General features: G+C 38.9%; 2 protein-coding genes across 2 annotated transcripts; both read left to right on the top strand.

Annotated features, from left to right (window-relative positions):
- Nucleotides 1-19,402: 19,402 nt before the first annotated feature.
- On the top strand, nucleotides 19,403-19,996 carry LOC145769213 (uncharacterized). Its single transcript, XM_082580800.1, has one exon. The coding sequence runs from the start codon at nucleotides 19,403-19,405 to the stop codon at nucleotides 19,994-19,996; it is 594 nt and encodes a 197-aa protein (XP_082436926.1).
- Nucleotides 19,997-31,758: 11,762 nt separating this feature from the next.
- On the top strand, nucleotides 31,759-45,132 carry LOC145768271 (caspase-7-like). Its single transcript, XM_082579751.1, has 13 exons — nucleotides 31,759-31,850; nucleotides 33,095-33,227; nucleotides 34,307-34,379; nucleotides 35,644-35,760; nucleotides 36,056-36,305; nucleotides 36,710-36,881; nucleotides 37,564-37,742; nucleotides 39,612-39,783; nucleotides 40,040-40,137; nucleotides 41,439-41,597; nucleotides 42,623-42,678; nucleotides 43,245-43,509; nucleotides 43,598-45,132. Exons 1-13 carry the CDS (start codon nucleotides 31,833-31,835, stop codon nucleotides 43,622-43,624), a joined length of 1,719 nt encoding a protein of 572 aa, XP_082435877.1. The 5' UTR covers nucleotides 31,759-31,832; the 3' UTR covers nucleotides 43,625-45,132.
- The last annotated feature ends 25,597 nt before the right edge of the window (nucleotides 45,133-70,729 follow it).

Below are 70,729 nucleotides of genomic sequence, written 5' to 3'. Positions count from 1 at the left end.
CGTTGCTTTAAATCTAGAATATAAGATGGACAGACTTCAAATTCTAATTGAATATAATGGGTAGTTTAAACATCATCGAAGTACAGAATTGTGTAAATCAGGAGTTGGTACAGGTTGAAGCTAAATGGGTGGTCTTCCAGATAAATTTAAAATTCAAGGCCTCGAGAGAAAATGTATCGGTATTGCACAAATAGGCTTGATCAGGGCTTTTCAGCCTTATTATTCTAGTTTACCCTTGAAGAGTTAAACTTATCACCACCTGGTATTTCCAGAACAGAAGTATGTATTTATTATGTACCTTTCTTTTCTACATTTAAATGTAGCCTCTTGATAGATACAATTTAGCTCCATGTATCATATTTACTGTACCTCTAGTTGATAATCCTTTGTCTAAAGGTAAAACTTGACACACACTGGCATACCCCATTCTATAATTCCATAACCTAAATGTTGCTTTATGATTTCACAAGACTCTCTGGCGATCACGTGCGTGTACTGTACACGCGACGTCGTTGCTTTTGTCGGCCAATCAAGTTACGCCGTTGGCCAACATAATGCAGAGTTTGTAGACTAAGTATGGACGCTTTTGGAAAACTATACATCACAAGTGACTTCTTTCGGATGTGCATCCATGCAAGATGTCACGATTGTGCCAAATCCATGAACTTCCAAATCCACCCAAATCCAAATCCATAAACTGAAGAAGTGAAAAGGATACGTGGCCTGACCGGTGTCAAATTACTAACAGTTTGACCAGATAAATCCATATTTGTTGTTGTTCATGAAGGTATAGTAGAGCTGTTTGCAGTAAAACTGGGCTATTGCTGATCCAGGCTGGCCATTCATGTAATTAATCGGACTATTGTTTATTGCTGACAAATGCAAGTGTCTATAGTTTTCAGTAGGCCAAGCTACAGCTTCCACCATACCCGTAGGAGACGGAGGGGGGGCAAGGGGGGCAGTAACGTCACAAATTTGGGCAAATATGTCCAGTTATTTGGGCAAATCAATCGTTTCATGTTTCAACATCTTACAAGTTTAAGAACTTTGTATAATTATTATAACTTATGAGATACATTAATATTTTCCAAGAATGTAAAATGTATTATCATCGATTTTGGAAACTATTGCATGTGGTATTGCAATTTAAGTAGAATGATAAGTTTCGATTTAACATTTGCAAAAATTAAGTGTAAAAAAGCATAGTTGGCGAAGAGAGGTTAGCTTATATTAACATGCAGGCTGCATTCGTTCATGGTAAGATATAAAAACCTGCTGGGTACTGGTAAATTGATGAGGTTTTTTTTGCTTTTTTGCTCAATATCCTACTAATGTAGTTATTTCTATAATTCATTTAGGCAAAAATGTCTCGTTAGTTGAACAAATCAATTCTTCAACAATCTATTTTATCTATTTTATAATTCTATCAATTTTTCAACACTCTACCAGTTTAGTAACTTTGTATATTTTTTTATAATGTATATCGTATGAAATACAATATAAAATGTGGTATCGACAAGTTTAGAAAATTTAGTACTACTTTCCACAGAGAACACACTCTTCCTTTATTTTATAAAGAATTACATTCATGTAATGAATTCATTAAATTAGTTAATTTGTCCAGAAAATTATTGTTTATGTGGGGCAGCACATATTGTTGCGAGCAGTTATTTTTATCCATGAAAAACATCAAAACTGCAGAAAGAAACAGACTGACCGACAAACACTTAGCAAACATCCTAAGAATCAAGACAACGTCCTTTAATGCAAATGTTGATAACCTCTTAGCTGGAAAACAATGTCAAAAATCTCATTGACTTTGTATTGTAGAAATAATTTTTTGTTTTTATCTAGCCTATGTGTGTGTTATTTGTTCTTATTTTCAAAAATGAAATTAATGGTTTTTGATTGTTTCTTTATGTAGCCTACCTATTTTTCTTGAAATTTAATAGGTCCTGCGGCCCATTGATTTATTTCAAGTGACAATGCGGCCCACTATATTCCCACAAGATAGGTAAAAGGTTGGACATCCCTGGTATACACACTCGCCTACATTTCTTCATCGATAGAATTTTGAAACCCTGCTAGGTACTGGTAACCAGAGATGTACGTATACGCCGCAAATTCTACGCCGCAGACTTGCGGCGTAGACTTTTTGTTTACGCTAACGCTTGCGGCCACATTTTTTTGGATAGTTTGCGTTTGAGGCTACGCCGTAAACTTTTCGCGTTTTTTTAGCGCATAGCGTCAACGCATACTTTTTAATGTCTTTTTTTCGCTACAACACGCCAATACCTTCCAGCGCTGCAGTTGAAAGAATGTTTTCAATGGGCAAAGACATATTGGAACCCAAACACAGCAAAATGTCAGATGAACACTTTCAGATGCTTGTGTTTCTTCGTGGAAATTCAAAATAAAACTTGTTTGTTTCGAGTGGTTTATGCCGTGTGAAAGTTTGGCACCTAGCAAACAAAATTACTTTACGCTAGTGTATGCGCTGACGCTGACGCCGCCAACTTTTTTTACAAGTTGCGTTGACGCATACGGCGTATGGTTTTTCGAACGTTTGCGTTAACGCTGACGGCGTCAATATTTTTGTATACGCGTACATCACTGCTGGTAACTTAATGAGGTTATTTGTTTTGATCTTTATATCCTACTAAGTTGTTTGTAAAAATATTTGGGAAAAAATATCCACTTAAGTTATTGGACAAATCAATCTTACCAGGAAGAATACTATGCTCACAAAACTTAACTTAAATACTACAAAGATAGCTTATCATTTTTAGATATGGCCAAAAAAGTTAAACGTTTGTCAAAAAATTTAAAAATCAACAGTTGAGAAGTCGCATATACCGTAGCCTCCTGTGTTTTCGTATACGGCCAAGTTGATGCTTGTGGAGTTATTAGAATACACTACCTCAGAAATTGTGAGTAATGTGGCGTTTCTGAAAACATTTTTGCAAAGACAAAATTTGGGCAAATTTTGTTTGCCCCCCCAAAAGTTTTTACTTTCCTACGGCTATGGCTTCCACCATTTATTGGGTCCACTTCAAACTAATTTGGATTAATTGCCATGTGGTCTTATTTTTAGATGTTGGTTAAATATCGAGGAGTTTTTACACTACGACACACTTAGAATTGGAAAAACGAGCAACATGAAAGACTAGTTGCGGAATCAATTTGCGATTTCATGTCAGATAAATGTCTGGTAACTTAGCAAATTTTCAAAATGTTTCAAGAATTTTTTAAGCCATCTTTGTATTCTATTGTGCAAACTAAATGATGCGTTAAAATTAAGTTCAAGTTATTGAAGCTAAGCAAAAATATTTTCAGCGTTCGCACTGATAAATTTGGCATCACCGAGTTGCTGTGGGTAATTCTATCTCGAGTTGTTTTTGCAAAACTATTTTCCTTTCAAAGATCGTTTCATGTTAAAGAAAGGAAACGGTTTTTAACAATCACTTTGAATTGCTACACTACCTTAAAATCTTTACGAATTCTTTAAAGCTGACTTCAAACATTCTCGTTAGATCGGAAACTTCAATAAAACTTCTTTTAAACTTTGAAATGGCGACGGCAAATAGTTGTTGAGGCAAAATAGGCTATATCAGGCCTACTCAACTGGTGGACCGCGGTCCGAATCCGGACCTTCTGGGTGTTGATGATGGACCTTGAGCTTTTGGAAGAATAACCTCATTGTCACGTTTCAGGGCTTCTTTAAACAGATTTCTACTGGGAGGAAGCAATTTTTACTGTGATTATCCTAGTTGCTGGGGGGGGGGCTTCGACTCCCAGACTCCCCAATAGTCACTCCCAGATAGTTTAACTTTCGTAGTTGGGTGTGAAATAACATATTCATCGGATCGCTAAAAATATTCAACTTGTCAAACTGGACCTTTGTTAAGATTAGTTGAGTAACCGTGGGCTATATCAAGTGATCTTTGACAAAACTATTGAAAGATTTTTGCCGTTTCTTAAATTATTTTTAACATTATAAATAGAAGTTTAAAAAACTTTTCAGCTACATTTCAGCTACTGCCCATTGCCCAAATCAGCAAATGAAATTTTTATCTAGCATCTGACTTGCTTAGTCATCGCTTGCTAAACTGACTTTGCTGACTTGGTTTACGCTTAGATTCATCATTTCCCAATTTCAGCCACTTGCTGAAATGTTGCTAGCTCAGTTGTTACTCAATAGCTAGCTGAAATGTTGCTAGCTCAATACGTCATACATACAATACGTGTGCTAATGATATTGCTGCTTTTGTCTGTCAATCAAGTTTTAATGGAATTGGCCGTTGTTGGCCAACATAAAACGTAGACTCAGTATGGATGCATTGGGAAAACTATACATCACAAGTGACTTATTTTCGATGGTGCATCAATGCAAGATGTTACCATTGTGCCAAATCCATTCCAGTTCGTACATCACGTCGTCCCCGAGTGCGCTTTTACGTGTTCTTGGTCGTATCTTTTGTGATAAACTATCGTAAATGCTACAGCATGGAAGTGTTGGAAGTCAAAATAAAAACAAGCTGAACTGAAACCAATATAGTCTGCTGTTCATAAACTAACCAATATAACAAACAACCGTATTACACCAAATACTTCATGTTTTTGTAGTAAGTTAACATCATTGTCTTTTTTGCAGTAGCTTATAGCTGAGATATATTTGAAACATGTGAAGCTATCAAGTTGCATTTGATTATCAGAAGCATCTTATTTCCCAAACGAATTTTAGACTTCAACTGGTTTGGACAATATAATCGGTGTTCCACTGAAGTAGAAACACGAAACTTCATTTCAAATTTGAATTAAAACTTAAAATCATTAAAATTTTGATTCAAGGGTATTTGCTCACGTACTGTACTTGGAAACCTTATTATAGACCAGGGGTGGGCAATTTTTTTGTACTGAGGGCCACATTTGAAAATATGTTGCAGCCGGGGGGCCGCACACTCTCATTACAAAGTAGGAATATTTACCCGGTGTGTAAATAAACGCATACTCATATTAAACACAATTTTTGTATTTCACACTCAGTTACGTTTAAAGCTATGCAATCAGCATCACAAATGTTAATGAGACTTGTGCAACTGTTCACAGTTTTTCACAATCTTCTGCAAATTGGGAGCAAGTTTGCTGGTAGATATCCTCATAACATCATGCAAGTTGGTGTCTGTCAGCAAAGACCTGTTCTTCAACGTGTTTATTTTTAAACAAGAAAATGCTTGTTTGCATATGTATGTGGATTGTGGATCCAAACAGTGTCAAACCCTTAGCAGCAAAGTTTTTTAAGTTTGGAAACAAATCGTCAGACAATGACTTGAAAAAGTCAGGCAGTGAATCTGACTTAAACTTCTCTTTCAAGTCATTATTTGCTTGCAAGTCCAGCAGTTCCAGCTGTAAATCCTCAAGAGCCGAACAAACTTCTGTAGTGAATGGAGAGCTGCAGTAAACTGCGGTTCCAGGTTCTTTAAGTCTTGGAACCTTCTGCCGAATTCGATAGCCAAGGTAGCCTATCCAACTGAACATACTTTGCTACAAGTTCACCAGAAATGTTTGCTTCTTTCAGCAAAGGGAAGTGACAAAACCTGTTGCTACCAGCTTGTCTGAGGAACAATGACAGAGTTTCTGCAAGTGCCGGCGGGCCGCATAAAATGGTCTCACGGGCCGCATGCGGCCCGCGGGCCGTAGTTTGCCCACCCCTGTTATAGACGCATAACGAATTCAATATATTCAATACCTATGTTCCTTAAAGTTATTGTGAACAACCAAGACACGTAGTTGGTTGCAATCTGAATGATGTCATTTGACGTCATCATTCCGTTGCCAAGCATCCACAGTACAACGAATTTGCTTTTCCTCAAACTTATGCTATTGCTGAAATATTACATGATGGATTTTGTTGTTTGCGTAATTGCCTTTTAGGAATACTGAAGCTTGAAAAAAAAAGATTTTATTTTGTTTTTCCGAAAAAGACCGACTAACCTGTAAATATTATCAGCCAACTAATTTTAGAAGAAACCATTCACTCAGATAACACAGTAAGTGGTGTTGTAGAATGTAAAGCATTTGAGTGATGTATTCAATTTTGTATAAATTTCGCGTTCGACTATGTTCGCTCAAAGATAATATTTCTCAACCGACAAATAATAGGTTTTGTTTTAAGAAAGATACATTCAATCTGTATAGCAAATATTCAATCCATGGTGATTCAATCAGTTCAATCTAAATAATCTGTGTAATAAGAAGCAACTCGTTGGAAAATTTAATGTTGACTGGGATTGTGCAAGGCAAACAAACAAAGGGACGATAAACAATGCAATATTTTGACATTATCAAGCAAATTACGGGAATAAAAAGTATGTCAGAAGTACCAGCAGACACAAAAACCAGAGCAAAATGGAGGCAGTTCATATGGGAGGGCACAGATGATCAAACATGATTAATCTGTTGAAGAAGAATCAAACCATTGCAAAAATTCAGCAACACGTTACTGAACTTTGTGCGACAGATTGAATGTCTCTTTTTTCAAAATTTATACAAAATTAAACACATCACTCAAATGCTTTACATTCCACAACACCAGTTACCGCAGACGTTGAATCAACGTAAAAATGACGGATTTTGTTGTCTGGGTATTCACAACGACAGTGACGTAACGTTCGCGTCAACGATGAGCGATGCTCTTGTCTCATGGTTGGAAGGTCCAAAGAGATTTTTTAAAAAATGGCTTGATTTCGTCTGGTAGTAAATAACTGAAACGTAAAATGGGTTCTAAGCATGGTTCAAAGCCATTTTAGTGAACCAGAAATACCTTTCATCGTTCGCACGCAATTCATTTGCTGCTGCAACTGCTTGATTCCGCAATTGTTCAAAATTTCCCTTCAAACAACGTTACATCTACGTTTCATGCTAAACAAATCAAAGTGCACTCACAATTACACTTGGCTTGGTGTGTTTTGCGAAAGCAAATGGAATGTTTTGGTTCATATCCTTCGGCTTTGTATGGATTTGCTTGCAATGAATAGAGCCGTTAGGGTAGTCATATGTTTTGGTGGTTCACAAACTATGTTTTTGATTAAAATCCAGAATGAAAGGGCTAAATACATTAAAGAGCATTGCTATCTTGTTGTGCTAGGTTTGGCAACATTTCTTCAAATAACAACTCCCACAAGATAGAAAGCTCCACAGTGCAAGTACTTTTTGAGATAAAGTTAACATGAGTTTTAAAGACGAGTTTTCTCTTACAATTTCAAACTGTATCAACACTTTTTAAAATAAAACATCAATAACAATTTCTTGCTGGTTCAATTTGTTTCGTTATTTCAAGTTTTAAAGTGCCTCTGACAGGTTGGATCCAAGTATGGTAACTTTTTAAAGCATTTCCTAGCGCAGAATTACACTTAGCGATCTTTTTAATCTTAACCTCGTAGCTCGACTAGTTAGGGCGTAATTTAATCAAACGACTGCTCCGCAGCGCCACCACAGGCGAAACTCCATATTTCACTGCTCTGGGACGACTTTGGTGGTATTACGTCATCCTAAGTGGACGTCGTTAGCAACGGATGAAACAAACGCTTCCTAGATGTAATTGGTGGATCACAGTTTGGTCGGAGTTGGTACAAGAGGTTGCATTTTTCGAAGATTTATTGTTTTTTGCAGTTTAATAAAACTGTACTGGATACGTTCCTACAAAACCTAAAATATACTTGAAATGAAAAATGAAGAAATCGTACGAATCATCATTCATATTTAATTCATCATCACTATTCAAAAATAAATAAAAGTTCTCTCTCTCTCTCTCATAATGTGCCTTCAGTTGGCCATTGAAATCCTGTGTAACGGCCATCTGGATCTGGAAAATTGTTTCGGATTCGCCAAACAATGCATGACGGCATCACAATCCGATTTTTGCTTCCGAGAGCATCACCTTGTAGTATACACTCCAACACATGCCTGTAGGCATTTTTACTTGAGTGGTATTAACAAAATCATCTTCAGCGAAGTGAACATATTATACGACTAGTTTTGTATGGCCCATCCCACTTTCGAACACTTGAAGAAAACTAGTCCTTGACCATTTTCTTCTCAGTACCTTGTTTTGTGGGAAAGTGGGAAAAGAAAGCACACGGTCTTTGTCACTGACAATGTCACATAAACAGCAATTTGTAGGCATTGCCTCAACCATAAATTAAAGGTACTGTTTGTGAGATACTGTTGTTACACTGCAAATGGCTATAGCCAGATTAGGACAAATAAAAAAGTATGAAAATTATAGCCCTATGAAACTGCAATTTCAATTGAATTGAGATGCTGTTTGATAAAAGTAAACTCAACCTATTTGATCGAAACCTGATAGTAATAATAAGTTTACTTTTTCATTTCGGTAATTCTTAATTTGCACATGCTTTAGTAGACCAACAGAGCCCCACACATTCACGTTTTGCAGTAGCCGTACCATACTTTACCAAGTCATCACAAAGAAAGAATGTATCCTTCCCGCTTACTGTGACGTCACAGCGGTGTTGCCGTTTTTATTTTCGCAATTGAATGAGTGCCAGATTCGCCGATGTCAACGAAAGTTTGCAAGCGTGTAACTTAGTAGCCTGTTGATATTTTTTACGATTTGCTGGTCAGGGAAGTTTGTTAGTGTCATCTTTTTGGTATCTTAGGTAAATTTAGTGAATTTATTTACCTGTCAGAGGCACTTTAAATCCTTTAATTCGTTTCCCAGTTGACATTTTGTCGTCTGCATTGCCAAGTGGTGAAAGCTTTGGAACTGCACTCGAAAGGGCACCGGCTCGACACCGCTCAAGAGCATACGGCTGTGCCTTTGGACGATACTTAAAGGCATGCCTGAGCGTAGCCTTCACTGCGATCACAAACGCGACACAATACGAAGCAACAAAGAGATATAGCCTAGTTGTCGAGTCAGCTGCTATCCTTATTTCAGCATGACATTAAGTGACTTTGCCGAGACACAGCCGCAAACTCTGGAGCGGTGTCGGACCGACGTCCTTTGCAAACGTCGCGCAAACGTTTTCACCACTCAACCATGCAGTCGCTACGTTACTGTGAATTGTTTGTACTTAATTAAAGTTTTACAATGTTAAAAAGTTTACTAAAATTTTAGACAACAGTTAGTAGGCTAATAATTTAATAAAATTGTATTAGTCTAACCAAAAAGTATGGTATTGGGGATTCCACTTGCGCTGTAGTCCAATTTAAAATGAATGCGTGTGTGTTGCAAACTTGTGATGTGATTATTCCTATCTCGACAGAAAGTAATAATTGCCAAAAATACATAGGCCTATGCTGTCTCATTCTATGTCAATATATTAGTTTCATAAGAATAAAAGAAGCCGAACCAAACGCAAACATTAAGTGGCTAGAAACCTGGAGTGACCAAAAGCAAAAACATCAAGAAATAAACGGAAATGCTGCACGAAAAAAAATGTAAGTAGGATACTGTAGATTCTGAATGAAATCATAACACGTTTAGGCTATCTACTTTAGTTGGCGGTGGGATGGCGCAGCGGATAAGGCGCTCGCTATCCAATTATGCAATCCTGGTTCGACTCCCGGCAGCTGGTTGTTGAAAAACAGCGCTCAGGCTACCCTCATTAGTGCCGAAGGCTTAGTAAAATGAGAACCATAGCTTCTCGTTCCCCGATGCTTGGATCAAGTATGGGACTTACCTTACTTTAGTTGTTAACTCAGATGTTTTTGAAATAAAATTTATCAATGCGAGGTTCAGTGGTCCCGTGCAGTAGGCTATAGCGCTGTGCCGGAGGTAGTTAGGCCCATGGGCTAAGGACCTGTAGTACATTCAAATTTTTTTTGAAAATAAATAACTTAAATGTAATACCGGTACTCATACTTTTAGTACAAAATGTACGACTAAAATGAGGGATGGTTCGATCAAAAACTGTGCTTCACTACTATGATTTCAGTTCTTGAAGTGGTTTGTTTTCAACGTCACGCTTCATTGGTTAGCTGGAATTTAATTTAGGGGGTTGTAAGCAATGAATTTTGTAAGAATGCCTAATCGCATTCTGGCTAGTACTGCATACACACGTGGATTTGCCATCATGTTACATTGTGTGGTTGTGTACAGCGGTTGCAATGCTTACAGTAGCGTTTTTCCAATCAAGACTAAAGATCTTTTTAAGTAACTACAACCATGATTTCTGGCTCATTTTTTTCTCATTCTCGCTCACTCAATAACTCTTAATTTTTGGATTCAAGTCGGCAATGTGGGACGACAGAGCGTTGTGTTAATTTCTGGTGGTGGAACCGTCAATGGTTCTGGTGTTTTTCGTTTGATCCTCTTGGATTCTGTCGTTCAACGTCAAGCTTGTTATGTTGGAATGAATCAATGAACGAATCAATAGCGAAGATTATCATGTCTTGATCACTTCTCGCCATAACCATGCCCAGAAGTGTTGTCCTCCCATCGACGACTGTAGGCTATATGGGCGGCATACTAACAAGCGACGGGCCGCTACAAAAGCAACTAAAACGTAACTTTGGTTTTAATCTTTCAGTGGAAGCAAAAATATTTTCTTTAAGCATTTAATTTTGTCCCCACCAAATTGTTGCATTCATTATCAGGGGCTCCGAGAGGGGGGAAGTCGGGCAACTTTTCCTCCAGTATAACATTGTAAAGGAAAATGGAGTACTTTTTCGTTTTTTACTTTTGAGGAGGGCCCATTTTTGCTAATAAAATAAAAATGTAGGCTACCAACTTAAAAACGAATAAACGTTTGATTGAAATGGGCTGGAAAATGAAATGAAATAGTTTCAAGCATTTTTCCATCATTGTAATTTAGATGCTACTTCGTTTGTTTCTCATCAAGAACAAATCGGTGTCGTACTAAGGCAGGATATATGCAATTGCTTCAATACGTAAAATCTGATGCTATTAAGCCTACTGAAAAGCACCGCTTTTGGAAAACTTCGCTCACGAATATTTGACAACTATAACATACGAAAAAGTACAAAGCTCGCCGTCTACAATGCAGTAGTTATCACAACACTACTATATGCTTCCGAAACCTGGACCACCTACCGAAACCACATTATAACTCTTGAAAGATTTCAATAACGCTGCCTGCGCAAAATCCTGAATATCAGCTGGGAAGAGAAAAAAACAAATTTGAGCGTGCAAGAAAAGGCTGAAACAACAAGCATTGAGTCCCGCATTATTCAAAATCAACTCAGATGATGTGGACATGTAATGCGAATGCCAGATCAGCGTCTCTCTAAGCAATGGACAAAGAAGCGGTATAAAGACTCACTGAAGAGTAATCTTAAAATGTAAATGTAATTAAAATGTAAAATGTAAAATTAATTATGTAAATGTAATAAACTTGAAGATGTTAAACTTGATCACGTTGCTCGGCTTCGTATGCCTATGGTTCAACAAGACAAACTCTCTACCGAAGCTCTATAATCTTAAAATGTGTAACATCAATTACACAAACTGGGAGGAAACCGCAGAGGATAGGCTGTTTGGAGATCTTCCACTCATGAAGGTGTTGCCACGTTTGAGAATAGAAGATCTCAAAGGTTAAAAGAAAAAAGAATGCAAAGAAAAGAACGACAATCATACCCACAACCAACTCTCCCAAAGGATCTTAAATGTACCAAATGTAACCAAACTTTTAAAGCCAGGATTGGACTCAATAGCCATTTAAGAACTCACCGTTAGCTTTTTTATTACGAAGGCTATCATCCTCGAAGACGAGGGATAGCCATCATCATGCAGTCTCAGAATCTGAGCCACATGCACAAGATGGTGAGTTGGCGAGACCCCATTGGAACATGTTGCTGTTGAAACGGCTCACCCTAGTCCGCAGGCAATTGAGCTTAAGTACTTTATTTATTATTATGTATTTTTCTCAATTAGCCAATTATAGCCTAATTAAGTTATTGTTGATGAGTAAAGGGGTGGCTGCTTGACTTGAAGACCTTGAATGGTCACTTCGCAGCCTCCCGCTGTTGTGATGCTTTCATCATTTTCTTTCTTTTGCTATGTACATTGTGTTTTGATTCGTTGTGCATCTTTTTTCGCAGCAGCCAATAAACATCTATCTATCTTCACCCATTCCTTCCTAGGAAGTTCTGCTTTGGGTGGAGTGTTGGTATTGGGAAGGACAGTGAACTTCTCTCCATTCACTGATCCAAACTTCGGAAATGTGGAAGTTGGATTTGCAAATAGCTGCAGCATATAGAGGGCGTCAAAATTTCAAGCGCTGGGGCTTTGGGGAGTGCGAGTTTAGGACAATCTTGTTGAGGAAGTGGTCATCCCTTGATCCCTTGACATAGCTTGTAAAACCAGACTGCGTACGTGATTTCCCTAAGAAGTCTACCTGGGGCGATGCCTGAGTACCGGCAGAAAGTCAATGGAAGTTGGAAGCAGCAACCAGTGATTATTCTCATGGTGGTGTTGAGGGCAGTGTCAATTTTGCTAGTGTGTACGCAGCGGCACCAAGAGGGGGAAGCATATTCGGAGGTGCTGCAAACAAGTGCAAGAGCACTTATACGGAGTGTGGTTGTAGCCTACTAGCACCCTAGGATGTTCCAGCTAAGCATCTCAGCAAGTTGTTGCGTGCTGATAGCTTAGCATGGAAGGCTTCAGCATGGTGCTTGTAGGTTAATTGTCGGTCGAGATTCACTACTAAGTAGGTGGGACACGGTTGTGTGGGAGTGGGTTTCTGTTGAGAGAGACTGACAATTGGCGCGTAGATTCCATGTTGCAAAGGTGAAAAAGTGTGACACTGGTCTTTGCCAGGCTCAACTTTATCAGTATCCACAACCTCAGGTAGTCTGCGATTTGGGCCATGTTATCTGTAAGTGCTTCCACTGCCACATGCCAGTACTTGTCAGAATGGAGTAGTGCCAGATCATCAGCATAGGCGTACTGGCGTGACGTAGTCTCTGGCATGTCGCTGATTTAGATGTTAAATAGTAGGAGTGATAAGCATGATCCTTGCGGAACACCGTTTCTTAAGCGGCGGGGCCGGCTGCACGGCCCATCACTTGTCTTCAGCAAAAAGTCCGATTTTTCAGAATGTTTGCGATAAATTGCACTACCTTTTTGTCTGGGATCATGCGGAGGAGCTTTAAGGTTAGCCCTTGGTGCCACACAGTGTCATAGGCAGAAGTGAGGTCCACCAAGATTACTTCTGCTTTGTTGCCCTTCTTGAAACCTTCCTCAATATCCTCGGTCAGCTTGACTGCTTGATGAGTCGTACAGCGTCCGTGCCGAAATCCAGCTTGTTCTTTTGGTAGCTGGGGGTTAACAACTGGCTAGAGTCTAGTTAGCAAGAGCCGTTCCAGGATTTTATATGGGACGCTGAGTAGTAATATTCGTTGCGTAGACTAGAAGGCAATCTTTGACATAGCTAAGTCAGCTGGCAAAATTTCTTCTACTTTAATCAATTTAAAAACGACTTGCATGGAAGTGTCAAGAGTCAAGACGAATCTACATGCTCTCGATTGCCGTTACGATGCTTACTTCTAGCTACCGACGCTCTCTCGGCCTTTCAAGTGTTCAGAACTGCTTCAAAAAACTTACCTAAAGATTCGCTTCACTCACCTTAAGTACGATCGTGTCGAACACAATATGCAAGAGATCGAGGATACAATCGGTAGCTTACCTTTGTGGAATTGATCTAAGATCTACCAGCACTATAGAATCGAAGGCGATAACCATTCATTTTACATCAGGTTGACGATATCATCACATTATTACCGGTCATCTTCACTGCGTTATGCGTAAAGCCTTTAAAGTCTTCGATTTGACCGGACCTGGAATCGAACCCGGAACTACCATAACGAGAGTCGAAGGTGAAACCACTCGGCCACTGAGCTGGTAAGCTCCAGTCAAACAAAAGGAGAAATGCACTAAAAAAAGGTTGGGAATCACTACATGTAAGCAATTAACTAATCAGCGTTTACTTGATTGCCCGGAAGTGAAAGAGGAAGCGCGGAAACAGATAAGAAACCGCCACGTATCATTCAATCATGTGACTTCCTGTTTAGTTGGCTTGGTACAAGTGAGAGCAGTTTGTAAGACTTTTGGAAACCGTCACTACAGCGAAGCACTGCAAGACATTTTGGTAAGTACAATCTAGAATTGTTTGACATCACCCAACTTTGTGATAGTCGGTTAGTAAGAAAGATTGTTGGAAATATAAATATTTTGAAATTATTTGGAAACGTAACTTCGATTTGTTTCTACAAAATGTTCTTTACATTGGTTTGTTTCAAATTCAATTCTTTAGTGGAGAGTTTTGTTTTAAAATCCCAGCAACTTTGTTTCCCCGTGGCCTCAAACTGTGTGGAAGAGAGTAAAGTTTCAGTAGCTATGGCCTGAGTTAAGTATTGCAAACATTTGGGTTGCCTGCGATTGTAGCTGCTGACAAAAATTTGGATGTATTGAGAGTTAATAAACAATTGTCTTCAAAAAAAATCTTCAAAAATGATAATGTCCGAATACCTCTACTAAGTGCTAATTAGTAGCCTATCTGTCCCACTGCTTATATTATATCCGAGTTTAGTTTTTAATCTGATCACTTTATAAACTGGTATTAAATGCTTTCTTACGTAAAGTATCGTAATGAGAATAAGTAATTTTGAATCATAATAAAAAGTTCACTTGAAAGCAGGTTTGCGTTGGTGGAGATTTTATTTAATAATTTCCAGATGTATATTGATCTATCTGATATCTGCAATTCATATTCTTCCATACACCAAGAATTCGAAATCATTAAAAAGATGCTTGGGCATAATGGCTACCCCAGAAAATTCGTAAATAAATGCATTGCAACTCTTTTGAATATATTGATCTAATTCTAAGAAATGGGATTCAAATAGTTTCGACAAGTTTCTCAATAACAATATGCCACATTGATCTGGCGTAGATGTGATGACACATGCGCAAGTTTACAAACGGTTTGCGAAGATCCATAAAATTTAAATAGCGGGTTTGCACAAACCAACTGAATGATTTTAAGCAAATCGAAAGGTTAAACCAAAAAATATAGTGATTTGAAATTGAGTAAAGCACACAATGTACTTTTAACCTTGGCATTCTTCAACTTAGTTTTGTAAACTCCTTTCATTTAAACTTCATTTGTAAGCGTTGGGCAGCCCTTTTAATGACAGACCACACCTGCGATAGTCTTTCCCGTGCTTTTGTTGAAAATTAAACAGCATGAGATCTTAAACTTTAATGAAGCAGTTTTTAATTCTCATTGCAATACCTTTTTTTTATATATAATTTTCCAGTAAGTAAAGCTTATAAGTTAATAAAATTACCAATCTGAATCTTCACATGAGCCTTATGGATGGTTACCAGTTTATTGAAATTAACAAAGAGTGAATTGGAAACTTTAGTAGACTAATGGTAATTGTTGAAACGCAATCAAACCGTTATTAATTCGAGAAGTTAATATTTCTGAAGCTTCTTCGCTAAGAAATACTTAAACATTCCATTCATTTTAAATCAGAAATGTAACAAACGAGATTGTTACAGCACTTTACTTTCTTGTCGCACATCAACAGAAAACTAAGTTTAACTGCACGACCACTGGTTTTCAATCAGTAGCCACTTGACTCTCGCGAGAAAGTTGATAATTTCTACCAGAAAATGTGCTGAAATGACAATAGTAGGTTACATGTTTTTTAAATAGATTCAATTTCATGAGTTGTCTTCATCAATTTTAAATCATTTGTTTTTCATTGCAGATTTTGGATTTCTATTTTCGTTAAAGCATGGGTTGTCTTTCCCTCACGGTTATTGGGAAATTGATTTATTGTGAAAAGTGTCCAGGCATTGAAGATTAACCGTATTAGACATGAAAGTATTGGTAAACTGAAACGTAAGCTGCACTCTCACCAGCACTGTCTTTGCCTTGCATGAGTTGTTTGGTTGCGAGTACAGCTGGCTGAAACTGATTTAGGGAATTCTTAATCCTTTAAGATCACATTTAAGTATTTTGAACATGTAAAGTATAAATATAATTTTAGCGCATGAGACCAAATCAGATAGAAAGCGACTAATGCTTTTTACGCCTACATTACGTCACCATGCGAAACCTTATACAAACTAACTACCGCTATCTGGCTATACCACACGCCATTGACCCGGATCTACAAATTCCCGGATGTGTTTTGGGGTTTTGTCTGGATTTGAGACATGAGTATTCACGTGGCAAGTGTAATCGATCGCGATGCCATTGTTGTAAGAGGTCCGAGACTCCTTCAGGCGCTCGAGATTGTTGTAAGGCGTGTGATGCTTTCGCGAGACTTCGGAGACTTTCGTAAGATGTCTGAGACAGTTGAAGACGTCCGAGACTTTTTAGGATGTCCGAGACTTTCGTACGACGTCCGAAACTTTCGAAAGACATTCGAGACTTTCGTAAGACTTCGGAGACTTTCGCAAGACGTCCGAGATTGTTGTAAGACGTCCGAGGCTTTCGTGGACATTCGTCCGCGTCTGTCGTAGACAGATGTCGGAGACAGTCATAGACAGACGTCTGAGATTGTTGAAGATGTCTGAGACTGTTGAAAAATGTCCGAGATTGTTGTCGGGCGTCCGAGATTTTCTAAGACAGACGTCCGAGATTGTTGTAGACAGACGACGGAAATCGTCGAAAGACGTCTGAGATTGTTAAAGAGGTCTGCGATTGTTGAAGACGTCCGAGACTTTTGTAGACCGGTGCTTGACGCTGTTGTAGACAGATCTCTGAGACATGGCGTCGTATTTCACCTCATTTTGATCTGCATAATTCCGAAGTACATCAAATGAAGTTACTATTTACTAAAAGTTTAACACACTGTTTCACCCCTATTGGGATCATCAGAAGGTTCTTATCTAAATAGAATACTTTTTTCAAATATTCTAATTAAATAAGAATCTTCTGATGATCCCAGTAAGCGTGCTGAAACAGCTTGCTAAGCTTTTAGTGAATTTATAGTAACTATATTTGATGTAATTGCGGAATATATGTATTTTCTGAAGAAAAGGTACAAAAAACTACAAGTATCTCCGTGGCCTACGATATAACACGGCCGGATATCGTGCCGCGAAGAGAAAAAATTAGAGGGGTAACGCTTTGCGTCTGGCAACACTGTCAGTTCAATTTTCACTATTTAATTTCATTCTCTGAAGTTACTAAACTGTAGTCTAAATGTAAAGTGTTGCTGTTGCAGCACAGCTCCTATGAAACCAAAGCTTTTAAAATGGTATCTGTTGCAAGAGTAGGCACTAGGTAGCACCAGAAATCATACACCATTTTAACATCTTTGGTCTTGTTAAAAACTTTGCTGTAGCAAGCAGTATCAATTTTGCTGACAAAACAGCAAATGTAATTCGGAGTGGCTATTTTTACCCACATATTGCCATGGTCATAATCAGGTTTTGCCAGAGTTAGGATTAAAGTTAGGATGGGTTAAGCTAAGGATCTTTTCCCAGGACTAAAAAAATTTTCAAAATACAAGTTTTGTTTTCAACAGCTTTGAACTTTTCTCAAATTAGGGCAGAATTCCTTATCTTGCAATGCCATTGAGCCATATCTAATCTAGTTTGAATTGCTGATTGGAGCAGCTTGTTAATGCTTGAAGATAAACAATAACAACAATATAGCGGTAACTTTTTGCACAGAAATATTACTTAGCAATAGTGACTTAACAGGTTAAGGTTTTAGTGCAGTGATGACACCACAGGGTAGACGTATATTGTGCTGCAGTTACTAAGTTATGCTCTATGTTATAATCTGCAATAATGGGTAGGCATTACATTACTAGTCATTAGATTATTCAGTTTTGTGATGTGATCTAGGCCGTAGTCAGGATCGAGAGCAGCAATTAAATACGTAGTTTGCATATTTTCCAAAAATTCTTTTATTAACATTTAGTAATTTATTGTCGAATTTTTGAAAAATATCCTTGTACAAAGCCCAGAAGCAACCAAACTAGAGGAAATTTTGGCTGATATTCCAAAAACCACTTGGTTATAACCAGTATATATTTGTCAAATGTCACAAGGTTGAACAGACATAATCTATCATGCACATTAAAATTTTTCTGTGGAAGCCAAGTGCCTCATTTTCGTCAATATAGCTACAGCCTTGGTTTAGATAGTTTATGTGCTGATACTGTAATTGTACATATTAATTATAAAATATGTTTGTAGCTTAAGCAATATTTGTAATACCGTTAATCGGGGTGACTTTGACAGTCAGTGTGACTTTGACATTGGTTATCAAAGTCACACTGAACGTCAAAATTGAACAATGGTGTCCAAAATTCTGTATAGTTGTGTTTTTATGATAGTAAATTTGTATTTTGTGTTGTCTTTGTAGATACTGTTTAAGTTTGATAGTATACTGTAACAATTATGCCACGAGTCTACAAACGGAAAGCTGGGTCGAGGGGGTATCAAACTGCATATACTCACTCAAGTAGACCTAGAAAAATGCCGTGCGGCAGGTGCAGAATGGACGATTGACCATTCATGCTGCATCGAAGCAGTTCAAAATACCATATGGAACGGTTTGGAACAAGACACGTCCAACAGTGAAACATGCAGGAAAACCAGGTGGACAATCAGTGTTATTGGCTGCTGAAGAGACAGCACTCGTAAAAGTCATCAACCACCTAACTGATTGAAAATTTCCATTATCGTCTTCTGACATTCGTTAGGCCTACCTTGTACAAGATTATGTTAATCGACAAGGTAAAACCATAAAAATCTTCCGGGAAAACCTGCCTGGTTGGGACTGGCTAAAAAAATTTAAGGAACGTCAACATCTTACACAACGACTTGGTGACAATGTGAAGCCAAGCCATGCGGAAATTAGTTCAACTATCGTGAAAGAATATTTCAAAAACATTTATGAGGAACTGAATGGGGTAGAGCCCCAGAACGTGTACAATTATGATGAAACCAATGTAACAGACAATCCAGGGGCAAACAGTGCATTGTGAGAAGAGGACTTCGAAGAGTGGAAAGACATCACACTCCAAGCAAGCCGTGAGCATGATGTTTTGCGGAAATGCAGTGGGAGAGTATCTCCCTCCGATGGTTGTGTATAAATCAAGGAATCTCTATGCTGGTTGGACGGAAGGTGGCCCACCTGGTGCATTATACAATCAGTTAGTGGTTGGTTCGATTCCACTACGTTTGAGGAGTGGTTCAAGTTGTTTCTGGACCATGTAAAGGAGAAGCCTGGGAAGAAAGTGCTTATTGGGGATAATTTGGCATCACATTTCAGTACACAGGTGATAGCTGATTGTGAAGAAAATGATATCAAGTTTAGTACCCAATGTAACCCATCTACTTCAACCACTGGATGTTGCCGTTTTTGGGCCAGTAAAGAAGATGTGGAGAAGCATACTGGAGGACTGGAGAAAGGAGAGCAGAGTGAGGGGCAGCATACCAAAGACCGTGTTTCCATCGCTTTTGAAACGACTGTGTAACCAGATAGAAGAGAAAAAGGAAAACCTTGCAGCTGGATTCAAGGCTTGCGGTCTAGTACCTCAGGATGAGCAGCAGGTGCTTAAGCGTCTCCCTGATGCAAACAACAATCCAACTGAGACAGTCCAAGGGGCCCTGGGAGAAGTTGTGGCAAACATGTTGAAGGAGCACCTGTCTCCACCAGCAACAACACGTCAAAAACGTGACCCCAAAGTAGCAGCAGGGAAGGCATATACGTCTGAAGACATAGCTGCACAGAAAGAAATGTCGAAGATGCCATCTGGAACAGGATCTGGAAGTACCAGTAGTCAGAGAGACAAGAAACGCAAGATCATGGAAGTACCATCGAGTTCTGAAGAAGAAGATGAAAGCGAAAGTGGCAATGACGGTCGCTGGGATACTTTGCCACGTCGAATTTTCAAGTTTTGGCTGATTAGATTAGCAATTGAACCAAGCATATCAGCGTATGATTACAATGTTATGTTGAATGCTTTTTAACGCATCATTATGTCCATAAATTGTTCAGTAATGTAAAATATTTTGTCTGTTAACCATTGTAAAGCTGTTAGTATATGCAACTTTGTGCAGAAAAGTTACCCCTCTAATTTTTTCTCTTCGCGGCACGATATCCGGCCGTGTTATATCGTAGGCCACGGTATCTCTTATCTGGTCTTAACGTAAATAAGCTTATTTCTAAATTTATGATAGTTAAAAGCATCAAATTGTGATCGATTAACATTTGCTGAATACTTCATGGCTGCGCCAGATTGTGCGAGTCCTTGGCTTCCTTGTGACTTGCAGTCAGGGGGTGACGCGCCGACGTGCCGATCCTTCCGAGAATGTCGTCCGTGGTTGCCATGGTCTTGTTAATGCGGGAATCAAGGTGTGTGGTTAGCTTGTGCCATAAAAGTAACCTTCAAAATATAGATACTTATCGAAGTGATAGCACAAATTTCTTAGATGTTATACGTAAAAATAAGTTTCAATTAACATGACGTGGTGGAAAATGACGCAAGTGACAATACGTTGCGTAAAATGACGCAAGTAACATTACGCTGCGTAAAATGACGCAAGTAACATGACGTTGCGTTGGTTACAAACACAACTCAATAAATGACAATCGAGCCATGCAAAATTAATAGAATATGCTCTGCACTCAGATGGTAATGATTGCGCATGCTTCGGTAGTCATTGATCGGGTTGTACGTTATTCGTAAATATTCGTTAACGATCGAAACATGCATAATCAACATTAAAGTTTTGATGCGGATATAACTTGATAACTTTTGCTGCAAGGTTCCAGGTTTCATCCAGTCCACTTGGCAACGTCATGTAATTATGTCACCTTTTGTTGTTTTCACATTTGGATGTTCATGTATTTCCTTTGCATGTGTGTTGCATAGTTTCCTCTGCTGGTTCCTCTGGTGATTCATCTTGTCTAAATAAGTCTACTATTCGTGTCCACTGTTATTATTATCTAAATTTATTTCAATCACATCTGTTTACACAGATGAAATGTAAATTTATAGTATTTTGCAGAACCTATAATTTGATAACTGTTGAATCCACTCAATCGGATCGGACCCATCCCAACTGTTCAACTTAACTAACTAAAGGTAAAGATGATCTCCAATCTGCATATTTGCATCCAATCATTCAAAGACGAAAAAATAATGTTCCCATTGCATTGAGCCTTCGGCACTAACGAGAGTATGATGGACAGTTAATGCCTTTCTCTTAGGCGGCTTTTCTTCAGCTTCAAATCTACCCAATTCATTGGTTCTTGCGTAGAGGTGTGTGGTGTTAGTACTTTAGCAACTACCTAAACACTAAACAGTAATTCAAGATCGCATGGTTCAAAAACGAGATCCGTTGTCACTGCGCTATCCTACGGTGACACTCAAACTACAAGAGGCTTCAACTAAAATGGGTTTCACCAAAAAGGCTCCAACTGAAAGGGGCTTCACAAAAAGGCTCCAACTAAAAGGGACTCCAACTAAAAGAAGCTTCCACTAAAATGATTTCCAACTAAACGGAACTCCGACTAAAAGGAATTCCGACTAAAAGGCTTCAACTAAACGGCTTCAACCAAAAAGAACTCCATCAAAAAAGAGCTCCAACCAAAAGGCGGCTGGACTAAAAAGGGGCTCCACTAAAAAAGGGGCTTTACTAAAAAGGGGCTCCACTAAAAAGGGGATCCACTAAAAAGGGCTCCACTAAAAAGGCCTCCACTAAAGAGGGCTCCAATAAAAAGGCCTCCACTAAAAAGGGCTCTACTAAAAAGGGATCCACTAAAGAGGCTCCACTAAAAAAGAGCTCCAATTAAAAGGGGCGTTCATAATTTTTTTTCCTCTTAACTTTTTCAATCATTATTCTTGTATACTTTGTATTTGATTTTCAGGTGACTTCGTTGAAATCACTCAAAATAAAAAAAAATCTTCATGTTTTTAAAGAACAGTCGCTTTAGTTGCTGTGTAGGCTTTGTCTTTTATTTGTATTTTATTTAACATTAGCGAGAGCCTTTTTTGCTACGCTATCCCAGTACTACTCTCTAACTAAAAAGGGACTTTGATAGTCCACTTAAATAACTAGATTGAAATCGGAAGTAATGTTTCTTTTGCCTTTTAACCTTTTCAATCATTATTTTTGTATACTTCAAAGGCTATTTGATTTTCAAGTGACTTCATTAAAACATTCTGAATATTTTGAAATAACAGTCGCCTTGTGTTGGTTGGGTTAATACTATTATACTGATCAGTATTTTGTTATTAATTTCTCGATGCTGTTGAGATAACATGTCGGCTGCGTAGCCGAGTAGTGAGAACGTCTGCACGACGTTCGATAGGACGTGAGTTTGACACCGCTCCAGAGCATATGGCTGTTTCTCGGCAAAGGTACTTAATGGCATGCTAAAATAAGGGGAGCAGCTGACTCGAAGGCTATATGTCACTTCACTGCTTGTTGTTTTTTGTTGTATCGCATCTGTTATCGCAATGGGCGCAAAATAAATAGAAGAGAAACGTGATAATCTAATGACGTAGGACGCCACTTGCCATTTTTGTCGCTTTATTTATAGCACCAACTTACCATTTCGTGATTACTATTTTGTGATTACCATTTCGTGATTACTCTTTCGTGATTTTTGTATTGTTTTCATGTGATTTTTGTGTTATGTATATCTGCTTTCTTTCAGCTTTACAGAAGATAATCTTGGTCAGGGAATGAAAATTAATTTTAGCTGAATAGGATTGAACTGACTAAACATGAAGTTGATCGATTTGTGTTTGTAATAACATTGAAAGTGCTTTATCTGAACTTAGGCTACCGTACTGATATTTTTAGTAAAATTGGGTGGCTGAACCAAAAATACAAGGCTGGTCCAATTAATTAATCAAAACATAGATATTATACATCTTTTACACAAAAATATCTTAAAACAAAGAGTACTTTAAAAGAAATGTTGAAAGTCCTAATAAGAATGAAAAAATATAGATAGTTCTACTATACGACTGACTAAACAATAGATTGCCATGTATCAAAAAAGCACTAAAAAGTTTTGATTGGCTAATTCTATGAAAGGATTAGTCAAACATATGATACTTCAACGATAACCTACTTGTGGTTATTTTATTAGTAATATCTTAACAGAAAGCAGGAACGATGGAGATTCAAAGTGGAAAAGAAGGATTTTCAGTCTCCAAGAAAGAAAATACATCGGACTAAGAGTCTAACTTAGAAGAATTTACTAATAACTAAAATCTGTAGGCCTACTGATTTAAAACGACCGACACCAAACGCTACAAATAAAGTTGACTGATCTAAACAGAATGACTGTCAACTAATTGACTTAAACGTATATGTGACCAACTAAGAAATGACCTAAAAATAAGTAACCAAAAACTAATGCCAAAAAACTGACCATCAAAAAACAACATAAAAACGACTGACCAAAAACGATCAAGTAAGCACATATTGATAATCTCAAATTTTAAAAGGAATAACTGAAGATAGGGAAACTCCTGTAAACCAAAAACGTTTACCTTGTTACTTGCTTGAGCTTGTTTCCATTGCATCGTCATTCATCTTTCTTCCATCGTCAGCTGAATGGTTTAACAATCTAACGGGTGAAAGCAAGAGCATGCGTTAGACTGCCAGGGTTGGATGTACTAACTCGCAAATGAAAAGAGAGACGCAACAAAGTAATCAACGTTTCGCGGCCGCATGCAAACGTTGTTGCAACGTCGGACAACATACGTTTTTTACATAAAAAAAAGTAAAAAAAGAACAAAAGGTAACCCCCGAAGGAACGTACCACAATATATTATCATTATTACAGAAAGTATTTATATGTTATAGCCTATTTGAATCATCTGGTGCGTCGCATATGGCCTGCAAACCGTGTAAGGCGCAGCTTTCAACGAGAAGCCTGTATCTGAACAAAACAATCAGTTCTGAAACGATTTGTGCAAAATGTCTTAACCTTGGCACGATCAACCGAAGAAAAAATGAAAGGTTTCCTATTTTTCTTGATTGTATATTGTAGGCTATGGTGCTTAGACAGGAAAAAGACCCCCGGAAGACCAAAAATGCGATAAAAAGACCAGCTGAAAGTCTCCTTCAAGAATAGCAACTGCGTAATGGTGATGGTGAAATAATTTACTATGGCTATCTCAGAACAGACAAAAAAAAGATTTTCTCTTCCCTCTCAACTAAAGAAATTGATTGAATATGCTAGCCTACATGGTTGATTGGTCTTGAACCTTTATCCTTGGGCTGACAAAACCTTTTGATAGGTTATTCTTTCCCTGTCAATTTCACACACTTGTAGAAGCTTTGAACCACTGACACAGGGTTTGTTACAGAGATTGACAAAGTGAGGTTTCCCATTGTTTTTGAAGCTGGTTGAAGTGTTGTTGCGGAGAACTATTCCAGCCGCTTGGTGCCGCTGAATGACAGCAGTCTAAATGAAATGCATTGCTCAAGCGCACACCCGCTTGATCGTGAGTTGGGCTTTCAACTACTGAGCTAACCAAAATGTCGTGTACCGCCTTGCTCAATGTAACCAATATGATTGTCACAATTTATTGTTTCTATCTTTTACGTAGAGACTTTGGCGTTAAACGATCAGATAAATGGTCGAATAGTTTTATTTGTGAAATGATAGATGAAATCTTTGAAGAATTAAACAAATGGTTTACCACTTCCAGCACGTAAACAAATCAAATTCTTAATAACTAATTCATCAACTTGTTTTAAAGTAGGCCTATCAGGTTTGGTGGCCGTGCTTAACTATATTTATTGATGCGTATACCGCAATATGATGGCGCAGGTGGGATGGCGCAGCGGGTAAGGCGCTCGCTTTCCAATCACTCAATCCTGGTTCGACTCCCGGCTTATGCTGGTTGTTGACAAACACCGCTCACCTCTACCCAGGGTGTAATAAATTGGGTGGGCGTAATTGCTGAAGTAAAGGCGGCCGAGAGAAAGGAACTGGCCACCCTACTCTCGTTAGTGCCGATGGCTTAGTATAATGAGAACCTTATCTTCTCATCCCCCAATGCTTGGATTCAAGTATGGGACTCACCTTTACCTTTCATAGCGCAATATTAGATCCTTTCATGCGCGTCTTAAACCATTGAGGTTTTGCCACCTTTTCCTTTGTTGGATTTGTTGCTGTATTTCTTTTTCACAATATCATTTTGTTTGCATTCCGACAACGAAAAATAAGTTGAATTGAATTCAAGGAAGAACTTTGGCCTCTACAAATAAGCAATTTCGTTAGGCTAAAACGGTCAAAATAAGTCAAAATTTGATAAAAATAAAGTAAAAATAAATTAGGTCAAAATAAAAATGGCCGTAATACTAACATATTAGATGTTATGTTACAAAGCAGAGTACTTATTCATTTTGTAATTAGCCTACATCAATTTACATAAGTAAATAAACACCACCGTCATTCTGGCAGAATAATTTTTTCTCTTCCGCCTAAAAAAGTTATCCGTGAATAAGTGCGAGGCGTCAATTGCGACTTGACATACGTTCGAAAAATCTTAAATAAAACTATAGGCCTAATCTGCAACACGTATAACTTAAATTTTACATGCATTGGATTCAGTATTAAACTACCTTTCCAGGATTGCACCAATAGGTGGGCATTTAGGAGAAACTCCCAGCAGAACGGTTCAAAGATGGAAGATATATTTACGATATCAAAAAAATGATACGATTTTTACTTCAAAAATACCACTCCAATAAATCTCGAATAAAAGTATTATCAGTGTGATGTACAAGGTTTTCCAACCATGCCATTCAGGCAACCTCATGTGGTCGCTAGGTTTTTAGTTACGATAATTATGTTGATTATCAACATAATGTAACTCCCAAATGCCCATCTATTGGTGCACATCTCTAGAAAGGTAATTTGATACTAAATCCGATGCATGTAAAATTTAAGTGGCAGTGTGGCACATGTTGCGGATTATTGTTTTATTCGAGATTTATTGGAGTAGTAGGCCTATTTTTTATGCAAAAATCGTACCGTATTATTTTTTTGATTATTGTAAACAGTGGCGTATATTTAGAGTGTTCAAGGTGTTCACTGAACACCCCAAGAAATCCAGAAAAAAAGAAAATTTCCATCGGTTGTCGATGTTCTTTACTTTCATGATATTCTAACATCTTGCTGCATGCTGATTGCTTTCTTTTCAATTGCAAAATTCGTCCCCTTCTAATTTTTATACTCCAACGTTTGAGGTCATTGCCTTTAATTTTTTTCGGTCATTACCTTTAAGCTGGGTGTGCACTGTGGTAGGCACTTTAACAAGTAGATTTCTAATAATCTACGCGCGTATCCAATCCAACCACGAACCAATGAGATGCTACGTTATCTGTACGTTATCTACGTTATCTGCTATTGTGACCATTCCAGCATTCAGCCAGAGAATTAATAATTACTTTGAACTTTGTTTGGTAATTACAGAAGAAAAAAGAGCTATAGCAGAGGTGGGAATCAAACCCACGTCATTGTAATGACTACTACCGCCCTAACCCAATGCGCGAAGCCAACCGATGGCAAAGCGATGATTTAATTTAGCTAGAATTTGCGTTTTTCCTTTATTCTTCCCAAACGCAATCTTGATGACGTCATGAAAAGCGTAGCTTCTGATTGGTTCGTGCTGGATTGGATATCTGCATGTTAAAGTGCCTACCTCACATTCTGGCAGAATAATTTTTTCTCTTTCCGCCTAAAAAAGTTATCCGTGAATAAGTGCGAGGCATAAAATGCGACCTGACAGACGTTCGAATAATCTTAAGTAAAACTATAATCTGCAACACGTGCCACTTAAATTTTACATGCATCGGATTCAGTATTAAATTATCTTTTCAGGGATGTGCACCAATAGTTGGGCATTTGGAGGGAACTCCCAGCAGAACGATTCAAAGATGGAGGATATTTTTACGATATTCAAGAGAATAATACGATTTTGCATAATTGACACTTCTCCAAACATCTTCGAATAGTGGGAATAGAACTATAATTCACAACACGTGCCACTTAAATTTTACATGCATCGGATTTAGTATTAAATTACCTTTCCAGGAATGTGCACCAATAGGTGAGCATTTGGGAGGAACTCCCAGCAGAACGGTTCAAAGATGGAGGATATTTTTACGATATTCAAGAAAATAAAACGATTTTTGCATAATTGACACCTCTCCAAACATCTTCGAATAGAGCTTTAATCCGCAATACGTGCTACTTAAATTCTACATGCATCGGATGCAGTATTAAATTACCTTTTCAGGGATGTGCACCAATAGGTGAGCATTTGGGAGGAACTTCCAGCAGAGCGGTTCATAAATGCTGGAGGATATAACCTATTTACAATCAGTAGCGTACCGTGACCACTTTGACAGGGTGTTCAGTGACGGCAAAGCAACAGCAGGGGGTCTGAGGGGCGTCCCCCAGAAAATTTTTAAAATTAGCATTGAACTTGGTGCGTTCTGAGAGCATTTTCAGCTCAAATTCTGAACATGAACAGAACTGACAAAAATAATGTTGTTGGAATGGAGAAGAATACAAAATAGATATTTATTTGACAGCGCTTATTGAATGTTTGAACGCCTATTGAATACATAGTTAAGGTGTTTCAGCAATAAGGTACAATACCAGTAACATAGCCTACAAACACTCTAATTACAAAACGATTAGATGTGTTGTTTTAGAATGCTGCATCAATGATATTGGCTGTTGCCATAAGCTTTGTTGCAGATTCAGACAAACTAGTCCTAATTTACTGGCACTTGGTGCATAAAAAGCATTTTATCTTATCTTGTTTCCAACTCTGATCACCTCAAACTCTAATCAACAAGCTAAAACTTGCTATTGCCTGGGATTCCCCCAATGACGCGCCAAGGTGTTCAGATCAGCGAGTGAACAGCCTGGCTGAACTAAAACCATTGCTGTTTTCGCTGCCTTGTGACGTCATTTTTCTTAATTGTTTATTTTAAATAGCACTCGCCAAGCTGTCAGTGCACGGAAGCCACTTTAACATGCAGATATCCAATCTATGGACTTCTGTCCAATCCAACCACGAACCAATGAGACGTTATCTGTCCAATTGTGACCATTCCAGCATTCAGCTAGAGAATTACATGTGATTATTACTTTGAACTTTGTTTGGTAATTACAGAAGAAAAAAAGAGCTATAGCAGAGGTGGGAATCAAACCCACGTCAATGTAATGACTACCACCGACCTAACCCAATAGGCCAAGTCAACCGATGGCAAAGCGTTGATTTAATTTAGCTAGAATTTGCGTTTTTCTATTATTCTTCCTAAACGCAACCTTCATGACGTCATGAACAGCGTAGCTTTTGATTGGTTCGTGGTTTATTAGAAATCTGCTTGTTAAAGTGCCTACCATATAGTGCACGGTAGGCACTTCAACATGCAGATATCCAATCCAGCACGAACCAATCAGAAGCTACGCTTTTCATGACGTAATCAAGATTGCGTTTGGGAAGAATAAAGGAAAAACGCAAATTCTAGCTAAATAAATCATCGCTTTGCCATCGGTTGGCTTCGCGCATTGGGTTAGGGCGGTGGTAGTCATTACAATGACGTGGGTTTGATTCCCACCTCTGCTATAGCTCTTTTTTCTTCTGTAATTACCAAACAAAGTTCAAAGTAATTATTAATTCTCTGGCTGAATGCTGGACTGGTCACAATAGCAGATAACGTAGATAACGTACAGATAACGTAGCATCTCATTGGTTTGTGGTTGGATTGGATACGCGCGTGGATTATTAGAAATCTGCTTGTTAAAGTGCCTACCAGAATGTGACGGTGGTCAGAATGTCGGTGATTAACTATAATTGCCTCTGCACTGTTTTTATGAAATAAGCGGGTCATTCGGGTGCAACTTAGTTCGTACCTTGAACCATTCGTACAGTCAGTTCGTACCCTGAAAAGATCGAGAAAAAAAATTAAAAAAAGCCGAAGTCGCTGATCGCAGTTTAATGGCACAAATCCGAAGTCGCTGATCGGAGTTTCCCTAAACAATTTAAAACAAACTCGAGGGTTAGGGTTAGCAGAAACTGCGGTTAGCGGAGACGGCGAAACTGCGGAAAAATGTTTGCGGAAACTGCGATCAGCGAGGGTTAGGGATAGAGCATAGATTACTCTATGGTGAGGGTAAAGGTTAGCGGAAACTGCGGAAAAATGTTTGCGGAAATTGCGGAAAATGTTTGCGGAAACTGCGATCAGCGAGGGTTAGAGTTAGAGCATAGATTACTCTATGGTTAGAATTAGGGTAAGGGTTAACGGAAACTGCGCAAAAATTTTTGCGAAAACTGCGATCAGCAAGGGTTTAGGTTAGAGCATAGATTAGTCTATGGTTAGGGTTAGCGGAAACTGCGGAAAATGTTTGCGGAAACTGCGATCAGCGAACCTCGGTTTTGAGCTATTTTTTCTCTCGATCTTTTCAGGGGGAAAATTTTAAAATGATTGCGGAAACTGCGATCAGCGACTTCGGCTTTTTTTAATTTTTTTTCTCGATCTTTTCACGGTACGAACTGACGGTCCGAACTGTTCATGGTACGCATAGCCGTACGAAACCAAACCATTTTGGGGAGACAGAACATAAATTTTCCCAAATGTGCATGCTTTTATAGAAATTGCCCAAATATAATGTATGCGGTGCATGATAACAGTGAAAAGCTAACATAACAAGATTGCTAGCAGTGGCGTAGCCAGTAATTTTGAAAGGGGGGTTTTGACGGCGTGTTTTGGATATGGCGACATCCAGCAGCGGGGGGTCTGGGGGGCCTCCCCCAGAAAATTTTGAAAAGTTACTTTGAATTTGGTGCATTCTGAGAGTAATTTTAACAAAAATGTGGTTATGAATATTCCTGTATAATGGTACTGTGCGGTGGCATAGCAAAAGGATAAGATCATGTTTTCTTCGGCATTTTTCGGAAATAAAGCTACAATTTTCTATGTTTTCTTGTTGTTAATTCCTGGCTGAGATATTTGAATGTTTGGTAATGGTAAAACTCGCTCTTTGCAATACCCACCCACCCCCTGGCTACGCCAGTACGCCACTGATCACCAGCTAGCTAGAATTTCTTACCAAAGTAATCAAGATAGAACAACTGAATTCATCTTTGAAGATACCTTGCTTGTGCATTGCTTGATGCTTCTGCACTTTGGCATGGTAAGTAGGAGTAACAAATATTGTTTTACACACCACAAATAATAAACAACCCCAGTTAAATATTCAGTTGTGATGTCATAAAAGACTCAAAAAATAAACATTGCAGGAAACCGGCTCAGGGGGACCATGCAGATTCAGAAAAAAGTACATAACAATAGAGAAATTATAATTAAATGTATTAAAACACAGACATACTACTTCTGTTCAAATATACTTTGTTCAATCAATTAAAGTAGTTTTGATGATACGAATTTTAGTACAAAAATAAAAAGGTCTGGCAGCACTACTTCTAAAAATATAGTTATGCTAGGTAATTTGATGACAAAAATAACTAAGCTTGATATATTTTAAGTTTGCATACAGACGGTGACGTAGGATTCAAAGAACCCAATTAGCCTAGCAGTACGTATTTACATTGATTCATGGTCTGAATATTGAATAATATTCAATCATCGGATTTGCAGAAGGCGTCGTTGGATTTTCAAAAAATCGCCGAATAGGGAACTTGCCGAAAAAGGCTCTCGCCGAATAAGGAACTCGCCGAATGGTAGCAGAACCTTTTATAAAAGTAACCAAACAAAGCTAAGCAACACCTTAACATTACTTTTAACAGGTATAACATGTTTTTGTTAAATGTTGTGGTGTTGCTTAGCTATGTTCGTTTATGGTTGAAAAAGTACTGTGACCTCCCCACCCGAATTGTTTTATAAAAGTATTTACCAGATTTATACAAATTCATATTTTGTAGTTGCCCAAATCAAGATGGTGCATTTATGAATATTATGAAAAAAATTAAAGACTTTGTAAATATTGATGCCGAGACAACTGCATCATGCCAATTTGGACAGTTTTATAAATAGACTATGATCAGATACTGCAATTTCATATTTTTTTGTTGCCCACATCTAAACGATATAGTTATGTAAATTGGAAAATTAATGAATTTGTTCATTTTGGGGAAACTGCCTCACGCTAATTTGGGCAGTTGCATAAACAGACTAATCAGTTTCATCAAATAATTTCATGTTTTCAGCTGCCCAAATCAACACGATGCATTTGTGAAAATTAATAAAATTAGCTATATAGCAAATTTTGCGTTTTGATTTGGGCAGTTTCACAAAAGTATTAGAGACATATTTTGGTGGTTGCCCAAATTGGCATGATGCAGTTGGTTAAATGCATTTCGTACTGCAGTTTGATCACCATGCAATACAATATATCAATATGGGTGTGCCAAATGAAAATTTTGCGGCACATTTCTTGTGCAAATAAGAGGCTGTACCGTACTTAGTTTGATAGGTAAAAGTTATTAATTTATAGTTTTTTTTTAATTTATGCAATTTTGTAGCGCTTTATATAGCAATTTTTGCCCTTATAATTTCAAGATTTTGCCCGAATTCGTGACGTTTTGAAACAACAGGGGGGCGGCTGCCCCCCCTGGCTCGTACGGCTATGATTGGTACGAACTAGGTTGCATCTGAAATAGGCTATGCAATTGCGCTGTGAAACTTGTTTATCAATATAAGAAATAATTTTAGGCTATGAATTATTTTGTGTAGATTTATGAATTAATTACAATTTCAAACTTGCTTTTTTTAAAGTGGATTTTGTTTAACAATGGACAAAGATCAGGAGGTACCGGTAAATGTTTTTAGTATTTTGAGTTTTTTAATTCTTTGTCATTTGTAAATGTGTTTGCAAAAAGGGTTCAAAATAAACTCCAATAATATCTGCAATAAATTGGCTATATTATAGTACCATACTAAAAACATGGTTCCTCACTTGATTTCATGCATTCTGGATGAGAAAATAAAGTTTTCATTATAATATACTAAGAATTTGGCACCAACTAGAGTGGGTGGCTAGTTCCTTTCCAACAATTTTTTTTCTTCAGCATATATGCCCACCCAATTTATTAGTATTACACCCTGGATGGAGATGAGCAGTGTTTTTTCAACAACCAGTTTTAACTGAGAGTTGAACCAGGGTACTATGATTGGAAAGCGATCGCCTTATCAGTCGTGCCATCCCACCACCTCTATTGATGGATTGTTAGCTAGCATATAAACTTACCCAATAGACAGCATAAAATCAAATTTAAAAATGAATTAGACCGGACAACACAATCTTTTTGCATTGGCAAAAACTATTGAACATATTGTGCACTGATACAAAAACTGATATTATGTAAGCCTACTGATACACAAAAAAAAAACGGCAACTTAAAAAAGATGCCAAGTACAGTATGAAAAAGTATGACATATACAATCATGCTTAAAGCAGTGGCTCTCAAACTTTTTTCCTTGGATACACCTAGCGATATGCATTTCGGCATCATGTATTTATAGGCTATGTGTTTCCAACCTTCGGTTGTTTTGCTGCAAAGTGAAGTGAATTAGAACTGTGCGCTATGTGATTATTAAATTATAATTGATTGCTACAATTTTTTAATAATTTACTCAAATGCACATGTCTGTCAGGTAATAAACATTTTATTACCTCAATTGAGTTTGGATACCAACCGGAATCATTGCATGGCACCCTTGGAAAATTAAAACGATTCACACTTTGAGAACTTGTGATGTAAAGTAAAGGTCCCATACTCAGTTATGAGCTTTGGGGAATCAGATGTTTTTCAACAACCTGGGTCCTGGGGTGTTGAACCAGGTTTGCATAATTGAAAGGCCTTATCTGCTCGCCATCTCACCGTAAATGTCAGCATATATATAGGCCTTTTGTCGTTAAATTAAAGCTAATTATTCTACATTGACTTGTGACAGAACATTGTATGCTGCCATAATTGTGATTATATGTGAAGATTGTGTAATATTTAAAAGCTTTTCTCAGGTTGCTAACTGCCAATTAATATTTCTATTTAGAGACTGCATGATTCAGCAGAGTTACATCGTGAGGTGGATACAACAGATGCCGGTCCTTTCCAATCCAATTCCCCTGACCATACTTGTAACAACATTACTCCAAATATATCATCATCATCATTATTTTCAGCAGGTCAGTTTAATGCAACTTTTTCAACTTCTCACTCAACCACACTTTTTGCTTTCTGTTCAATAAAACTGTTTACAGAACCTGTATAATATAGGAATAACATTTATTCTTTTAATGTCATTGTGTTAGATCTGTGCCGGAGTTGTGTGGCAGTAAACCTGAACTGTTGTGCTGTTACATATCTTACAGCAGAAGCACATTTTGATGAATGAGATGCTGAACTTGCAAATCTTGTCACTGCTCCCATTGCCAGCCAGTAACCTAAAATTGCTCTTGGTTGCCTGATTGTGGAATGGAAATTAAGTAGAAATCCAGAGATTTCCTTCTTTTTTAATGATGTGTGCTAAGACCAAAGCTAGGATGACATTTTCTTCAAATCTTTTTCATAAAATCATTTCTTTAATGACGGAGATAGTAGAAAACATGTACATAACTTGGTCTACCGTAATGCAGAGCATTCTTCTGCAGCACCACGTTTCTACTGCTTCAACACTACGTTTGAAAACCTGCTTGTATCATGGAATAAGTTGGTGGATAATAATCGAAAATAATGCAGATAGCAATAGTTTAACTTGGATGTTTTGCAGCACTGTTTGAAATCATGTTTTGGTCATAAGTTAAAACAACCAGCATGAAAACAAAGTTTGGCTTTGACTGATCATTTCACAGGGATGTGATATCTATTGCAATCACTATCATTGACAGCAAATAGTTTTCATAATGATTAGCTCCACCATTGTTTTAAACTCATTGGTATTGAATATTGCAGATCATTCTGAATCTGACCCAGCATGATCTCATTCCTGTGAGCTAAACAAGCTACTTAATTTTCAGTTCACTAAATAATGTAATATATTATACTTTGCTGTATTGATTTTATTAATTAGCAGTGAACTAATATGGTATTACCAGCACTGTTAAAAGCTACAACAATTTGTTGAGAGCAGAGCTCTGCTACCTCAGTCTATTTCCAACTGTTTCGCAGTGACAGCATTATTAAAAGAATATTTTTGTGTGTCTTCATAGAGTTATTGTAATAGAGTTTGATTACTTTTTTAATTGGAAATATTTCAATATATTAGCAGGTCCGCTTCTATTAAGCCCCCCTGTCTTCTACAAGACAGCTGGTGATGTTGTCAAGAGGTTCACACCCAAGTAAGTTGGTGCAGTGTTTTCGTTATTGTTGTTTGAGATGTGATACAGTTCATCTTTATGCTTCATCTATATATAATTATAATTGTTACTTCCAACATTGTGTTTTCTTGTTAATTTTTAACACTTCTCGGGGTTTGCAGTTTACTCCTTATTAGTTGCGGAATGGCCCGTTTCGGTGAGTCCGATTCGGTGAGTCCGATTCGGTTAGTCCGTTTCGGTGAGTCCGATTCGGTGAGTCCGATTCGGTGAGTCCGATTCGGTTAGTCCGATTCGGTGAGTCCGATCCTTCAACGGGGGATTTTTTCAATTTTTTTTTTTTTAATTATCGGGTACCGTAGCCTAATTATCATTGCCGTTTTAGGGTTAGGGGTTTGGAGTTAGGGTTAGGGGTTAGAGGTTAGGAACTCACCGAATCAGACTCACCGAATAGTAGCAGACCCTATTAGTTGACGTTGAGATTAGGTTTTTAGTTGTGCATTGAAGTTAGGAGATTAGGTTACAAAGTATTTTATTTTTGCATTATAAGGCTAACCTCTTACGCAAAAAAAGAACCATTTTTATTTTGGAGGTAATGCTTCATGTAAACTCAATTTCTATCTTACTTGTACCTCTGTAATAGCACACACTATTTTTGCTATAATAATTAGAAATTAAGCCTTTAACTTAATTGAAACCCAAATGTAGACTTGCTGATGAGAATATATTCATAGCTGTGAAGCAGGGCGAAAAATATATATACCACTCCGATTTCGCGATTTATAACTGGCCCACTCCGGCTTCAGTGTTGCCAGATATTTGAGGATTGCCAGATTCTTTTGATTTTTTTTCATTTAATTTTACGTTAGTTGTGATCGAAATTGCAATAACGACTTTCACAAAAACTGACAAGAACAAACACTTCTATTTTCTGGTAAAGGTTTAAAGTGCATGTTGATGCGCAATCTGCCGCAGGCGGAGATAACGACTGATAATGATGATGAAAAACAAGAGACAATATTTTTTTTTTATGCGGACAAAACTTTTATTTGTGGTTCTGTATCAAATTAGAGGCACAGGCCTTTTTTAACGACTCCGACTGCGGACGTGCCAAAAATATTCCGCATCTTTTGGAAATATTTTGCTATATGCTGTTGAAAAAATTAACATATTTTTACCCTTTTTTTCACAATGATACTAAGACATGCAGTTTTGTGCCAAAACAAACTTAGCTTGTTTCAAACTATTCTAGTTGATTAATTGGAACAAATGTTTTTCTATATTTCAGAAGAGATAACCGCCGAGACATGTTTGACATCCCAGATGAAGTTTTTCAAAAGGATGATAGCGGCTCGATCGTATTTGAAGCGGAAGGTGCATCGAATGCAGTCAAGCATTTTTTCTTGTGAGTTGCTGTGGCAATTCTCATAGAATCAAAGCAGATGTTTGTATGACACATGCTTAGTACGTATAATACTTAACAAAACACGTGGCAACCTGTTCACTGATTCCGAAATTGCTTCAATAATACAAACTTTAAAACCCGAATTTGAATGATGGTGGTGATGATGATACCAGCTTGGACTTTTGATGGCCTGTAGTGGTGTATGATTGCTTCTGTTTTGCTCTTGTAGATACCTTTGCGTGATATCATTGCAAGATCATCAATCTTTTCTTTTCGATTGCTAATTGTGTTTCAGCAATGCACTCCCACAAGAACCAACACCCGTCAAGGACTCCACTGACGCAGGGGGCGAGTATGGAGGGGAGCAGTACTATGGTGACCAGAGTGATGTGGCTTCTCACCCACAACCCCATTTGGGGATAACTTCAACTCAGCAAACGGGGACTCTATCCATAGAGAAGTGTGCTGCGTCAGATGTGGAAGACGCTTTCCGTTACGACATGGCGTATCCCGAGCGGGGGTGTTTTGTCATCTTCAATCACAATGTATGTGACTGCTATTCATTGTGATGTATCAACTGAAGTAGCCGCTAGTTATTTCCAATGCCATTCTTATTAGGCTGTCATGTCTGAAGGTGGGCACGAATATTGGCTTCCTTGCCTCTTCGTCCACTTTATTAAATATCCAACCACCAGGCGTAAACCGCGATATTACAATATAAAAACTAACAACATATTCCATCTACTTTGTCTAATTCATGATTGCATTGCGAACCCAGACAACAAATCAGTTGTTTTTTTACATTGATTCAATGTTTGCAAACGCTGTAATCGTTTACAAACTTTTACAATCCATGTAAACGAAACTGATGTGATGTCTATGTCTGGCTTAGATTTGAAGTGTTGCAAGAAATGTTTCCATCATTTTCAATTTGCTTGCACTTCGGCAGACGTTCGACTTGTACAACAAACATAGAAAGGAAGATGACCGCCTAAACGATCGAAGAGGAACGGATAAGGACGCGTTGAACCTTGAAAATGCTTTTAAGCAGCTTGGCTTTGAATATGTTAGAGTTGTAAAAGACGCAACTAGATCCGACATCTACCAGTGGATTGACATGTGTAAGTTGTACTTTAGATAGCTCAACGTTTTTTTTTTATGTCTGTGCATGGAGTACTGATATTAAATACATACAGTAGTTCTCAAAGTTTTTCAGCTTGTAGCGCATTAAAAATAATTGCGGAGCACATACTACATAAATAAACTTGCTTTAAAATTTTGTTGTGCAAATTTCAAATTAATAGGTATGCCTGTTTGTTACGTGACATTCACGCTTACTTCATCAGGAAGGCAATACTTAAATACCATATTCAAGAAAATGAGGTATCTTCTGACAGGTGTCAAACCCACAACAATGCTTGATATGAACGACTCGGTTACATGTCTTGTAATGCAAAGAAATTTATTTTCACACGAGTCAGTTCAATCATACATAGCTAAAAATCGATTTCGATCAGCTAGAAGCTAGATCATCTTCAGTTAAGCTGAAAGCAAACAGCACAAAAATCAAATGATGAAAGTGCGAAGGAATGAAACCAGCTATATAATATGGATACTACTGAATAGTGGCCACTGCTCATGATTAAGTATTCAAGTAATACGAATAGATTATTTTCCAAAAAGCTCCACGGCACACAGTTTGGGAAACACTGGTCTAGGAGACAACAGTTGTGTTAATATGGGCATTGCTATATATGCATATTGTCGCTGAACTTTGCTAAGTATCTTATTCTTTTTCACCAGTGTCTAAGGCTGACTTCTCCGACTACGATTGCTTTGGGTGCGCTATATTGACACACGGTGGCGACAGAGATATTCTTTATGCCAGAGATGCTGAGATGAACCTGAAAGACTTCACAAGACCATTCGGCGCAGACCGATGTACCACCCTTGCAGGAAAGCCAAAACTATTTTTCATTCAGGTAGGCGGTGCATTCGAGCAACCCTTGTGTTTTACAGCGTCGATTGCCCACATTGTAGTGGGCAATTAATTCTCCTTTGTATGCTGAAGGTTAACTCAAGCAATACTCGTCAGCTTCATTTTATAAAGATAACCCAGCTAAGAAAAGTTGCAATTTCACATCGTTAAACGTCACTTGCCTTTTAAACGATGTAAAAAGGAAAATATTTGCTGTCTAGGAACATTTTTTCGAACAAAAACTTTACATCACAGCTTGCCGAAATATTTCTGCAAGCTTATGGCGGTGTAAACTATAAGCATAGACAAATAAAACCTAACAACCAGACGGCATTTCACATGATAAATAAAAATACACTAAAAATTACAAACTTTTTCGGCCATACTCATGTGAGCCCTTTTCAAGTAAACCAACTGACTGATGTTCTCCATAAATTGAAAAAAAATCACCTCTCTACCAAACATTGTATTATAAACTATAAGAAGCCACACGAACATCAAGTTCTATAGTCTATTGTATCTGTTATAGCACCTCTGTTATAGCAAATATTTATTGACGATAAATAATTAATTATGCTGTTGACGCAAATGTTGTAACTTCATCCTGATTGCTTCTGTGATGCATTCATTGCTGGTCAATGAAAGTGGTTTGCTGCATCCCTGCTGTTGCATCATATTCTGAGAATGTTGTGAAGTTCACCTATTAACCAGACAGCAAGTTTGTGTTAATGTTTTTGTGCATAAGGCACAAATTTGTTCTATTTTTAATTTATTTTGAAACTACAAACATAAGTCAGGCCGACATGTTCAAAATAGATGTGTGTGGTTGACACCGGTACACGACATCTGGGCGAGACCATGTGGGCGACAGTAGCGAAAGTTTAGCCTTTCGGAACGGTGTTGACCTAGATATAATTTATCTAGTTGCTTTGCGGCGTCACGGTTTATCGTGAAGCTTAAGAGAAACCCTTCAGAAAAGAGACAAACGAAGACCTCCCAAGAGGAATGGCGAAAAAGTGGTTGACGTCAGTTATGAACGCTCCCTAACCGTTATCGAAACTTGACACAAAGTTTAAGATCTACGTCAAACTTGGGGTTGGCACAGCATGAGGGGGCTACCCATCTTCCTAAAATACGTTCACACTTGCAATCTGGGCAATACTCGGCCAATAATGCGCTTTTGACTGCGGCTGCCCCGTGCCCACTCACCACAACCTTGTCATCCATCTTTGTGTACTTGCAGCACCTACGGCGATAACTGGCGCGTGTCATCAAATATTTTTTCAAGGGCGTTATGTTTGAACGATAAAAAAAATCGAGGCCTGCTTTGATAAGAGTCAATATTTTGAAAGTAATTAATTAATTTAATTTTATGATTTATTGAACATTTACAAACCGACGAATTGTATATTATATCTGTCGATTCCGTTTGTTGAATCTCAGTTCGTTCTTGTCGTACTAGATGCGCCATGCTGTCAGAAATTATGAGCCAACTTTTATTTTATTTTCACAAACAGTTTGATATCTTACAAACCCCTTCACATGTTATATATTAATGAACGCAGCATGTTTTAAAGTTTCTGATGATTTACTTTTTATAAGGTTTGATTGGTTTGGTTCATGTTCGAACTGTGCTCAAATTTTCACCATCTAGAAGGGTTGCTTCTACGTTATTTTTTATCCCACTAGTTGAAAATGTTTCTTGATGGTCAGCGGCTGTAAGTTTGTCGCATTATTCTATCTTTTGTCATTTTTCTGTTATTTGTATGTTATCTGTAAGTTTGTTTATGTAGAAAATCGAACTTTCAGAACCTTTATTTTTAGTGAAATATTTTGTCAACGATGCACCCCGTAACCCCGCTTCTACTTGCAGGCTTGTAGAGGTGTAAACTTTGATGACGGAGGAAAAGTACCGCTGCGCCGTGTCCAGTCAGACCAAATAGATGGGACCCAGCCCGGGGGGGATGCAGTCGATGGCAGGGTGGAACAGGAAGTGACAATCCCGGCGGAAGCGGACTTTTTGATCGCGAACTCCACTGTGCCAGGTATGTGACGTCATTGATGGCGATGTGATGGTGGTGTGAACCGAAAGGGCACCGACGAGGTCTGTACAAAGATTGAAACAGCTATCTGCCGCTGCGATTTCTAACAACACTCAATTGTCACATGAGATCCTTATTTTAATCTTGTCAATCTTTCTATTTACTTATTTATATTTTATAGTTATCATAATTTTTCGATTTACTCATGAAATTGAAATATGAATCTAAAATAAACGATTACTGCGGCTATATGTTGAAGAATACTACTCGTGGCGTAATGAGAGCAATGGGTCGTTCTTTGTGCAAGCTCTATGCGCAATCCTCAACCGATACGGTGCCAGCATGGAATTAATGCAGGTTTGTAGCCAGCCAATGAATGCTTGTTATTTTAGCATTAACGACTTTAGTTTTTAATTGCTTTGGTTTGTTTTTGGTTTTTTGTTTTTTGGTTTTTTTTTTGGTTGTTTTGGTTTTGTTTTTTGTTTTTTTGTTTTTTGTTTTTTTGTTTTTGGTTTGGTTTTGTTTTTTGAACCAAAAACATAATTGATTTGCCACCTGCCTTGTGACTGCCAGGCATTCAGTCAAAAGTTGGCATTTCTCAGGTACTTTCATCACACCAGCTTATAAACCACTAAGCAAGGTTGTTTTCAACTATTGTAACTTTGTTTTTGGTGCGAGTATGATCGTGCTATTCAATGTATCTTCTTGAGTGTTGCATGGAGGAGATGGTCGGGGTCCAAAGCGCGGCGAGCGAGAGAAATCGTGGCTCCTTTACGGCGTAGCTCAGCGGGTTGGATGCCTGCTAGGATGGGCAGGCAGTCCGTTGGAGTGAGACGCAGGCATCCAGTCACAGTACGCAGTGCGTCGTTAATGGCGGTATCAATCTGGTGGGTGTGAGAACTACGACACCAGACCGGCGCGCAGTACTCAGCGGTGGAATGAACAAGGGCTAGGGTAGCTGTTACGAAGAGTTGTAGCGAGTACGAAGAGTTAGACCACCACCTATAAAGCAGCGCTTGAAATCAAGACGCCCCTTTGTGCCTGCCGCACAACAACTCCTTAAGAACGCAGAAGAACTTAGTTTAAGTGCGGCACACTGGACGAACCACATGTGGAACACGGAGTGGCAAAATCACACCTCCACGCTCCGTGACTTCATACCCAACGCCGATCCCCGTCCACCAGGGATGTCCCTCGCAAGGCTTGCGTGGGTCAGGCTTAACCGCCTGCGAACTGGCGTCGGCCGCTTTCGTTCGGACATGCACAAGTGGGGCCTGGCTCCTTCATCAGAATGCGAGTGTGGTGCCACGGAACAGACCGCAGACCATGTCATCTACCACTGCCTAACCCACCGGCCTCCACACGGTGCGCATGGTCTGAGAATCCTGGACGACGAGACTGCCGAGTGGCTGAAGATTTCCTGCCCTCCAATCTAGCCTGGAAAGATCGCTCATACGCCATCATCATCAATGTATCTTCGAATTGACACAGAACATACTGCGATAATTTAAGAACACTGAACTGTAGCTTTTGCCATTGCAGTTTGTTTTTAATAAACCTAACTTTAAACTGTTACTACCTTTGCGAACCAAGTGCTATGCTATAAAACGATGCACCATGCACATTTATTGTCATTACTCAAACCTTTCTCTTCACAGATGATGACTCGGGTGAATCGTATGGTCGCCTACGATTATGAATCGTCTACTTGCGATAGAGTGTCGAACAAAAAGAAGCAGATACCATCCATTGCAACCCGGCTTACAGCGGAAGTTTTCTTCAAGCCTAAGCATGAAGATCCAGATACAGGCACTCAGGTGCTCACATTTTACCAGTTCGTTTGTCGAGCCAATTTCATTGCGTAATTTTCAGCCAGTTCTAACTATTCCGAGTCCGACGCGAACCGTCACTTAAATTGGCTTTGTGATCAAAACTTGGACAAAAACGATCGTTCTCGTCATCGAATATATTGCTTGACATTGATGAGAAAACTCACCAATTGGAGTGATGCTAATAAAACACTGGAATTTCTAACCAAAACACTGAAGATTGTAGAAACCTTAAGTTGTCCGGTAGTATTTCAATACAATTTGAAATCATCAAAACCTGACTGGTTACAGAACCATGTGTAGTATGTATCAGTGTTGCCGTTCACTGGTTGGTTTGAGGTGGTGTGGTGGTAAACGCTCTTGATGTTTGCATTGGAAGGCTCGGGTTCGATCTCCGTCTTAACCGGTACCCACTTTTTACCCAGCAGTGAAATGGTGCAGCCACATCCAATAAAGTGTAATTTGCGCAAGGAAACTGAGCACCCTTTAAATTGATAGGAAACATTACCGGTACTAGTTATGGGTAATTTAGCGGTGTTGCCATTTTTTCGTGTAGGAAAGATAGCAGTGTTGCCATTTATTATAGCGCATTGTTGTAAATCATTGTCTATAGATTGGCAGACTTGCTGTTCTTTGTGATGGGTTATTGTATTCTCTGACTCTCGCTCCCTAATGAAGCAACCGATTATTATAAACTAATCTGAGATCAAGCAATCGAAGAGAAACTGATTTCACGTTACTGTGCTAACTGAGGCTGCGAGTAACAGGTTTACTGGTTTAGGGTAATATGCATTCATCTGTCGTCTTAGTGTTAGTACCAAACAGAAAATGTTATGAGGTTTGGTTGTTATTTGTCAAAGATGGGCGAACCCGCCGAGTTTGGGATTCCAAAGGTCTTACTTTCTTACTGGGACTCAAGTTGCCTTTTATAATAGAAGGCATGTTAGACTTGCGGAAACGTGTCGCTGCAAAGTTGTGTAAACAATTTTTAGTCTATTATTTTTCTTTGACAGGCTGAGTGTTCCCCACCGCCGACTGTCAGTCAAACCACCATGCAGGTAGAAGCCAGGTAAGGCCTGGGTTGTGGAGGACATTTCATTGCTTGCAGAGCTCAAGCAAACAGCTGGGCTTTACGTTAATGATGTTTTGAAACAGTAGTTATCGATCTTTGCAGTGTCAGAGTAAAATGTAAACTTCAAGTGTGAACAAATCCGCACAAAACAAAAAAGTATTGAAAAAGCATCAGAGAGTTGCAGTGGCTACTGGCTACGTACGCAAACCTTTAAGATGTAGTTAAAGGTCGTCAGACCACTCAGCATGCGACAACTCAGCAAGTGCTTCAACTCAGCAAGTAGGCTACATTTAAACTGTCAAGTCAGCAAATGAGATTTACGTGCTCATCTGCCATGAGAAAAAATTTTCATGAGGGAGTTTGATGCTCCCTAATATCTATTTGTGACGTTGCCGACTACATTTGTGACGTTGCTGACAACTAAAACTTTTTTTTTTCGGAAGACTACCGGAATGTTAGATATGTGCTGCTGACGATCGAGATGTTATCGTTTCGACTCCTGATGCGTGCAGGTGGATGTTTGTTGGCTTCAAATTTTAATCCACAGTTTGTTTGTATTTCAGTGTTACAAGACACAATGCTGAAGAAGACTACACTTCGAGTGAAAGCTACGTTCTCACCACAACTGAGATCTCTCGGGAAGACTCAAGTCAAAGACAATCTTCCGGTTCCTCCTCTCAACATATTCCTCCCTTGCCCCCTAAATCTAAACACTTTTACCCAGACCCTGAGGACTGTTCCTTAGACCCTCCACGACCCCCCGGACAAGCAACCAACATCCCACAAACTTCCCAGAACCTCAACCAGGAGAAATCCACTCTTCCTCATGTAAGTACGATTTCTTCCCTTGGAGCCTCTTATTTGGAAGAGGAATCTTCCTCGGAGGATCCTTCCAATCGAGATCAATTTGTTACAGAAAGACCTTTCATTGATGACGCCATAGTGCCTCCTCCCGCTGGCGAACGCTTCATCCCCCCTAGCTTGGCGCTAAACGATAATGAGCTTCCACAAGACGCCAAATCTTTCCACGAGTCTCCGACGTTCTTACGAGAGACGACTGGCAACCGACAGACAACTTACCGCCGAAGCTGCCCGGAAGCCAGACGTTTAGTCACACAGATCAGTGGCAATTATATTGAAATTCTTGGTCGAAAAACGAAAAAATACTTTGAAGAAAGTGATTTGTAAACAATTTCTTTTAAAGCTTTGTCAACAATTGTTATTCAAACCTTAAAGGTTTATTTTCTGTAAAAGTTTTAAACGCCTGAGTTCACTCCCAATAGCCATTGGAAAGGAAAAAGAATCCACCTTGCTTTATATTCAGTTTCAATCTTATCTGGCTTTCACCTTAACTAATGTAGTTGGTGTTGTAGTCGAAGTAGATTTATTACAATGTCATTACTTGCACTGTACATCACGTTACTACAAGACATTGCTCATTTCGCCCTGATGCAACACTGCATTGATAGTTACTGATATTTATACAAGTTTGAGATACACTGGTAAGCATAGAGCGACATTGATGCTCATCCACGGGTGGTTTCGAACTAACGTCCATCGGGTCCAAGGCAGAGTTGTGTCTTGTCGGTCATTAACCCTTTAGCCGAGTTTCTATTCAAAGTTACGTCACTGGTTCTAGGAGGAACGATACTCTATGATACATGCAGCTGGTTATGTCCGCTGTAACGTTAAATTTTCATTAAATAACATTCTTTTCCGTATCTTCACCCACGGTGCCTGACAACTCAACATCTAATGTGATTCACCCAAGTACCTTTAGGTGTCGTCATTATCGTTATTGTTCAGGTAGCTTGATACACTTGTGTACGATTTGATGTTTTGCTTTCTGTGCAGTTATTGCTGTATTCGCGGTCGCAACCAACCCCCAACCACTGTAGAAAGACGTGTACAACTGTGCATGAGAAAGTATTTGTTTGTTGAAACACGCCGCCCACTGTCAAAGCCATCAACGAAGTGTTGCCTGTCAAGGTTTTACAGACGAGGCTAACGTGTCCATCCGTTTTAAAACAGAAACAATCATGTCCCACTTGTAAATTTACGTCATATCCTGTTGTTAGGAAACATCAAGAAAAGGAACAACGTGGTAGCTTCAGTGCTTATTCTTTAAACTTTTAATAAACTACCCATCTGTAGCTCGTACCACCACTCGAGGGATCCAACTCGAAAACGTTGCTTGTTGTACGCACCTGCACGATATTGGAATTAATCGCTCAAAGCCACAACTCGTCATGTTTAAAACTTTCTGTTGATGCAAAAGAATCATTCGTTCATTTTCGGTAGAAGCATAATTGCGAAGCTTCAAACACATAGACTCGAAGTAACGGTTGCACGGTTGATTAAACAGAGAAGGTCTTGATTTTGTAGCTGTACGTTACGTAAAACGTTACGTAAATTAATCTTTGTTTTGTTGTATACACGAAGTTCATTTGTTTAGGGAACGTTCAAATATTACGTAACGCCTTCGAGGGGGGGGGGTATCCAAAGCGTTACGTTAGCGTCACATCGGGGGGGAGGGGGTTCAAGCAAAACGTTACGTAACGCTTTCGAGTTCGGAACGGTAGTTTTTTGTGCTGAATTCGTAGTGAAAAAGGCGTTACGTTGGCGTTACATGGGGGAGGGGGGGGTCAAAAATTCGGAAAAAAAGCGTTACGTAATATTTGAACGTTCCCTTAAGCAAGTTGATGTTTTCCTATACCAGCATTTCAGAAATTCTAAGGCTTTTGGTTTGTAATATTTTAATTTACATTTTCTGTCTCGTCGCTTCAAGCCTTCCAATATTTTTGAAAATCTTTACGATTCTTCATCACTTGAAATAATTTTCAGTTGGTTCCATTATAATTTTCTTGCTTGGACGCAGCTTCGAAGTTCATGTCTTGTACCCACGATACACCAAGTGAGCCAGCTACGCAGTCGAGTGCTGGTGAGGGCCTTGGTTCGACGTTCGAAAGGACGCCAGTTCGATACCACTTAAGAGCATGCTACTGTGTCTTTGGCAAGACAGTTAAAGGCGTGCCTGAAGGTGAACACAGATTTCCTGCCCGTCTATTTATTCCAAGTCGTCAACTACCGGGCGTATACCTGGATGCGACAAAAGTACACCTAGTTCTGGAATGTGATCGCAAAATGTAGTACATTTTTGGGAAGGGTCGCGTCAAATAAAACTAAACAACCCAAGTATGGTTCAACACTCTCCACCTAAGAGCGTTGTTACTTTAATACCGTACGTGAAAGCCGAGACGCTTAATATTTTATATTTAAAGAAAATGAAGGGTTGTACCAACAAACATCTATAATATAGGTTGGCCCATGATCCTACAGAAGGATCCACAGAGGATACAAACTGATATGCATAAATCAAAAAGTGGAAAAAAAAACAATTATCATTCAAGTACATGTAGCTCTACACATGTGGCGTGAAAATTGCGTTTCGCTGCAGTCCGAAATTAAATCTGTTTTCATTGGCTTATTAATCATCACTTTTAGAAACCATCATCTCATTCGAAACTTGGAGACAGCTCTTTACTCTCATTTCACTGCTCTGAAGAGATCCTTGATCGAAACATTGTCCTCTGTAGTTAAAAATGTCTTATTAGACGTTTTTGTTTTTAATAAATAGAGTCAAAAGTCATGTAATTTTCACTTTGTGTGGAGCTACCTGTACTTGAGAGGTTACTGATATTTTTTTATTTCCTTAGTAGTTAGTTTGGCAAAGCCTTACTGTGCCTTACCTGTTCAGCGAAAATACTTAAACGTTCTGTCATCGTCAGCTAATTAGCCATAGGTCTCTATAAATTTTCTTTGTAGACTATTGCAAAAAACATTTTTGCTTCAATTAAGCTAGTCTGGTTGTAGATTCCTGCATATCCGCAGTGTCCTACCGACTTCAAAAATACTTCTCGTGCTTTTATCTCTCAGTACATTCGTTTTGACCAATGCAAAGCTGCAGAAACCAGCTGATAGGTTTTGTTCTTAAAGATAGTTTATATCTTCCTTGTTAGAATGGCCTTCTACTTGTGCAAGCTGTAAATTGACTAATTGATAGAATATGTGGTAGCTATTTACAATACTTTATCACTTGTGTTTATAATGTAAATGATGTGTTGTATTGCGTTTGCCTATGTGCTACTCTATAATATGAGTGTTTAATGGCGGTCTGCCATCAACCTGTCAGCCATGCTTGCATCTTAAAGTCATGAGCAAAACATTTCATTGACATTGTGTGAGATCTCAGCAACAATTGTGAAGGAACTTCACTGTAAAAACACTTTTTCTATCTCTAAATGAAACCCTGTTTTTTTTCCGTAGAAGATTTATACTTTCAAAAACTTTTATTAATATTCACTGATGCTGAGTAAGCCCAAGAGGTTCAGAACTCACCTAAAACATGGCGTGTTGCTGTAAGTATTGTGGTACTATACAAGAAGATGGGTGAAAAGAAATATCCTTAGATTCGCTGTGATTATTGTGTTGTAGGCTACTCTTTAAAGCCAATGATATATGTATTTTATTTAATAAATTTCTTTTGTATTGAAGCGTATTAAGTTAATGGACAATTCTTTTTATCGAGTCTTTTAAATTTAGTTGATGCACCACAGATCGACAAATTCTTTCGGAGTTGTATATTGAAAGGTCCCATTTGCCGCACTGCGAGTGGTAGGCTAAGCTGAGGGCATACAAGAAGATGATCCGCTGTTTGGGGCTTGGTTCCACAGATACATGTAACTGGGCCCGTGTTGTAACCCCACTTTACCATTGCAGATCTAGTGCGGCTAACACCGGTTTGTAGTCGATTGAATCTTTTCCACTTTGCCCAATTGGCGTTTGCTCTTGGGGAAGGGACTCTGATGGTAAAACCATCATTTTCGCGAGTGATGGGTTGTAGGCTTGTTTGACATGATACATGTTACAGGGTCATTATCGAATTGTTGTGTCAATTGCTTAAACCTTGGTTGTCTTATTTGTTGTTGAGGTTAACGACTGAGCATACGAAACTTTCTCTTGATTTCAACCGTGTCTGCAGCAACTTATCCATGTCTTTTGTCTCGTCACATGTTTGCTTTAGCCTTTCAGATTGACTGTTGAGGACAATGAGTTCATTGTATTAGCTTCGCTTGGCGTATTATGCTCCTGCTTTGTGTCCTTGCACAAGCAACCACATTATCAACGTTATAGCTAGGCCTATTGTGTGACTCCGTTGGCTTACTCGGAGAATTTTGCCTGGCCCGATTCGGCGCTTGTGATGAAGGAATGTAGCCTAGGTAAAAATCCACACGGAAAAATCCCGACGGGAAAATATCCATCCTGATATTCGGCCTACAGTGTTTAAGGTATATAATCTGTATGGGTTTTTACCGATGACCGTGATAGAGACAAAGGATGCCATCATTCCAACACACATCTTCCAGAACACAACGAAAAATTACATGTCATCAGCATGCTGTCTTGATGGTTTGTAAAAACGCACTTTGGTGTTGCACTTTGGAGGCATGAAACTAATCAAATAGCTTGTTTGCTTCGGCTACACTGTTGTAGGCTAAATGTAATAAGTTATAAACCTTGATTCTTGAGCAAAGTTCGTTATTATTGCTATTTGCTTAACCATAGCCTTTCATCAATCCATGCAATTAGGTATCCGTGCTTTGAAATTATGTTGCGCTTAGAATTGGTTTCTATATGCGAAGTTATTATTTGCATAATTTTCTATTTTCCTTCAAATGTGGTAATTCAGTCTGATGTTACATTGTACTTTTTTGTGCGTAGTGATTGCGCGTGGTCTAATACATGAAATAAATAACATACAAATATTGTATAAACCTCATTATTTCAATTTTCGTCATTAACGCGTCCGGAACGAAAAGGATGCTAGGCCTACGAGCTATCAGTTAATATCATCGATACATGCTACCAGCACGTCGATGAATGGGAAAAGGTGGCCTAACCTTGAAAGGTTTCAGATGTGCCTGAATTTTAGTAGGCTACATGTAGTACGAGTATATGTCTACAGCCAGCACGGCCATAGGACAAGAGTAAATAGAAAGTATCAGTCTGTCAACAGCAGCACATAGCGGTCATGTTGACTTCATAAGTTCTGTAAGACTTTAGAATCGGGTGGATTTTGGTTTATATAGCCTAATGATTAATTTTTAGCGCTCGACTTAGTGAACAAGGAAAATGCAGGATGAAGCAGCGCTGGTTCAACTTTCAGGTGATGCGCTAGAGCAGTGGTTCTTAAACTGGGGGGCGTGTGAGGCTCACAAGGGGAGGCAAGAAATTGAAAAACTCTGCATGAATTATGACTGAACAATAAACATGTCTTCACAACTGCGCTGAACAGTCGATTGTTGAAGATGAAACTTTGTGTTACAACTGTCGCGGTACTCCCCTCCATGGAACCCAAATAATAATGTGTTTTGTGCATCACTGGAGAGACAAGCTCGTAGTAGCACGTGATTGGTCCTCTCTTCCACAGTTCTGGAATGTGACGTTAGATTTAGTGAGAGCGCAGTGTTTGTTTCTTCGTTATGAGAGATGCGCTCCTCTCTTGTAAGAAGCCATTTTTATTTCTGAAACTTGAAAAAGAAAGTTAGTTCGTTTTGGACGTCTGCTTAACGGTCGCTTATTACAGTCAAGCACTGGATATATGTTTAAATGCATAATCGATTTATTTCGGATCTTGTATCAAAGTAATGATTATATATTGGAGATACAACCCTCAACCTTTGGATGTACAGTAACGTGGAATAAACTACTGGACGCAGTGAACAGTGAATACGGTAATAAGTAGGCTACACAGTTATTGTTATACAGTTACACGGTCGCGTCGCCGTAGCGACTTCCATCACAGTTGCTTCGTAGACCGTGTGGCGCTTAGCAAAGGGCTAAGCTGGTGACCCCAACCCATCCATACCCGGAAAGGCGACATTGGTGACCCCGACGTGATTGGATTTGGAACGTTGCAACAATTTTTTATGTAACTTAACTTGGCCTAATTCAACCAACATGGAGTTTATTGTTATTGTAGTGTCACTTTTGGCTATTGTGACGTCATTTTTAACTACCTTACTGTATTTCGTAGTGCGTAGCATTAATACTAAGGCAAATAATAACGCCACAGAGGCTTTTCACACTGCTTCACAAAATATTATGAACTTGTCGGCAAACGTACCAGTATCAAAAAAACTTAAATTACCTGTGTTTACTCATAGCAATGTGCAATTATGGTTATCATTGTGTGAATCTGCGTTCATGCAGCACCCTGACATGAGCTCACGTGATAAGTTCGATTGCATCGTACAAAAATTTGATCCTAAGCAATTGGCTGATATGACAGAAATTTTGGATAATTGTGTACATTGTGATTTACCGTATGAAAATTTTAAAACTTTGATCACTGCCGAGAATATGAAGTCCTCTACGGAGAGACTTCACGAGTTCTTACATGGTAACAAAGATCGAGGCCTTAAGCCGACCGAGCTCTTAAAGCGTTTACGTCAGTTAGTTGCTATAAACGGTCGTGTTCCTGAGAATTTTTTTCCTCTCCTTCGCATAGTTTTTCTTGACCGTCTCCCTCCTGGAGTGCGACAACTTTTAACCATCTGTAAGGGTGACGATCTTCAAACGCTCGCCGAACGAGCAGATGACATCATTGCTGCGGGAGAGCCATCTAATTCTGCTCCCACGCAAGATACCAATAAACAGCCAGAAATTAACTTCCACTCGGAGAACCGCATTTCTTCACTCGCGGACCGCCTGGAGGAGCTCCAAACCTCCATTACTGCTTCTTCTGACTCTCGTTCATGTACAACCTCGATGTCTACACTGAGCTCGCCTGCGAATTTTAGGCGCTCGGAGCCGAGTACTGTAGTGAAACCATCTACAATTCCTCTATTAAGAAGTTTATTACGCTAAAATGCAACTAGGTTGTTCTGACGACATAAACTGCAAACTGAATTGAGACTGAAAATAAACACCAGTAAAAACGACAAAGGAACTTAAGGCAACGTAACAAAGCAATCAGCAACAAAGCAATCAGCAACAACGTAAATTACAATGCAACTTAAAGCAATAACACGTCATTCACCCCTTCCATAGATTATCAATAGGGATCAACAAAAATTAAAGGCGCTAATACATTAAATACATTTAATTAATTTACAAATCTGTTTGGCGGTCGCCTTGAACGAGATGAGCGCCGGGGCATGGGGCGCTCGCTGGAATCAGTCGGTATATGAGTTTCCGATGACGGGGCAGGAGCATCTTGATTGACAGACTCATTATTAGTTGTTATTTGTTCGGGAATTTCCACAGATGGATTGTTTATCCCTTCGTTTGGACTCCCGGGATCCGGCAAACTAAGAGTCGACTCGTCAAGGCCACCACGAGCAGTTGGAGCGATGTCACGAATTGACACTGTGGTTTCGCGTCCGTTCGCGAAACGAACGTGCGCGTAGTTCGGAGTTGCATGAGTCATTTCCACTTCTTCGACAAGCGGTTCATACTTGCTAGCACGAACGTGTCGTCTCAATAAAACCTTTTGAGGACATTTAACCCAAGTAGATATGGAAAGACCTAGACTTGAACGACGCTGAAAATTAAAAAATCGCTCGTGTGGCGTCACGTTTGTTGCAGTACATAATAAAGAGCGCATAGAATGTAAAACATCAGGTAGAACACACTCCCATTTAGAAATAGGAAGATCTCGAGTTTTCAAAGCAAGTTTTACAGAAGTCCAAATTACGTCGTTGTATCTTTCGCATTGGCCATTAGCCCGTGGATTGTATATAGAGGTTCTGCTGGTAGGAATACGCAAACTGTACATGTAAGACACAAAATCCTTAGACATAAACGATGCACCTCTATCCGAATGCACATAACCACGTTTACCAAACATTGCAAAAAGACTAGACATGCACGAGATTACAGTTTCAGTGTCTACTTTACTACAAGGAAAGGCGAAAGGAAATCGAGAGTACTCATCTACTACAGTCAGAATGTATTTGTTATTCGTAGCAGAAGGTAAAGGTCCTTTGAAATCGATGCTTAAGCGCTCCATAGGTTGCGTAGCTTTTATCAATGGAATTTCAATTGGCTTGTAGAACTTAGGTTTCAACTCAGCACAAATTTCACAAGCGGATGTCATTTTACGGATGTCATCAATAGAATAAGGCAAATTCTTTGTTTTAACATAATGATGCATGCGAGTTACTCCAGGGTGGCATAAGGCCGCATGAATTTCATACAACGAATTGTCCATCATAGTTGCACAATACACTCTAGATAAAGTGTCGGGAGCAGTATTATACTTCCCTGCTCGATAAACAATTTCATAATCGTACTGTGATAGTTCCAGTCGCCATCTCAAAATTTTTGCGTTTTTTACCTTGCCATGGTTGTTGCTGTTGTACATGAATGCCACCGATTTTTGATCTGTGACAAGTTTGAATCGGCGTCCCGCTAGAAAATGACTCCATTTTCGAATGGCTTCGATAATTGCCGTCGCTTCTTTCTCTATGCTTGAGTGAACTTTTTCACTTTTGTTGAGTGTCCTGGAAAAAAAAGCAACGGGTCGCCCGTTCTGATTTAAAGTGGCTGAAATGGCAATGTCAGATGCGTCAGTTTCTACTGTAAATGAAATTTCTTCATCTATCACCCCAAGCGTAACTTGAGCCAATTCAGCTTTCAACGTCGCGAAAGAGTTTAGGGCTGCATCATTCAGAGGAAAGGTAGTGTTTCGAATTAGAGGCTGAATCTTGTCAGAATAACGCGAAATCCATTGCGCATAATACGCAAATAAACCGACAATCCTCTGCTGTTGTTTACTACTTTTTGGAGGCGGGATTTTTAGTAAAGATTCCACTCTTTCGGGGTTAGGACTTAAAGTACCTTTAGAGATTCTATATCCAAGCAAGTCGATTGTATCTGCGAATAAGTACTTTTTGCTTCATTGAAAGTTAGATTGCATTCTCGAGCTACTGCAAGAAATTTTGATAAATTTTGATCGTGCTCTTCTTGGGTTTTCCCGCAAATGGTAATATTGTCAAGATAAGCGTACGTACCTTTGCACTCGTAGTCTTTGATAATGTTGTCCATTATCCGTTGAAAACCAGGTACTGCATTCGTTAGACCAAACGGCGTTCTCTTCCATTGCCACAAGCTTCCATCGGCTTCGAAAGCAGTGTAATTTCGATCTTGCAGAGGAACTTCTACCTGGTGGTACGCACTTTTTAAATCTAGCGTTGTATAGATGCTGTTCCTAGCAACATTGTTCACTACGTCTGACATAAGAGGTAAAGGATACGCGTCCAAACAAGTGAATTTGTTTATGGTTTGGCTAAAATCGATGACCATACGCTTTTTTGTGATTTTCTTGAGTGACCACAAGAGGTTGTGCTCGCCACGGCGAACGACTCGGCTCAATTAAACCTTCCTTATAAAGTCGCTGCACCTCTGAAGAGATAAAACTTCTATCGGCTTGAGAATACTTTCTAGGCTTTGTAGCAATCGGATGGCACTCCTTCCTTAAGTGTTTGAAAAGCTGTATTGAAGTTGACGTTTTAATAGCTTCTAATGCTCCGATCTGTAACGTTGGCATAGGCCCTCCAAATTGAATGTTCACGCTTTTGTGCTGTTTCATAAAAGTTTGTCCGATAATTAGGTCGGTGAGCAAATTTTTCAAAACAGTGACTCCTACATTATCATACTCTTGTCCAAAAAGCGCGACTTTTACGTTACAGATTCCTAAACTTTGCGATGAACATCCTTTCACGGCTAAACCAATGCGGCATTCACTTTCTTCAAGATTTAGATTTAGACGCTTTCTTAAACGGTCGCTCATGTGACAAAGGGTAGAGCCAGTGTCGATGAGAGCATTGGCTTGAACTCCGTTAACTGTAACAGGGACGTTGACCTTTGCGTGGGTGTCGAAAGATTCGGTTGTCATATTCATAATGACATCTCGTGGAGTAGAAGCAGATGAATAAATAGGTTTTCGATTTACCCTGGAAAGACGACAAACTTTTGAGAAATGACCTTTTTTAGAACATTTGAAACAAATAACTTCACGAGCAGGGCAATATCTTCTACTATGTCGCCTATTTCCGCAATAGTTACACTTTTCAACCAACGCGGCGCTAACATCTGAGCTTTCTTCCTTATCTGAAGAATCTTCAATTTTAAAGGTAGGACGTGTTCCAAAAGCTGTTGCGCCACAATCAAGTGAAGACGGAGTCTGGCTCGCAGTCATTTCGACACGATTGCAAAACGTTTGGGCATCATCTAAGGATCGAGCTTTATCAAAAGTTTGTTGTAGCGAAGCATTTTTGTCCTCTAGCAAGCGTTGTTTAATGTGATTTGACGAAATCCCAGCGATAAACGAGTCACGTATAGCTTCCTCTTTATGCGCAACTGCCGATACGGCCCGAAAGTCACAGGAGAGGCTCAATCGCTTTAACACTTTGCTCCTCAAAGGGAGGCCAGATTTGGCCCCCCCCTCAAATTTCCTTTAATTATTTGAAGCACAGTAACGCCATGCACTTGGTTTTTCTTGACTTTTCCTAAAATTGCCAGGCGGATCTGATGATATTAAATTTGATGCTAAAAGTTGTGTAGTTTTCTTGTAAATTCAAGATTTTAGTGATTTTTTGCTATTTCTAGCTAACTTCCAGCAAAGCGTGAAATGGATTACATTGCGATAACAAGCCATAAGCTCATAATTGCTTCGTGCATCGATATGCGCGAGCAGAGAGAAGCATCCTCTTGTTTTCCTTTGTTTGGTTTGACCTCAATAATACAAAGCGCGTTATTTCTTATGCTACAAAGAAAAGCCAGTGATCGCAAAGCTGTTAATTAGAAACAATAATAGCAAACGTTTTTTGCGTTATCAGCTCTACAAAGAAGAATAGCAATCCACGATCAAAATAGTAGGCTATGGAGGCCACAAACTATTCAAAACAGTTGTTTCAAGCAGATAATAGGCTATTCATTGACAAATAAAAAACGTTACAATAAGAAATCTTCTCTTGGGTAAAGACACGAAACCTGGTTTCGAAATAAACGTTCTATGGAAATGCTCTCATTGACAAAACTTGCAATTGGGGAAATGTATCACTGCAAATGCTTTTTGGAGAAGCCGGAGAAATAGCGTTTTTGCAAATAGTAATTGTGAGATACACTCAAAATTGTGAGATAGGCTCCATTTACACGTATAGCAGCTAACTCGATGGCGTCCCTTCCCTGCTTTATGTCGCCTACTTGTTGTTATGTCCTGTATTTTTGTTTCACAGTGCACTGTGTTTTGTTCCAAAGAGCGCAAAATAAAGATGATAATGCCTCATCTACATTACAAAATATTTTGTAATGTAGACGAGGCATAAAGTTAGGCGTCACATAAGACAAACAACAAATCAGCTTTCTTCTTCATTGATTCAACATCTGAATACGTTGCCCCAATGTATAAGAGGCCGGCTATTGTGAAGACCCGCCATTTATAAACGATCCGATTATACCAAAAGTGGGACAAACTAGTGAATCAAAGAATGAATAAACAATGCTGAGAAAACTAAATCTAAGTGACGAACAATACCGATGTCTTCATTTATCTTGGAAAAATGCTGCCTAAGCTTATCAACAAAAAATATCGTAAATAACGGCAAGGATCCCGAAAGCAGAATTTGCTCGACTTTGGCATGAATTTAGTCAGACATCTAATAATTCCACACATACAATAACGGGCTCTCAACGGCTGTAAGATACATAATCAACCTGGTTCTGGGCGGTTTGTGTAACAGTTTAGGGGAAGACACTACTTGAAATGATGCACCACACAAAAGATTTTCAATGAAGACTGAGTCTAAAAACCGATGTGGATTGAGCTGCACAATAACTTCAAGTTTAGGACAGAAGAGGCAGAAAATATCACGATAAAAATAAAGACCTTGTGGGAAATTTTCGAGAATCATAACACGATGCAAATACCATAAACGCTTAGTTTGCATGCTGCTCTAAGCTGGCCGGCAACCACAAAGGTAGACAACACAGGCAGTTTATAATTCGATAACAGCGCAATAAACATTATAAATACGTAAACCGACAATTTTCTTTTACAAACGTTTTACGTCTAATAGTAAATTTTCCCCCAACAATTTTTTGTGAAGCGCTTGCAAACCACGGTTTTGTAAAATAATTCATCATTATTATTTTTTACTTCTCGGATATTGTAAAACATCATCAGCAAAATCACAAAAAAATTTTTCATTGCTTCAATGTAGTAGGCCTCAGAATTTTTTATAGAATTGTAGCCACGTTGTTTCAACAAAGAAGTCATTTTTTGGCAGTATAAAGTTATAGAAAATAATTTGCAATCATGCAAATGGTTGGAAAGAATCTAGGAAGTCTTTTCACAATCTGGCACAAAGTGATTATGTTTATTGTATCTCTGCAAAATGTTTTACGACAAACTTTGAAGCTTCGTTATAATCATTTTTATCTTTGAAGTCAAAAGTTAATTTTTTTTGGCCAGAAACATAATCACTGCCTTGCTGATGTTGTCGCCTTTACGCGTATTTTTTGTGCTTCAAACAATAAGAGCCCAGTCAGCAATCCAGTCTATTTACATTGATTCAACATTTATAAACGTTAAATTTATGTAGATTTGCTGACTGTGGGTTATTTCACATTTCCTTTGTTTACGCATGTTGCTCAATTCGCTGTTGCATTGTTTCGACGCTGGCGAACTAAACATGTATTTTCAAATTGATTGACGCAATCTTCAATAAAAGTGGGCTTCGAACTTAGCTTTGTTGATGTAAATGCTGTATTTTTTGTGGATGTAATTTATGAGTCATGTTTATAAACACCCGTAAGCGAAATGACTTATGATGTAGCCTGCGTGATATTTGTGATGCGACTTGACACAAATCCACAATTTCAAAAGCACCTAATTTGAACTTAGAAATTTCAGATAATTTCAACAACTTGTTCAATTGTCTTCTCTCTACTAAAAATATTCATACTACAAACTCAATTGTAGACCTAAAATACACAAACGAAGATGTAAACAGCTATTCAAGTAGGCTAAGGTGTTACTTATGAGAAATTTGGTTCCATAAAACTAGAAGCTAGCCATGAGTTTCGGAATGCATTAGTTTAGGACAAAAATGTAAGACAACAAACGCAGTTTTGTTTTTTTTCAAATTCGTGTAACAATATTACTCTGATTGTAACTATTTTAGAATCAGTGAGTAGCTTACAATAAGATTTGCTCGCAAATCTTTACCAATGCAATGATTCGGCACACCGCACACACACTTCGTGCAGTCGATGGAGCTCTTTGTTATTCAGAACTTTGCATGAAATCGGATTAGCATGGTAATTAAATAGCGGCAAGATAAATCAAAATTGTTGTTTTTGGGTACCTTTGCAAAAATTGAAATATCAAGTTTAACATATAAAATTTTAAAATAATGACTTTTCAAACTTATAGACAAATGATTTGTTTTCACACCAGTGCAACTTTTGTTGAAATAGCACCAGCGGATAACACGTAACAGCTGATTGAATTTGATCCAAAAACGGCCCCCCCTTGAGCAGTTAACTTCCAAAAAAACGTTGAAAAGCAAAGGGTTAAGGTCTGCATGTACTCGTCTAGTGATTCATCTGGCTTCTGCTTCCTAGTTTTTAAAACAAATCGAGAAAACATGGGGTTAGAAACCTTTTCAAAAAGGCGCTTCAGTTGTTCGATAGCTTCATCATAATTTGTTGTCTCACACACCAGTTCATATATTGAAGCGTCTATGTGATTTATAAGCAAATTCAACTTGTCTTCAGCTGAAACTTCTCCGAGCTTTTCTAGATAAATTGTAAAAGACTTGTACCAATGCACCCATTGTCGTTTAGCGTCTTTACTTTGCGGGTCCGCAGCTAAGAGTCTAGGGCGCAAGTCTTTTAGATCCATACTTTATTAGCGTAATAAAATGTAGTGAAACCATCTACAATTCCTCTATTAAGAAGTTTATTACGCTAAAATGCAACTAGGTTGTTCTGACGACATAAACTGCAAACTGAATTGAGACTGAAAATAAACACCAGTAAAAACGACAAAGGAACTTAAGGCAACGTAACAAAGCAATCAGCAACAAAGCAATCAGCAACAACGTAAATTACAATGCAACTTAAAGCAATAACACGTCAAGTACCTCTACTCCGAAAATTACGGACTCCACCGACTTCAAACCCAAACCGAGGTCCAATGACTCAAGGCGTGTTTTATGCTATTACCACCTCACATATGGTAATAAGGCACATCGCTGTGAAAAACCTTGCTCTTGGGTCCCAAGAGGCAAGCCAAAAAACGAATAACGCCGAGGGATGGACGAGTGGGCAGCCTCGGCTCCGCAGGACCTACGACACATTCCGCTCTTTTCATGATTCTTGACACTCTTACTGACATTAACTTTTGTGTTGATACAGGATCGACCTTTTCGTTGTTGCCGCGTTGTTATACCGACGTTTCCGAACCGCAATCCAGTCTACGCGCAGCTAATCACACTGCGGTTAACATTTTTGGCAAAAGACCATTGACTTTGTCGCTTGGTTTTGACCGCACATTTGAGTGGACGTTCCGCGTTGCAGACGTAGATTTTCCCATTCTTGGACTGGATTTCTTACGCCATTTTTGTTTAACACCTGACGTTGTTAACGGCCGTCTCCTACAGACGACCCCAGCCGATCCCTGTGTATCGAGTACTGACTTTGTTCCTGATACGGATTTGTCTACTTCACCTACTGATGCTTCTGAAGTTCAACTCTATTCTGATGCCTGTTCACCTTCTGCGAGCACGGCACAGATTCCTGCTGAACTAGCTTTGCTAGAGGAAGAGTTTCCTTCTGTTTTTGAGCTGGAGAACTTCAACCGTCCAGTTCGCCACACAACGGAACACTATATTCCTACCAATGGTCCACCTGTGTGCCAACGGGCACGACGACTATCTCCAGAAAAGCTGGAGGGTCTCCGCAAGGAACTGCAGACGCTCCTTGACTTGGACATTATAGAACCGGCGAACTCTCCATACGGTACACCAGTACACCTTGTACCCAAGCCAAATGGGCGGTACAGAATCACGGGTGATTTTCGCTTGCTCAACAAACAAACCACGAAAGACTCCTACCGCATACCCTATCTTCACGACTTTGTAGACCACCTCTCTGGATCCACTATTTTCTCCAGCCTGGATCTCGTGAAGAGCTACCACCAGATACCCATAGCAAAACAGGATCGTCACAAGACGACCCTTGTGACTCCAATGGGGAGTTACAACTTCAAACGTACAGCTATGGGTCTCTCGGGTGCCGCACAGACGTTTCAGCGCTTCATGGATGAAGTGCTGCGGGCAGGGCCCGATTAACAATGAGGCACACGAGGCACAGGCCTCGGGCCCCTTGGTTTTGGGGGCCCCCAATTTTTTTTACATTAGTACCGTAGGTGTGAAACTTGTTGTGCCAGTGTGTGCACAGTTGTTATTTTTGAGTAAACCTAACGATTTCAAATTGTGTAATGATTCTCACATCTCAGTATAGCGATACAGTTCACTTTCCCATACAGGAGCATAAAAAATGAAAATCGAATCAAAGGTGATTTCTGTGCCATTAGCTACCGTATGTCAATTTTCTACTGATGATATTCAGTTAAAATAAAAGCAAAGCAAAACATTTAAAACGTTGCACATAGCCGCAGTGCTGTGTCAAGGGGGGGGGGGGGCGGGCCCACCGTCTCAGGGGGCCCACAAGTAATAGACTTTTGCGTGTCAATGACAACATGTTTTTTAGCTGCTAAAGTTTACTGTGTGTACTTCCATTGAGCAAATAATTTAGGTCCGGTACCAATGAGATGCTGGGCCTGGACCCTTATAACAAAATATCTCTAAAATCACCACATTATCTTGAAGAAAAGTTAAAAATAGGCTGCGACAACATTAGTAAAATCATCTGTATTTGAAACAAAACAGGTTGGTTGCAATTGAATACTTGAAATCAAGAAGGGCCCAATTACCACAAAGGTGTGTTTAAGATAAATGTGTTGTAGTTGTAGTTATTTTGTGATGGAATTTCAGGGGGCCCACAGGTAATAGACATTTGCGTTTCAGTAACAATGTGTTTTTAGCTGCTGTGTGTAGTTTACTGCGTGTAGCCTACTTGTCCATTGAGAAGATAATTTAGGTCAGGTACCAATGAGATGCTGGGCCCTTATACCAAAACATATCTAAAAACACCATATATATTATCTTGGAGAAAAGGTAAAATACGACAACATTAGTTAAATCATCTGAATTTGAAATAATTGCAATAAAACAGGTTGGTTGCAATTGAATACTTGAAATCAAGAAGGGCCCAATTCCCACAAAGGTGTGTTTAAGATAAATGTGTTTTAATTATTTTGGTTGTTTATTTTTTCGTATTTTGTGGTGGAACTTTGTAATTGGCAACTGTTGAACTGAAACGCTTTATACACTGGTAGGGTCACCATACTTTGTGTGCTACTGTTGTAGGTTAAACCACGAAGTAGACAGCTCATTTTAAAATGATTGTCATAAATGGGCAAATTATATAAGACATTTGCATAACTTAATTGCAATGCCTTGTCTAAATTTTGCAAAAGCATAGATTGAAACCTTTCTTTAGCATGAGGTGAAAGCGTTCATGTTTTGTAGGTTAGCTTCTCTTTAGCATAAACTTTAAGAGTCAGGTACGATTATTTTGGAGTCTGCCAATAACTAAACAAGACACATGAAATACTTTTTGTAATGTTATACTGGACTAGCTGAAAGTTTGGTTGATGTATTGACATCCCTTTTAACAATAAAATGTTTTTTCTACATCTACCGGTATAACTTGCAAGGTAAAAGTCTTTTTTGAAGTGTCATAAGCTGCATTAAGGCTGTTGCACTTTTAGCTTAACGTTTTGGTATTACAGGGTGTTTTGTTTTCTTAAGCTTAACTTCAAAGTGAATGTTATTGGTTTACAACTGGTAGTCTAGTAAGCTGCGCCCTTTTGGGGCAAATTTTTAATTTCAATTGGGGGGATATCTAAATATCTGTGTATGCCTGAAAAATGAAGGCATGCAAAAAAAAATTTTTTTTTCGTCAATGTTTAGACCCTGCTGTCGGCCCCGAAACATTTGCAGGTTACCGGAATTTTGAAATCTTCATAAAATCTTAATCTTTTGTGCTAGGTAGGGCATGTTGGTATTCATTTCTATTGTTTTTGGATAATTAATCCATTTATTAAGTTTACAGACAAATTTAGACATGTTTTAAAATTTTAATTTTTGCAACAATGACGAATTTTCTTGCATTTTATGTAAATTTTTGTGGTTTCTGAAGGTTATGATAGTAGCAAGTTGGATTTACTGGTTCTGGTACATTCTGAAGCAATATAAATAGACTCATTAGTTAAACATTTCAACAGAAACAATGGCTAAGGAAGTCCAGGTGAAAAAATAGTATTATTATTCTTATTTATGTAACAATTTACATCACAGGCATGTAAGTAATCTAAGTACCGTATGCTGTTTCTCACCCATTAACTTGATTCCAATTATACCTTCCAGGAAACTACGAAATATACCTACCTGACTCATTCTTTTGAATGTATTGTAATAGCTGAGTGTAAAAATGTCATAACGATCTTCAATAAAGGATAGTCCTTTAGAAATAGAAAAGTATGAGTCACTGAAAACATCCGAACTTCCGCTTCGTTTGAATGTACTCAGACATTTTCTCTATCTCCGTACATTTCAATTTATGAATTCCACAACATCTAGTCAACTGCACAATCAAGTCTACGAAGACATCATCAATATATATTCATCTGCATCTATAGCAGCCACAAATTGCAAGAAGACCATCATAGACCAAGTAAAAGAGCTTGAAACCAAAAGAAAGACTGTGAACAAAAACAAGAATAACCAGCAGATTCTTAGGTTCAATAAGTTAGAGTTAACCAACGCAAGTGACACAGTGGGCCAATTTTTTTCTTGATTAAACTTTCTGGAAGATTTCCACTAGTGGTCGCCTTGCCCAGCTTATGCAGGTGCTTTGCATCATTTGAGAGATTCTGCTAACTTGAACCGATATTTTGGTATATATATTATTTAGTGGTTCAAATAGTAGGGGCTCCATTTCTCATACATTTTTGGCAAGCATTTTTCCGATTGGGCCATTAAAACTGTTTGGCCCTGAAGTTGATCCATCAATGTGTTCAAAAAGTTTGCGAAGTAATAACTCGCAGTGGTGAAGTAAGCGAACTACATGCTGACAAGGTCTTCCTATACTTCTTTCGATATGGGCCATTGAACCATCCTTCCAGCTAGTATTAGAGTTTGTACCATCTCCTCAAATAACACATATGTTAGATATGTTAATTTTCATTGAGGTGAGATGATCCACGACACCTTCAGCAACACATTTTCCTGTAGAATACAAATTTTAAAGTTAAGACTTCCTAAAAAAATTTTATTGAACTTAAGAATCTACTGGTTATTCTTGTTTTTGTTCACAGTCTTTCTTTTGGTTTCAAGCTCTTTTATTTGGTCTATGATGGTCTTCTTGCAATTTGTGGCTGCTATAGATGCAGGTGAATATATGTTGATGATGTCTTCATAGAGTTAATTGTGCAGTTGACTAGATGTTGTGGAATTCATAAATTGAAATGTACGGAGATAGAGAAAATGTCTGAGTACATTCAAATGAAGCGGAAGTTCGGATGTTTTCAGTGACTCATACTTTTCTATTTCTAAAGGATCATCCTTTATTGAAGATCGTTATGCCATTCTTACACTCAGCTATTACAATACATTCAAAAGAATGAGTCAGGTAGGTATATTTTGTAGTTTCCTGGAAGGTAAAATCGTAATCAAGTTAATGGGTGGAGAAACAGCATACATACTTACATGTCTGTGATGTAATTTGTTACATAAATAAGAATTATAATACTATTTTTTCATCTGGACTTCCTTAGCCATTGTTTTTGTTAAAATGTTTAACTAATGAGTCTATTTATATTGCTTCAGAATGTACCGGAACCAGTAAATCCAACTTGCTACTATCATAACCTTCAGAAACCACAAAAATTTACATAAAATGCAAGAAAATATGTCATTGTTGCAAAAATTAAAATTTTAAAACATGTCTAAATTTGTCTGTAAACTTAATAAATGGATTAATTATCCAAAAACAATAGAAATGAATACCAACATGCCCTACCTAGCACAAAAGATTAAGATTTTATGAAGATTTCAAAATTCCGGTAACCTGCAAATGTTCCGGGGCCGACAGCAGGGTCTAAACATTGACGAAAAAAAAAAATTTTTTGCATGCCTTCATTTTTCAGGCATACACAGATATTTAGATATCCCCCCAATTGAAATTAAAAATTTGCCCCAAAAGGGCGCAGCTTAGTAGTCTAGTTCTAGTATGGTGTAACCTTGCTATGTACCAAGATTTCATTCAGCATTTCATAAAGAAGATATCTTTTTGAACTAGCGACATTCTTGCTTTGAACATTTCAGATAAACAAAACTCTCAAAGAGGAATTCTTTGAAATGGCTTGTCATGGAGGTTTGTCAGACAGAACCAAGCAAACTTTGCTTTGCCATAATTGCAATTGGAGTACATTCGTTTACTATGATTACCATTGGTGCAGACATGCTGCAAAAGTTTTGCAGATGTTCCAAACAAGGGAATGTTTTTCTCCAAGCTCTTTACATAGTTTTTTTTTTCAAAAGTTATGTTGAGCCAAATGTTAAGCCTTGAATGTACCAGAAACCATGAAGCATTTAATGCGATCTTTACCCATGTCTTTAATTGCTGTGGTAAGAACCAGATAAAGTGACAGCAGGCCACAAGCTGAAGAGCGACCACCAAAAGTAAGGCAAACAATTCAAAAACTGGCCTCAAAGGTCAGCAAGTAATAAGTGGACATTAAGTAGTGTAATAATCAATTCACCTGCCTTTAGCTGTGTAGGTCATAAAAATGTTTGTCATATTTGTAGCCTATTCCATTTGTGCAGTCATATTTTGTTTACTGCTAAAAAATTGTGAACAGTAAACAAAATAGCATTTCTCATAGATTAATTAGCATTTCATTATTAGCATTTACAATCCTGTAATTATAAATATCCCTGACTTTACAGAGGTAGCTATCAGCAAGTGTAACCAGCATACATTTAGATACCAGTATAATATAATAAGTATTTTATGACAGTTGCCAGTGTTTTGTTTGTGATTTCAAATCGTTGCTGCTTTGTTTCATTTCTTTCATTCCAAGCAAAGATGAAGCTATAACTTGATAGACCTGCGTTTACTATTAGTTATATTTCTGCTGTGTTCTGTACACTGCTGGGTGGATGGTTGTTTATGAAGTTATAAAAGTTTAATTAGGTAGTAGTTAGCCGGTATTGTGCAGTAAGCATTACGACATTTCATTAAGCACCAGTAACCTATGAAGGCTTTCTGAATACTGCAAAGTTGTCAGTGAGTAATGAAGCTGTTAGACCTTACCTAGAAACCTATTAACTAGTGTTACACTGTAAATATTGGTCCGTTTTGTTAAAGATCATAGTAATTTTCTTATGTATGCTGTGATTCCTGTGAAGTAGTTGCAACATGTGATGAAGTTATTAAACTTCGTCAGTCATGAAATGGTACATAAGTCAGCACTCATGTACCATTTCAATAACAACTGTGTTTAGCATGACCAATGGTGTTTGCATATGAAAAAAATAATTACATGTAGAAAAGTTAATTTAACAGTTAGATTACAGCAACTACTGTTCATAATAATTGTGCTTCTTAAATTCAGCAACCATAATGTTTCATGATTACTGTTTGTTGGAAAATCTCGTACACAATTCTATGAAGCTGACAATTAATTGTAAGCTACTAATCGAAGTATTAGTCTTGTTTGTGTTTTCTTTTTTGATTGTATAACCGATTTGTTTAAATTGTTGATTAGTTTCATAACTCAAATTATTCTTTATGCCAACCTTCCATCATATGTAAAAAAGTCAATACTTCCATAGATTTCAAGAAACCATGAATAAACTCTGCTAGTTCAAATCCAAAAGTGTATATTTTGCTAGTGTTTCCAGTATGAAATGGGCCCAATTTCCAATCTGTTAGAGAGATTTTTCATCCAATAATTTTTGTAACAAGTATAAGAGTGTTAATACTGTTAGAAAGTTGTAGGTAAATTGGCTAAATTAATATTTATGAAGTTATAGTTTTGCTTGAACTATTTGTTAGCCCATATTTCATCATTCGCAGAGACTACATGGCATTGCGTCGAAAGCGATTGCCAATAGGGGCCCCTGAACTTAGTTGTGCCTCGGGCCCCCATGAGCTTTAATCAGGCCCTGGCTGCGGGGTCTTCCCTATGTCTATTGTTACATTGACGACGTCCTCGTCCATTCTCGAGACTTAGAGGAGCACAAACGCCACCTATCTCAGGTGTTCAAACGTCTTGACCACTACGGTCTCATCCTCAACAAGGAAAAATGTTCCTTTGCGGTACCCGAACTGAAGTTCCTAGGACACCAGCTCGACTCGAGCGGCATACGGCCGCTTCCTGGCAAAGTCTCAGCTATCCTGAACTTTCCTCTACCCACCACCGTAAGACAATTACGATGTTTCCTGGGTATGCTCAACTTCTACCGCATGTTCATACCACACTGTGCGGAAATCCTTCAACCTCTGTACACTTCCTTACCGCCTGGTAAGTCGTCAAAGAAACCTCTGATCTGGACTGACATCATGAAGCATGCTTTTGAGACTGCGAAACAGAGCCTCGCGAAAGTCACGTTACTCTCTCACCCCGTTCATGGTGCTCCCATCCAACTAGTCACAGACGCGTCAGATACTGCCGCTGGCGCTGTTGTTCAACAACTCATCGATGGCGAAGCCAAGCCGCTCATGTTTTTTTCTCGTTTCTTTAATACAGCTCAACAGAAGTATAGTGTCTTTGATAGAGAGCTTACAGCCATGTACCTCGCCGTCCGACATTTCTCCTACTTCCTTGAGTCACGTGATTTCACAATCTTTACAGATCACCGTCCGCTAGCTGCAGCTTTCAGCGCAACGATGGCGAAAGCCACAGCACGACAGTTACGTTACTTGGCCTACGTCAGTGAGTTCTCCACTGATGTTCGCTACTTAAAGGGTAGTGAAAACTTGGTCGCAGACTGTCTCAGTCGCGCTGCAGTCAATGCCATTTATGAAGATGGTATCAACTTCGACTTTTGTGACCTGGCCATTGCTCAACACGATGACACCTACTTAGCTGACTTTCGTATGAGTCCTACCTCTCTTACGTTGGAAAAACGACTCCTACCTGAACACGGCATCTCCATCGAGGGGGATACCTCAACTGGACGCTTTAGAGTCCTGTTGCCGACGACGTATCGCCAAACAGTTTTTGACAAACTGCACAACCTCAACCACGGAGGAATCAAATCAACACAACGCCTTATTGCTCAACGCTACGTTTGGCCTGACATGAAGGCTGACATTAAAGCTTGGGTTAAGACATGTGTCTCTTGTCAACGCGCCAAAATTCAACGGCACGTCTCGGCGCCTCTAACTCATTTTCCTACTCCTGACAAACGTTTTGCGAATGTCCATGTTGATATCGTTGGAGAACTACCTGAGTCCAGCGGATATTCGTATCTCCTCACCGTTATTGACCGCCACACGCGTTGGGTCGAAGCCCTACCGTTGACCAGCATTACTGCACGTGCATGTGCTGATGCCTTTCTCTGGGGTTGGGTATCACGCTTTGGCGCCCCTGTCACCATGGTCACTGACCGTGGTCGACAATTCACCTCTCTCCTGTGGAAAGAGCTATGCCAATACCTTGGGTGTGATCATCGTACAACTACTGCTTACCACCCTGCTTGCAACGGATTAGTTGAAAGGGTGCATCGCACACTCAAAACTGCCATCAGAGCTCAATCCAACCCAAACAACTGGTTCTCCCACCTCGGATTGGCACTCCTGGGCACTCGTGCAGTGATAAAGGAAGATCTTAGCTTTTCTTCTGCTGAAGCCACACTTGGCACCACCCTTCGTTTACCAGGTGATTTTTTTGCAGACCCCGTTGTAGGTCCTGTCAATTCCCACTACGTGCGTCAGTTACGTGATTTTGTCAACAATTTTCCTTACATACACCCGCGTCATGGCAAACGCTCTGTTTATATGGACGCTGACCTTGACACATGCTCACACGTTTTTATACGACATGATGCAGTGAAGGGACCGTTACGTCCACCTTACGACGGGCCTTACCGTGTAATCGATCGTTGTGAGAAGTACTTTACCGTTGACATCGCTGGTCGCACTGATACAGTTACCATTGACAGATTAAAACCTGCTTATATGGACACTTCCCCTGATGAGGATTTTTCAAGTCATGCCGAAACGTCACTGCCGTTTCGAGACGATACGTTCTTAACTTCTTCGACTTCTTCTATGCAGTACGTTCGTTCCCAGGATGATCCTAGGGTTTCCGATGAGCTCCCAGTCTCATCGACCGCTTCACACTACGTGACACGTACCGGCAGAGAAGTCAGGTTACCTACTCGTTTCCGGAAGTGATGAACCCTTGCCTTTACCGTACCTTTCTGCTGTACACAGTTCCTTTTTTTTACCTTACCTTGAGTCTAGGGATTCTGTGTTCGTGTCCCTTCGTTTCTCTGGTGAGTCTTGAACATCTTTGAGTATGAGTGTGATTCAAAATTTTTGACTTACTTTAGACACCTTCCTTATGAAGGACTCTTACTGCCTTGTATATACTTTGTAGATATTCACCTCCAACACTGCTGTAGACTGGGTGACACAACTTTGAAAGATCAGAAGAAATCTAAGGACTGATTGGACAATTACGGACATTATGTCATCGCGAGCAGGGATACTCTGCATGTCGATCGCTCACGCGATACTGCGGCCGTTCCGCGGGATTTTTATCACATCCGGATTGCTACTCGGAATGACCGTCATGCTAGAAGAACAACGATCATTCTTCTCCGCCTGCTTCATGCCGTAACAACAGTGACGTTCGGTGGCTTAAACCGTTGGGAAAGCAACTTGTAAATATGCTGCAGCAAGGTAGTAGGCCTAGGCACGAAGGGCGTAACCGTCGGGCGAAGCCCGAAGGCGTGTTGCCGAAGGCAACACTTCCAGCGGGGGGTCCGGGGGGCCTCCCCCAGAAATTTTTGAAAAACACTTCCAATTTGGTGCGCTCTGAGAGCATTTTCAAAACAAATCAAACATAAAAATCTGTCAAATTGTGCTTCGCCTATGTCGTGATCATACATCCATTTAATGTTTAGAAGTCATGAACAATCTTAATTTTAACGTTGCAGGACCAAAATCCAGTGTTAAACATGGAATAATAATTGTCTAAATATTTAATTCGTCATTAATGTTCATTCATTCTCAGATATTCAGTTAGGCCTACACTACAAAAACTAACACTTAGGTCTAAACATTACAACCGCAAGCAATTTGTACAAAAAGCTGGATAAGTTTGCCTCCTGAGTATAGACTTAGAAGCTTAACAAACTAAATATTGCAGCCGCACCTGAACGTTCATTGGCGAAGTAACGTTATATCAACGCTGTAAAAAGGGCAAAGGCATGACTATGAAAGTTAGTAGGCTAAAGTACAGTACATGGCGAGGAGACATCAAAAAACAGCAACAATTATTTCGGCATTATGATGCTTGTGCTGTGTACCGTGACGAGCACCATTCTGACGAGTTAGTCTAGCCGCTCTAGCGAATGTATGCATTGACGTCACTGGGAAAGCAAGACTCACCTGGTCTCACCATAACACATCTGATTGGCTAAGCAGCTGGTGACGTTTTGCAAAACGAGTGATGATTGGATAAAACGAAGGCGTTTTTTTACATTTTTGAATCTGGTTAAGCAAGTTTGATAGTTGCTTACCTAGAGCCTCAGTGATTGTTTCTGACAGAAGTGTTTGCGTTAATTGGCATTTATAGGCAAGACATGCGGTTTGGTGAGGATTTAGACTACTCACAAGCGTTACGAGTAATTCTAGTCACGAATACAGTAATTTTCAAGTTAAAATAGACATGATAAAAATAATAAGAAGTTAAACCTAGAATTCAGTCATTATAACCTACTTTGCATAGTTTTCGCTCAGGTAAGCACTGCTTTCCTTGCTTTCCCTCACCGATCGTCACTGCGTAACAACGACCATCAGCCGATTCACCCAGAACTACCAATATTTTTGTCATTTCGTTTTGTATTCTTGTCGTGTGTTCGCATAACTTCGTACCCACTTAGAGGGGGAGCTATGTCGCGGTACTCCCCTCCATGGAACCCAAATAATAATGTGTTTTGTGCATCACTGGGGAGACAAGCTCGTAGTAGCACGTGATTGGTCCTCTCTTCCACAGTTCTGGAATGTGACGTTAGATTTAGTGAGAGCGCAGTGTTTGTTTCTTCGTTATGAGAGATGCGCTCCTCTCTTGTAAGAAGCCATTTTTATTTCTGAAACTTGAAAAAGAAAGTTAGTTCGTTTTGGACGTCTGCTTAACGGTCGCTTATTACAGTCAAGCACTGGATATATGTTTAAATGCATAATCGATTTATTTCGGATCTTGTATCAAAGTAATGATTATATATTGGAGATACAACCCTCAACCTTTGGATGTACAGTAACGTGGAATAAACTACTGGACGCAGTGAACAGTGAATACGGTAATAAGTAGGCTACACAGTTATTGTTATACAGTTACACGGTCGCGTCGCCGTAGCGACTTCCATCACAGTTGCTTCATAGACCGTGTGGCGCTTAGCAAAGGGCTAAGCTGGTGACCCCAACCCATCCATACCCGGAAAGGCGACACAACAGTACCAGTGTTTGTAGAGTGTGTTATTGTCACATCTCGCATTCTTTGTGATGTTTTAGACGTTGCTAAATGTTTCTGCGACACCTTAACTCTCCTAACAACGGTTTTCTGGCACAGCAGCCTCGAGCTCTAATTGCAGGGAATGGAAGATGGAATGGAATAGAAGACACATTTTGGGATAGAAGATGGAAAATGTCAAAGATGGAAAGGAATGGAAGATCTTGATAATGGGATGGAAGACAATCTTCCATCATTCCATCCCAATTCCATCATTAACTTTCTAACGCTTTATCAAGACATGCAAAATATTACTTTGCTTGCTGAAATAATTCGCTTTTCGGTTCGTATTAAACCAACGGGACTGTTGCCTGACGCGTATTTGTCAAACCTACTGTCGTTAGGCAGAATTGATCAATCAGAAAGCAATAAACGATTCACACTTCTCCCAAGACGAGGAAACTTCTGACAGCATTCCATCATTCGACACTTGTGTTCTATGTTTGGAGATTCTCGTGGGTTTTGTTTCGAGAAGGCAGTTGAACGAAATAGATTTTTGTACATTTCGAAACGAAAAGCTACAATGGCAAAGTTGATAGAAAACAGAAGGAAACAAAACAAAAATGTCTCAAAAGCACGGGCGCCGATCCCTATAGGACAGTGGGGACATGTCCCCACCATCTTTTTACATGTCCCCACCATCTTTTTACATGTCCCCATCATCTTTTTACATTATTTTTGTAACGTAAAAGGAAAAATATTACCCGAATGTCACAATTTTACCAGTCAAACGTTTAAAATATATTGAAAGGAGGAGACAACATTTTTGTTTTATGCGAGGAAGCCCCAACCGTAGTAGAAATGTTTTATTAGGCAGAGAAACCCTGGTGTAACTCGCAAATTGTATTTAATTTGGTTACGCCAGGGCCACACAGTGCAGAGTTTTAGAATTACTTTGAAAGAGTCGTACAAGCATGTAGTGCAGTAAGTGTAGCTTGTGTTACTTTTGTATAAGAAAAAAGCTATTTTTTCAGTTATTATTACATTGAGGTTAAGAGCTGCTGAAATGTCTTTACCGGTTTGGCAAAAAATTGTAGGCTATAT

Source organism: Aplidium turbinatum, chromosome 4 (assembly GCF_918807975.1).
Source record: "Aplidium turbinatum chromosome 4, kaAplTurb1.1, whole genome shotgun sequence".
Lineage (NCBI taxonomy): Eukaryota > Metazoa > Chordata > Ascidiacea > Aplousobranchia > Polyclinidae > Aplidium > Aplidium turbinatum.
Note: the sequence above shows the minus strand (reverse complement) of the source record. Positions and strands in the feature narration are given on the sequence as shown.

Coding starts and splice junctions, on each gene's coding strand:
- LOC145769213 (XM_082580800.1), top strand. CDS start 19,403: ATGTGGAGAAGCATACTGGAGGACTGGAGAAAGGAGAGCAGAGTGAGG.
- LOC145768271 (XM_082579751.1), top strand. Junction 35,761..36,055: donor GCAGTCAAGCATTTTTTCTT/GTGAGTTGCTGT, acceptor ATTGTGTTTCAG/CAATGCACTCCCACAAGAAC. Junction 37,743..39,611: donor CAAAACTATTTTTCATTCAG/GTAGGCGGTGCA, acceptor TTCTACTTGCAG/GCTTGTAGAGGTGTAAACTT.